We start from the raw sequence: 71,469 nt of genomic DNA on the forward strand, positions 1-71,469 counted from the left end.
CAGCAAAGTTGCAGGATACAAGATCAATGTTCAAAAATCAGCTACATTCCTATACATGAACAATGAACAATCCAAGAAAGGAATGAAGAAAACGATTCCAGGGCACCTGGGTGGCTCAGTCGGTTAAGTGTCTGACTTCGGCTCAGGTCACGATCTCATGGTTTGTGAGTTCGAGCCCCACGTTGGGCTCTGTGCTAAAAGCATGGAACTTGCATTGGATCCTCGGTCTCCCTCTCTCTCTGCCCCTCCCCTGCTCACACTCTCTCTCTTACTGTCTCTCAAAATTAAACACTAAAAAAAAGAAAAGAATTCCACTTAAAACAGCATCAAAAATAAAAGACTTAGAAATGAATTTAACAAAGGAAGAGAAAGACCTGTACACTAGAAACTCAAAACATTAAGGTGACAATATTAATCCCTATCAAAATCTAAATGGTATTCCTTACGGAAATAGAAACACCAATCCTAACATTCACATGCAATCTCAAGGGACCCCAAATTGCCAAAACAATCTTGAAAAATATCACAAGTTGGAGTTGGAGGACTCAGCTTTGATTTCAAAACTTACTATAAACCTACAGGAATCAAAACAGTGTTGTTCTGTCTGGCATAAGGACAGACACACAGAATAATGGGATTGAACAGAGAGCCCAAAAGTAACCCCTTACATATACGGTCAATAATTTTCAACAAGGGTGTCAAATTCACAACAAATGATGCCAGGGGAAATTGGAGGAAAGGAGAGACTTTTCAATAAATGATGCTGGAGTACCTTGTGGTGCCAGAAAGAAATTAAGTATGAAAAAAAGAAAAACCCACATTGGTGGGGATGTGTTCAGGGTACAGCAGCCAACTGAAAGAGCTCCCAGTGGCCAAAACTGGAATAATTTGAGCCACAATATTGCATTATAACCCAAAGTATAGGGGCGCCTGGGTGGCTCAGTCAGTTAAGCATCCAGCTCTTTTTTTTTTTTTTTAAGATTTTTTAATGTTTACTTATTTTTGAGAGAGAGAGAGAGGGAGAGAAACAGACAGACAGCGAGCGAGCAAGCAAGCATGTGAGCGGGGGAGGGACAGAGAGCTAGGGAGACTGAGGATCCACATTGACAGCAGAGAGCCCTATGTGGGGATCGAACCCACAAACTGTGAGATCGTGACCCGAGCTGAAGTCAGATGTTCAGCCAACTAGGCCACCCGAGCACCTTAGCATCTGGCTCTTGATTTCGGCTCAGGTCATAATCTCACAGTTTGTGAGATCGAGCCCCGAGTCAGGCTCTGCACTGACAGCATGGAGCCTGCTTGGGATTCTCTCTCTCTCTCTCTCTCTCTCTCTCTCTCTCTCTCCCTCCCTCCCTCCCTCCCCTGCTCATGTGCATGAGAGCGCACGCTCTCTCTCAAAATAAATAAACTTAAAAAAAAAATAACCCAAAGTATAAAGTAAGTATGTGTGGGTCCATACTGATACAAATAAATGATTGAATGCATTGCTAAATGGGGGAGAAGAGAAAAATCTCCTATGTAGAATTCCAAATAAAGTAAATAGATCCTCCGCTGAGTGCAGTGATCAATTCCACTGCCAGAGAAAAACCTGTGTTGGACTTACTGACGTGAAGTCTATTGTCTCCAGCATGTCACCTTCTTAAGGGACTTTCAAGGGCAGTTTTGCCTGTGATTTTTGCTCTACATGCTGAGGGTTGACTTTAAAACTTAAACCTGAAGAATATGGGGCCCTATTATATTCACTCCCTGTTAGAGCCCACTACTGGGCCATATGTGAGGCAGGGGTCCATGTTTGCTTTTCAAATAGTCATAGGGCGCTTTATGGGGTGCCCTGTGATGTGATGTTTCCGCAATCATCTGGTGCTGAAATTGGAACATTTACACAAAGGTTGGACAATGGTGCCAATTCAGCTGACACCCTCCACCTTTTTCCTAAACAAACCAGCCCCCTTGCTGCCTCCTCTTTTCATCACAGCCTTGCCCCGGAGAACCTTCTCATTCATTGCCTTAAGTGTCTGCCCTCACCTGTTACATTCATGCCCACCATCTATCCTACTTTAAACCCATCCCTTCCTATTAATATCTCCCAGTAGAGTACTGATGATTAATATTCCCTACAACAGAAGTGACTTGGAAACCCAGCTTTCCCATAATAGCTGCAAAGACTTGGCCCTGATTCAAGTCCACAAAACACAAGCCAAATTACACACTGGTGAAGCCTTTTTTTTTCCCCCCCAAATCCTGCCCTTATATGAGTTAAGGTGGAACAAGTATCATGTGAATACATTGTTCAAACACAGGGAGAGGACTGTACCCCCAACTTAGTTTCCATTTCTTGGTTCTTCTTCAAGTCCCTGATTTCCAACTGTCCTTATTTTTGATGCCTTGTCTTTCTTTAAAAGATGCTGGAGAGAGGGGCACCTGCTCAGTTAAGCATCTGACTTCAATTCAGGTCATGATCTCACGGCTCATGGGTTCAAGCCCCACGTTGGGCTCTATGCTGACAGCTCAGAATCTGGAGCCTGCTTTGGATTCTCTCTCTCTCTCTCTCTCTCTCTCTCTCTCTCCTACTCATGCTCTCTCTCTCTCTCTCTCTCTCTCTCTCTCAAAAAGAAATAAACATTTGAATAAATAAATAAATAAATAAGGCTGGAAAGGAGGGCAGAGGGAAGTATGGGGCTTCATGCCCTAGGAATGTGGAACCAGGGAGAGGTGTTTTATGGTTTTGTTAAATCTTTTTTTTAATGTTTTTATTTGTTTTTGAGAAAGAGAGAGGCAGAGTGAGTGGGGGAGGGGCAGAGAGAGAGAGAGGGAGACACAGAATCTGAAGCAGGCTCCAGGCTCTGAGCTGTTAGCTCAGGGCCTCACACGGGGCTTGAACTCACGAGCTGTGAATTCTGGACCTCAGCCAAAGTCGGACGCTTAACTGACTGAGCCACCCAGAACCCCCAGGGAGAAGTTTTTAAGAAGGTCAGATTCATATTTTTGGTTTAGAAATTTAGCTCAGTCTGGTGGCAGTGGTTGTGTGTCCCAGTGATCTTACATAGGAAGAATCATCACTCAAGCAATCAATTTCAAAGGGACTTCAAGGTTTGAAAACAACTCAGCAAGGGTGGGGTATTCTGAAGCTCAGAGGCCTCCAGTACACCTGAGTTTGAACAGATTTGCTCCTGAGGCTTCCTGTTTTAATGTCACCACCGGCCCCTTCTCCAGCTCCCATCAGAACGGATATTGAAGGGACAGGAGTTGTGAATGGAGCACTATTATCCCTCTGTGGTGAGAGCAGTGGAAAGCAGTGGTCACCCTGGGCATACCTGGGTCAGTCCAAAGCCGAGAGGGCCGGGAGCTCATATGATCTCAGGGTACCAGAACACTAGAAGAAAGGCAGAGACATGAGGTTCAGAAGTTCTGGCCTACAAAGCAAATTGCATTAAACTAGCCACGGTTCCAAACTTTTGTCTCATCCTGATAAACATTAAAAAAAGGGAAATTTGTATAGCTTGCTGGGATCAACTTGAGGGAGCTTGGATAATTCTAAACAGAGCTTCATGGAAGGGTGCCTGGCTAGCTCTGGCTGTACAGCATGAGACTTTTAAATGGAACTTCACGGATAATAATTATTTACATTGTTTTTCTCTGTATTCTTATAAAAATAAAAACAAAACCAAAATATCTATGGTACTCTATAATTATGAGAAGAAAAATACAAACCAAGTTATTGGGGCAGATTTAAATATTGAATCTGTGTAAAATTTCTTGACAACTCTGTGATTTTTTTTTTTTTTAATTTTTTTTTTCAACGTTTTTATTTATTTTTGGGACAGAGAGAGACAGAGCATGAACGGGGGAGGGGCAGAGAGAGAGGGAGACACAGAATCGGAAACAGGCTCCAGGCTCTGAGCCATCAGCCCAGAGCCCGACGCGGGGCTCGAACTCACGGACCGCAAGATCGTGACCTGGCTGAAGTCGGACGCTTAACCCACTGCGCCACCCAGGCGCCCCTCTGTGATTTTTTTTTTTAATGACAATCTAGAGCTCATTTCTCTGTGTCTTTTTTATACCAGGTTTTATGTTTAAAATGTCTGCACATCAGAGCGCATGGCTGGCTCAGTCAGAAGAGCATGTGACTCTTGATCTCAGGGTCTTGAGTTCGAGTCCCACACTGGGTGTAGAGATTACGGAAAAAAAAAAAACAAAACACCAACTTTAAAAAAATTAAAAAAATAAAAAACAAAATGCACATAAATCCCGATCAAGACATTTTAAATGATAATCTCTTCCATTCTTGATAGTTATGCATGGAGAACAAATTTTCTTGGCACAAGAAGCGACGATGATAAAAAGTACAAGCCGTTTTTATCAGTTCATAATTTTATGTAAGATTTTGCATAGAGGTAGGTCTTGGGGCACCTGGGTGGCTCAGCAGGTTAAGCGTCCGACTCTTGATTTCAGCTTAGGTCATAATCTCCCGGTTTAGGAGTTTGAGCCCTGCCTCGCGCTGACACTGTGGAGTCTGCTTGGGATCCTCTGTCTCTCCCTCTCTCTCTGCCTCTCCCCTGCTCTCTCTCTCTCTCTCTCAAAAATACAAAAACAAAAAAACAAAAAAACAAAAAACTTTAAAAAAATCATTAAAAAAGAAAAAGAAAAGTAGGTCTTGCTACAGTAAAATCCGTGTGTCCCTTGTTCATTTTCATGAACACCCAGTACCAGCAACCAGGTCAAGAAACAGAATGATACCAGCATCCGGGAAGCCTCATTCAGGGCTTCTCACATCAAATAGTCCCTCTGCCCTCCCGATAGGGGAACCACCATGCCGACTTCTGGAAGTGTGATGTATACAGACATACTTGCACCTGTGTGTTGGTGCACACGTATGCAGTTCTGCTGGGAAGTGTCTAGGGGTGAAGTTGGTGGGTCACGGAGCTCACACCTGTTCAGCTCCAGCAACTCCAGCTGAAGTGGTTCCAACTCAAGGGGCGCAGGGCTCCAGCTGCTCCGTGTCTTTGTCAACGTGCTGTGGTGTCTGATAAAGCCACAATTTTTTAACACTGATTTATAAATACATAGCAGCCGAAATCATGTTTCAAGGCTCTCATAGCTCTCTTCTTCCATTAACAATGGCAGTGGTGACTTTTTTTTTTTCTGACAATGTGACTGGATTTTGAATCCGAGAGAGGTCGGTCACACGGAGTATTTGGACACAATGAAAGTAATCCAGGGTTTGGGCAAGCTGGGTGAGAGGCCTCACTGCAGCCGCCTGCTAAGAGGTCACCAAAAGGCCCACTCAGTTGCAAAAGAAGAGACATTTCCTAAATAGGCGAAGCCAGGATTCAGGGTCACTCCCCACAGCAGCGGTGACAGGAGCCCTCTCCTCCCTCCAGGGCCGAGGGGTTCCCATCTTAAGGCTCACTGGCTGGGATGCGCCAACACGCATTATAACCAGATGCCTGACTTTGGTGTAGTCATGATACTACTTCATCGTCTCAAACAGAAAGCCAAGGAGGTAGCAGACCTATCACTGTCCTCTTAGTACAGAGGAGGAAACTGAGGCCCCAAAATGTAAGGGATCGTCCTCTGAGTAAAGCCAGAATCCCTGCTTTGCACCTTTTTGCTGCTGCAGAGCCTCGTTCACAGAGGCCATCTTCTGAGAACAATATCCTGCTGGAGAGCTGCGAGCCTTCCCTATCAAAGGGAGGCACGGAAGACCCAAAAACAGAATTCCAAAGGTGAGTGTTATTCCCTCAGAACCTACTGAGGCTTCCTGTGGGCTTCTCTGCTCTCTTCTGTTTCTCTCTCTCTTCCCTTTCCCATCAGGTGCCGAGTCCTGTCTTCCTCACTCCTTCCTCTTTTCCCTCTCTTGCCTACTCTCCTCCCATTTTTACTTATTTTTATTTTTCAAAAGTTTATTTATTTTTGAGAGAGAGAGAGAGAGAGAGTGCAAACAGGGAGGTGCAGAGAGAGAGGGAGACAGAATCCGAAGCAGGCTCCAGGCTGAGTAGTGAGCACAGAGCCCGACACAGGGCTCGAACTCACAGTCCAGAGTTCGAGATCTCAGATCATGATCTGAGCCAAAGTTGGCCGCTTAACTGACTGAGCCACCCAAGTGCCTCTCTCCTCCCATTTTTAAAAAGTGTCTATTTGTTTATTTTGAAGGAGAGAGAGTGTGTGTGCACGAAAGGGGAGGGGCAGAGAGAGAGGAGAGAGAAAATCCAAAAGCCAAAAGCCAAGCAGGTTCCGAGCTACCAGCGCAGAGCCCCACGTGGGGCTCCATCTCATGTGAGATCACAACCTGAGCCAAAATCAAGAGTCGGACACTTAACCGACTGAGCCACCCAGGCACCCCTCGTCCAATTTTTTAAGTAGCTAAATACAGGATGAGAAGATTCTAGATACACACATTCTCCTTGTGTCTATAAGAAGATATCCATTCTCTGTTTTAAACTTTAAACCAGGCAAATTTAATCTTTTATGTCTTTGAATAGAAAACTAAAAACCAATTAGGTTGCTCTGTAACTTTCTGGCTGTGGGTAAGTTATGTAACACGGTGCCTCACTTTCCTCACCTGTAAAATGGGGACACGGACAGCACCTATTTTGTTGGGTCACTGTGAAGATGAAATGGGTTGATAGATATAAATAGCTTTTGCCCCCCACTTTCTTTTACAGCTTTATTGAAATAATTAATATACCATAAAACTTACCCTTTTAAAGAGCCCACTTCAGTGGGTTTTAGTAGAGTCAGAATTGTACACCCGTCACCATGATCTAATTCTAGAACATTTTCATTATCCCCCAAAAGAAACCCATTAGCAGTCACTCCCCATCTCCCAAACTCCCGAGCCCTTGGCAAACAGTAATCTACTTTCTGCCTCTATGGATTGGCCTATTCTGGACACTTTGTATAAATGGAATCATACAATACCTGGTCTTTTGTGACTAGCTTCTTTACTTAGCATAATGTTTGTAAGGTTTCAGGTTTCGTCCACGTTGTAGTATGTATCACTACTTCTTTTCTTTTCCTTGAGCATGGGTATATGTGTGCGTATAATTTATTTTTTCTTCTTGGTGCTTTGAAATTTTTTCCTATAATTTCTTTTTTTCCTAACTTTATGGAGGCATAATTCACTAATAAAAATTGTTTCTAAGGGTGCCGGGGTGGCTCAGTTGGTTAAGCGTCGGACTCTTGATTTGGGCTCAGCTCATGACCTCACAGTTGTGAGGTCAAGCCCCAAGGCTCCTTGCTGGGTGTGGAACCTGCTTAAGACTCTCTCCCTCTGCCTCTGTCTCCCTCAAGCGTGCACGTGTTCTTTCTCTCTCATAATAACAATAACAATAATAATAGTTTCTATTTAAGGTGTACAATGTGATGATTTGATATACCTATACCCTGTGAGATCATTACTACAATCTAGCTAATTAACACATCCATCACTTCACATAGTTACCTTTTTGGTGTGTGGTGAGAACACTGAAGATCTACTCCCTTAGTGAATTTCAAGTGTACAACACAGTATTATTAACTAGCGTCACCACACTGTACTTTACACCCCCGGAACTCATTTGTCTGGTAACTGAAATGGTCAATGGGTATACGAAAAGGTGCTCGACGCCACTGATCATCAGTGAAGTAAATTTGTGAAAACACAAATTACAACCACAAAGAGGTACCATCTCACACCTGCTAGAATGGCTATCCTCAAAAAGACAAGAAGTAACAAGTGTTGGCAAGGATGTGGAGAAAAGGGAAGCACATTAATGTGCTAAGTGTTTGCCAATATTAATTTTAAGCCTTCTACCTTGTAGTAAGAGCTCTGCCTCGACTTACCTCTGTGATTATTAAAGGAGCCCCTCTTACTCAGAGTCTCCAGTGGTTAAGCAGGACTCTTCCATTAAGCTGGCATAAGTAATGATTTACCATTGAGAAAAAGGGAGTGAGGAATTCAAAACCAATCGGCACCTAGTTCCTGGAGGAAAGTTGCTGGGACTTTCTGACCCAGAGAAGCGGGTCTTCAATCTTCTGTATTAGGTGATACTGACTCTGCAGCAATAAATGCACACTCACACTTCACTTTGGGGAACAGTTCCTTGCTGTCTTACCTTGGGCTGCTAGAACAAAAATATCATAGACTGCATGGCTTAAATGGCAGATATGTGTCTGTCAGTTCTGGAGGCTGGGAAGTCTGAGATTAGGGTACCAGCCTGGTTGGGTTCTAGTGAGGGCCCTCTTCCTGGTTTGCAGATAGCTGTCTTCTTGCTGTGTCCTGACATGGTGGAGAGCGAGCTGTAGTCTCTTGTTCTTAAGAGGACACTAATCCAGCCTGGGGGCTTGACCCTAATGAGCCTATCTAAACCTAACTACCTCCCAAAGGCCCCATCTCCTATACCACCCCACCAGGGGGTTAGGATTTCAACATAAGAGTGTTAGGGGGGACACAAACATGCGAACCATAGCAATTGCTACTTGTCAACTGTCTCCCTGTCTTTTTTTAAGTAATGTTTATTTATTTATTTTTGAGAAAGTGGGGGAGGGGAGAGAGAGGGAGAGAGAGAATCCCAAGCAGGTTCCACCCTGTCAGCGCAGAGCCCGATGCAGGGCTCCATCTCACGTGAGATCATGACCTGAGCTGAAATCAAGAGTTGAACGCTCGCTCAACAGACTGAGCCACATAGACATCCCTTGTCTTTTGTATTGTGATTATTGGCTAGAGGAGTCTACACTCATTCCCTCCCATCCCAGTCATTTATGTGACAATAATCACACAAAACACCCTGTTGGGGGTCATAAATATTTAAACAGATAATCCACTTTTAAATTTGACACCGTTAACACATAAAGGATGTTTTGAAAGGAGAACAAAAGTATATTTCAAGAAGACAAGTTGAAAATTGGTTACAATAGTGAAAGGCCATCTAACTCTGACAAATTCTAAGGACATGTAGCTTTGCTGAAGGCTCACTGACTTACAGAGAAAAATATCTGGAGTCCACCACAAGTAAAAAAGCAGTCTAATATTGTTTGTTCTTTTCTGAATCACCTGGGTGGCTCAGTCGATTAAGCGTCCGACTTCAGCTCAGGTCATGAAGTAAAAAAGCGGTCTAATACTGTTTTTTCTTTTCTATTACAAAAGAATACAAATACACCTTGAATTGAAGTGCTTCTAACTCCACAGTCTATTAGGGGAAGAACTCAGTTTCCCAATTCAGTGATATATCCTCCTCTGGCTGAGAAAAATGCCATGGACAAAATGTGGTTTGAAAAAAGTATTCAACTTTTTTTTATTACATTTCTTACAAGCAATAATCATCTCATGCCATTTACACTAAGTAACAAACTGGAATAGCAAAGCACTACAGAAATGAATATTGGAGAAGCCCTTGGGTGGTGCTAACCAAGACCTGGTCCTAATCAGTACTGGCCATAGTTGTTTCCACAGGAAGAAGCTTGCTCTCTGTGAATTCCAGTGGGAAAGCATGACTTAATGGGAATACCTTTCCATTGCCTATTCTATTAGATACTTTACACTTTCCGGAAAGCCAAATTTCTTTCTGCCACAAGGAAAAGTGAAAATGATGCCTTGCATAATGCCTTACATTCATTCATTCATTCATTCATTCATTCACTCATTTCCCTGGTAATGTGGGAATCAGGAATCCTGTCTTATTGGTGCAGGAACTGAGGCTCCAAAGGTTTATAAAGGCGATCTCTTAGTAATTACACGGGAAGCAAGTTGACCAGCGCTTTTCTTACCAAGAGGCAACGAAGAGGCATCGCTACCCAGTTAGCATGCCCTTTAGCCAGAAGGCTTTTCGGTTTTAAGAAAAATCAGAGCCTGACCAGCCAGCCCACAGTATTTAGATGAAAACAGGTGACCGTGTCTACAACATTTAATTATGGATCTACAAGCAAAAACTCCATCTTCTGGTGGCACCTACCGCGCAAAGGGCCAAAGAGGCTGCGATTACTAAGGCTGGTATTGAGCAAAGGACCCGGGTCAGCAGAACGCTCAGAGGGGACAGATTATGTGTGTGTGCGGGGTCGGGAAGAAGAGGCAACCGCAGCCACACTTCAGCAGTGCAGGGACGCCGCTCCGCGCTCGGCTCTCGATTGCTAGCGCCTGGCGCGGCGGGCGGCGCAGCGGCTGCAGGGGCTCTGCGCTCGAGCGGTCGAGCCTGACCCGCAGCCTCCGAGTCGCGTTCGGTTGCGGCCCTGGGGCCCGGGGCGGGTAGGCGGAGGCCGCGGCGGCCGGCGCGGGGATGTCGAGGAGCTCGAAGGTGGTGCTGGGCCTGTCGGTGGTGCTGACGGCGGCCACTGTGGCCGGCGTGCATCTGAAGCAGCGGCAGGACCGGCAGGTCGGTGTCACGTGACCTCCTCTTCCGGGGCCCGCGAGGGCGACCTAAGGCCCAGTGGCCTCTCTCCGCGTGGTTCTCCGTTGCTCCTCGTCTCGCCCTCTTTCGTCGGCTCCGCGGCGGCGCGATCTTGCGTCCCACCCATTCCTCGATCACCCCGGTCACGCGACTGCGGCTCCCACGCCGTCCGCCCGGCCCGGGCGCCGCAGCCCCCGCGGCCGCGTGCACCGGGAGGCCCCGGCGACCCCGTCCTGCCGGCGCGGGGGAGCCCCTGCCCTCCGCGCCGCAGCCTCCTGGCTCCAGCTAAGGCAGGCCTGCAGGGTGGTGGGCGGCCCGGTTCCCAGGTCACCTCCAACCTACAGTGACACGGACTTTTCAGCGTGTCCCTTGGGCCGCTGCAAAGTAGAGGCGGGAAAGGGTTTTCGTGGGGGTGCACTCAGCAAGTTGTCGGCCTCTCCCCAACCCCAGGCCCAAGGTTGAGGCTCAACCCTAATGTATCTCATTTCCAGTGTTAATGAGATTTTATCCTAGGGTTAAGGAGGCTGCCCCGAATCCACTTTCTCTGCCTTTAGCCAAGGTAATTTAGTGGATGCTTTTTGTTTATTTGTTTGTTTGTTTGTTTGTTTCTTTTAAGAAACAGTATGCTGTGGAAACAAGATTCTGGGAATTAGAGATACCAGCCTCCAATTTTTCTTTTTTCTGTACCTGTATTTCTAGAAATATCTGTAACTTACTGATCGGTTGACCGACCGCCTGTTCCGTGTGTGTCAGTTCATATTGTTTTTACTCTAGTTGGCAAATGTTTAGTGATTGGTCTGTGTGTGCCAGGCACCACTCTAGGCGCTTTGGGAAACAAAGATAGGAAGGACGGGCGTTCCTGAGTTTGTAACTGCTTCACACCGGTGCTGAAAGTTGAGAGCAGGCAACTAGGTCAGTGCGTGCGTTAGGGTTGGGCTTAGTTTTGCCAAGGGTGGAAGTAATGAACTGGATGAATCAATAGTAAATGGCCTTTTGTCGTACTGGGCTGTGCAGTGTGCTTGGTACACAGAGATGAAGCAGAAGAGGTCTTGTCCTGGTTCACAGTCTGGAAATCGGGAAGGTGTGATGGTATAAGAATTTGGGGGAGGGGCTATTGGGATGAGTAATGAGGGCATGGAAGAGGTTAGAGATTGGGGAACAAAGTATGGGTTCTGAGGGCGGAGCTTTTGGAATAGAGGCAGGCAAGTTTCTCTTCTAAGAAGTGAAAGGAAAAGAGGGTGATCAGAAGAAATTTGAGGTGGAGTAGAGGATGGTCAGATGTAGTTCTGAGGTCAGTGGAGGCAGATCTTTTCAGACTATGGGGTAGGGATGGATGAGAGCTTGGTTCTGAACTAACTCAGCATCTTTCGTTTTTACAATGTCACCTACTCCAGACCTCTTAAATCAGAATCTCTTGAATATGGGGAATCTTGATCACGTATGTGTTAAAAGCCACCCAGGGGATTCTAACATGCAGCTGGGGTTGAGTATCTCTGTACTAGAGGGTGGAAAAACAAAGATTTAGGTATTTGGAAATTAGATGAAGAAAAGATTGACCGGAATAACCTGTGTTTATTTTGCATCCAGTCATTCAGTGGACTTTTTTTTTTTACACTAGGAAGAAGACAAATGATTGACACATTGGGTATGTTGGAAGGTTCAAGGAAGCAAGAAATAAAATAATGACTGTTGTTTTCTAGCATTTCTTGACTGTTTACCACATGCCAGGCACTGACATTAATCCTCACAGGAACCCAGCAAAACGAGTTGTATTACATGAGTAATGGTGAAGAGGTCTTGGTGGTTAGTAAGGGAGGTGATTAGTAAGGTAGCTAAGTGCAAGTCGCAGGCAGTCTGCAACTTGAAGGAAGGTAGCACTACAGTGATGGCAGGAGAGCAAGCTCCTAAGCCATATGCTGAAGTCTGAGGAAGGAAGATCAGGTATGGAAGATCCCAGAGGCAGGTATGGAAAGAATGATTCCAGTGGATGGTGTGGGCTTTGGGGGTGGGGTGGGATGTGTGCATGGGTGTGTCATGATACAGGAAGTACAGGACCCAAAGGACTGGGGAGGGAGGAGCCAAATGTCTCTGGAGATCTGGCTAAGGAGCAGGGTCCAAAAAAGATGGTTTTCAATTGTGTTATCTGTTCTAGGACTCTTAAACTTCCCATTTCCCCCCATAATAGTGAGTGAAACTCTAGGCCTGGAGGAGATCTGGCAAGTAGGTACTTGGTGAGTTTCTTTAAATAGGCATAATAGGGACACCTCAGTAGCTCAGTCGGTTGAGCGTCTGACTCTTGATCTCAGCTCAGGTCTTGATCTCAGGGTTGTGAGTTTAAGTGCATTGTTGGGCTCTGTGCTGGGCATAGTGCCCGCTTAAAAATAATAATGATAGTAGTAAAATAAAATAGACCTAATGATTACCAACAAACAAAACCCCAGGCCCTGGGCCCCACCCCCATTAATTCTACCTCACAAGGCTGCTGTTAAAAAAAAATTAGTATTTGGGGACCTAAAAACTAGAAAATGGCAATTATTAGTAATGACTGGACTTAGGCTTTAAAAAGTCTCATCTTAGGTGCCAAGTCCGTGTTCTGGAATTTTCGACCTGTCTTTAGTGCTTCTCAAAGTAACTACCACCTTTCTTTTTTCCTCCGGTAGTAGCATTGTATTTTTCTTGTCTCTCTCAGTCATGTAATTGATTAGTAATTCTGTACAATTTTTACTTCTTCTTATGCACTAGAAGAAGCTAAGATCTTTATTTTCTTGATCCTGATAGTTTGTTTAAATTTCAGGAATCTTTTTTTTCTTTGATATTTATTATTCAGCTAGGATCATTGCTAATAGGAAAGTAGTTTGTAAAGTTACTGTAGTAATTCTCACCAGATCTTTTAAAGCATTGTATATCAATTAAACTTTTAAAATTCACCTCAGGAACAGTTTTTTTTTTCTTTTCTTTTTTTAATTTCCCATGAAGCTTCTATACTGAATGTTCAGGAATTTCTTAAAATATGGTTAAGAAGTCATTTTAAGTAATAACACTGGTGGAGCACACGACCAAATTAATCTGATAGCTTGTTACATTTTACATTTATGCAGAAAGTTGAAATAGTAATTAGGTATTTGGAGTCTCAAAGTTTTCAGTGTATTTTGGTAGTACTGTTACTCAGATTGAATGGCACAAGGAAGGGAACCACCTGTTTGGGTGTTACTGAAATCTGTTTCTTGCGTTTTTAGAGGCTTCACGATGGAGTGATCAGAGACATTGAGAGGCAGAATCGGAAAAAAGAAAACATTCGTCTCTTGGGAGAACAGATTATTTTGACTGAGCAACTTGAAGCAGAAAGAGAGAAGATGTTATTGGCAAAAGGATCTCAAAAAACATGACTTGAAATGGATGCCAAATATTGATGGGACAGTGTTGAGTGTGGGTGTGTGAGTGTGGATGGAGAATAGCTTTGTGAGGTGTTCACCCTTTTTTTGGTCACTGTCCTTTCAAACTTGACCAAAGACAAGGACAGTGGATCACATATTCTAAATGATTGCTTAAAAGTCCCTTCTATCTGAGTAAAGAAGTGGGCAGACACTCTCGTGAAGAGTTTCTGTCTGTCTGTGTGATCCTGGTAGAAGCCCCTTGAAGCCTGGTGTCCAGAGCTTAGGATTATTCGTGAAAAGCACTTGAGAGCCTGGGAGAGGAAGGGATGGATAGTAACATCCACCTGAGTAGTTTGATAAGCCGGCATGATGATGAAGCCACGAGAACATCTACCTCAGAAGGGCTGGAGGAGGGAGAGGTGGAGGGGGAGACTCTCCTGATCGTTGAATCGGAGGACCAGGCATCAGTGGACTTATCTCATGATCAGAGTGGGGATTCCCTCAACAGTGACGAAGGAGATGTGTCCTGGATGGAAGAGCAGCTGTCCTACTTCTGTGACAAGTGCCAAAAATGGATACCGGCCAGTAAGGAGCTTCTCAATTCCTTTGATTTGTCAGTTCCAATGTGAAGGTTTGTTTTTCTCACCTGTGAACGAAACATGAATGTACAATGGACCTAAATAAAAAGATAATTATTATATTTATGATTAGTTTAGTTGGTTAATGACAGATTTATATAAAACGTAGACACATTTGTGCTAATAAAAATTACTGTCAACCTCTCACATTGTTAAGTTAACATTTTGGACGGCAACCCAATAAAAGAAAGTTGGAAATCCTGTGTTATTTAAAGAATTAGCCACATTGTTTAACAAGATCATGTTGTGGATTTAGGGCCCAATACTAGGCCCAGTATAGAATGAAAGTTCAAGTTACTCTATTAATATTTAACTTCCGTGGAAAACTGCTGTTGTATGCTGAAGTAAGTCAGAATTAGCAGATTAAAAATATTTTATGCTTTTTTTCTGGGACCATTCTTGTTTTCTGCATGCTGGCCTCCTAGATCTGCTGGCGACAGATATATATACACATGCTGCCCCGATACCTCACTCTTTCAGCTAATCTTTTCATCTGCCAGTGTCCTGGCTCTCAAGGAGCATGCTTTGGCAGCCATCACCAGTCTTACCAAAATGGGATTTTCCCATTCGGCAGAGACTAGGAAAGACATTGGTACCAGAGGAATTCTTTGTGTAATACTTTGTAACTAGGTCAGAGAAATTTCAGCTGAAACGGGTCAGTTTCTGGTATGTGGAAGTGTTTTTAAGATGGATTTAACTATTCAGATTAATAGTTACTATTAATAAATTAATAGTAACAGTTTCATAGGAAACAATCTAGAACTTTCTATGCATTAGCTAGAGTTTGCTTCTGAGCTCTTTCTGCTTAGTGATTTAGGGCCCTGCCTGAGAAATCTCTGGCGTTCCACCTTGTTCTCTAAGGATACATTTTAAACTGTCCATCACGATAGGGTCCCTGCTAACTTCCTCAGTGTCTCTCCTCAGTATCCTGTCCCCACACAACCAGAACTTTGCAGTTAGGGTGAGCTTTTAATTCTCCACAAAAAAATTATTATACCAAGGTCTCTGCACATTTTAATTTCCTCTCTGGAATATGTGTCTCTGTAGCCTCCGTGGGCTCCCGCCATTCACATAGGCACCCCTCTTCCCCTGGCCAATTCTAGTCATCCTTCAGGTCCCCTGTCAATGCCACTTTTTCTAGCTCTCCCATCTTCCTTGTATGGGTTGGGCCTCCCTTTTATGTACCCTTGCATTGCCCTGTGGCACACACCACGTTCCATTCCAGTGGTTGTCCTGTCTCTCAGAGCATTGGCATCACCTGGGGAACATTAGAAAATGGAGAGACCCAGACCCCCCTTTTAGAGATTGGTTCATTCTGTGTGAGTAGGCCCAGGCATCTTTTAAAAAAACAAAACCACTCCATGGGTGATTCCGATGTACAGTGAGGATGGAGAACCGTTGTGCTATTATGATTACCTAGTTCCTTGTACGTCACCCTCAGAACTTATAAAATGCCGAGAGCAGACTATCTTGGGCGCTGTGTTCCGGTTCCTAGGCCAGTGCCTGGCACGCAGTGGGAACTCAGATATTTCTTGAAAGAGTGTGTGGAGACCCATAGGAGTCAGGAATGTTAACAGTTGGAAAATCCAGTGAGAGCAATGAAAACGTGATTTCCCAGCATCTTTCTCCTAAAAGCTAGGAAGCATACACTTAACAGGCATACGCTTTTCTTCTGTGCTTTTCTTCTGTTTTCCCTATTCCCGTCCTGCTATCATGGGTTAGCTGAAAAGGAGGAAGAACACATGGGAAGCGTGGAAAATCTGGTTGATACACTGATAAATGCTGCTCTAGATAAACCTATGATGTGCTTTTTTGTTTTTCTCCTAGGTCAGCTGAGGGAACAGCTCAGTTACCTTAAGGGTGATAATTTTTTTAGATTCACTTGTTCCGATTGCTCAGAAGATGGCAAGGAGCAGTATGAAAGGCTGAAACTGACATGGCAGCAAGTGAGTAAAAAGCTCTTCCCCTAGAATTTGCAGGGTCAATCCCCCAAGGAATTCATTGGAATGAATATTCAGAGAACAGGGAGCTTACACATAGGCTTTTGAGCTGTTTTGAGGGTCACTCCTTACTTCACAATGAAAATGATAAATATAGGGAGAAAGGAGTTCTTTGTGAAAATACTCCCTGCTAATGTGGTGAATTAGGTTTGAGATTCTCGAAAACCTCACACACACAATTTCACATGGATATGATGCCAGACTCTGATTTTAATTGAATTCCCAATGAGGTTCATATTTTTCTTTCTGGCAGCCGTTTTTAGCACAATGTAAAGGTGACCACGTTGGAAATAGTTTGGGAAAGTATAATGTGGCTCATTGCAGAAGCCAACGTGATCTGGCTTTTCCGCGTTTGAACACGGATATGTTTGAATATTGTTGGGGGGATGAATATCTACGTCCACCTTTTAGCCGTCTCTAGTACCAGCCCCCTCCTCCAAGCCAACTGTAGCCTGAACAATAGCTTTTTACTGATTGCCAGCTTGTCTTAATTTTTTTGGTTTGTTTTTATGTTACTAACTAGGTCTATTGCAAGGTACCAGTGGCCATAGTCTGAATTCTAAAAATGAACGAATTACACATTACTTTGAGTTTTTATGTTTATTCATTTAACAAATATTGAGTGCCCATGAAGAACCAGGTGTCATTCTAGGCCTGGAGACTGCTGTGATGAGGAAGACAGCTAGGCAGCTGACATTTTAGACATTTTAAACAATAAGCAGACAAATAAACAAGTTAATTACCCATAGCACTTTTTTGCTATGAAAGAAATAAACAGGGTAAATGAGAAAGAGTTTGGATGAAATGATCTGCGCCACTAAGGTATTCCTTATAAACTGCAGTTGCTTTAGCAGCTTGGACTATTAATTATCAGTGCTTTATTTTTATTTATTTATTTATTTTTTTTGTTAAATTTTTTTTAACGTTTATTTATTTTTGAGAGAGAGAGCATGAACGGGGGAGGGTCACAGAGAGAGGGAGACACGGAATCTGAAACAGGCTCCAGGCTCTGAGCTGTCAGCACAGAGCCCGACGCGGGGCTCGAACCCACAGACCGTGAGATCATGACCTGAGCCGAAGTCGGACGCTTAACCGACCGAGCCACCCAGGCGCCCCTATCAGTGCTTTACTAGGAGATGTGCTAATGAAATCTGTCAGTGGTGAATTTAGGGAGCCTTTTTTGACTTGGCTGAGAGTATGCAAGTAGAAAATGAAGGGACGTTTGTACTGAGGATATAGTCTTATGCGTATTGTAATTGGGATGTTTTTCTCAACGTGTACCTGGGATATTGTGTCTAGGCAAGGTCAGATTAATATAATAGATTATTCTCATGTGTACACCCATCAGCAGATTTGCATTTGATCTGTAAGCGTCTCAAAAAGCTGTAAAGTGGAAGAAGAGCAAATATACGTAATTTATTGGCAAGAATATGAGTTTTTGCGGAGGTTCTTTTGAAGAGAACAACTGGCTTTTGGTTATATTGCTCAGAAGATACAATATTGGCTCAGTTTGCACGTTTAATTAGGCTGACATCACTTGAAAATTATGTTTTCACTTCCAGAAGATGGATTGATGGTAGATAATACCTTGGTACGATGAAGTGATAGATCAGACACGTCTGGTTCTTGGTAAACTACTGACCAGTACTTCTAGTTGCCTCTAAGAAACCCAGCCTCAGGGTGCCTGGGTGGCTCAGTCGGTTGAGTGTCTGACTCTTGATTTTGGCTCAGGTCTTGATCCCCAGGTCATGGGATTGAGCACTTCGTCGAGCTCCTCACTGAATGCAGAGCCTGCTTAAGATTCTCTCTCTCTCTCTCTCTCTCTCTCTCTCTCTCTCTCTTTCTGTCCCTCTCCCTCTCCCTCCCTCTCCCCCCTTTCCTCACTTGTACCTGCTCTCTCCCTCTCTCTCAAATAAATAAAATGAAAAGAATTTAAAATAAAAAATTAAAAATAAAAAATCCAGCATCTCAAGAAAGAGCTAAATCAGATGGTGTTTTATAGATTCTATTGATGTCACCAAATAATATATTGGAATGTGGAGTTTCTGTCTTTTTAAATCTTAAACTTTATATTTGTTGATTTACCAAAGTAATAAGTAGAAATGCCTGTTTCACCACAAAATACCAACAGTACAGAGGGTCTGGTCTCCTGACCTTTCTTCCATGCTCTTTTTTGTGTTCTCTTCTTGTAGTGACTTGCGAACAGCAGTTTGAAATGCGGGAGAAACCATCATGTGTTTGGGAAGGATAGGGTAGTGGTTATATTCTCATCCTGGATGCTTATTCTTACATGGCAGGTGTAGCACGTACTGTGATCTGTGCTCATTATTTTTCTAGGTGTTTTTCAGCAGGTACTTGTGAAGTGCCTACTGTGGCTGAGCCAGCCCCGAGCTGGGCCCTGGGGATACTCTGTCACTGATAAGCTCTTGTGAGAGTGAAAAACTGAACTGGGATTCATTTTTTTTTAAGATTCCAGATTCCAGGGGAGGGGGAAAACCATGTCCTTCATAGATTTTGCAGTTTGCTTAATAAATATTAAGTGTTATGGAAAAAGTTATTTTCAAGTAAATGTGTGAATTTTAGCTTTTTAAAGTGGTGAAATAATTCAGACATGCAAAAAAAGTACCAGAAATAAAGTAGCAGACAGTGTCTCTACTGCTGAGATTAACAGTGAATATGTGTGTCTGAAGTACTTGAGGGGTCTGGGAGTAGGCAAAAGAAGCTGATTTCAGATTTTCCTTAAAGTATTTCTTGAACAATAGCTTTTAAAATTGAGGTAAAATATACATAACATGAAAGTTTACTATTTTAACCACCTTTAAGCATATAATTCAGCGGCATTCGGTACATTCACATTGTTTTGCAACCATCATCACTGTCCATCTCCAAACATATTTATCTTGCCAAACTGAAACTCCATATCCGTTGAATAGTAAGTCCTCATGGACAATAAGTTTTTAAGGAAGCTGTTGGTTAGTTGATGTAGACCTGTTGCAACAGTGAGTGGAAGGACTTGACAAATCCGTCGATGGGATGAATTGTTTGGTGGGGTTTCTGCAGGTTTCACAAGTGTAAGGAGCGGGGAGCTTGGTTAGTGGAAGTGTCGGTATTACTGGGTCCTTTGAGTTGGAGGTTTTCCCTTGGACCATTGAGGGTCTCGCGCTGTGAGCACGGGGGTTGGGGAGCCTGAACTGCAGTTTACTAGCCTCCTTACACTTTCAGGATGTTCCTTCTGGAAAGAATAATTAAGTTAGATTCCTTACATAGATTCTCTGTCCCTTTTTCAATTTCAGTGGCCCCAAATCAATCATTATTTTCATTAGGTTGAAAATGTAGTTTCAAATAGCTTGTATTGTTTTGTTTATTTACATGAAATTACATCATGACAAAATTGCATATATATAGATGCAAATAGAAATGCCTCAAAGGATAGTCATTGAACATGTTAAAAGTGATTGTTTCTTGATGGCAGATCTAGAGTGATTTTTACTTCCTTCTTTGCTTTTCTATTATGGAAGTCTTTTACAGTGAGCACATGTTACTTATATTTCTGGAAAACACTTCCCAATTCCGGGCTATGAATTAATCACCTGTAGACGAGCAAGGCTGGATCAGATGAGGAGTTTCCACTTGGAGCTCTGAGAGTAATGCTAATTTCATCAGAAGAAAGGTTTCTGCAGCTAAAAATGGCTAAACACCGAGTAGATGGTGACCAACATTATTTTCAGCTTTGAAATTCTGAGAGTCTCTGTTTTTGCTCTCTAAAGAGCTTAGGAAAGTATATAGATAGGCAGGGGTGACTTTCAAAATAAAGGTTAGCACCATCATTCAGAAAACGTGGGCTGCAGCAGATACCTGGATGCCTGACAGCCAGTAGTTGTCACTATATCTAGTGCCGCGTTGTATAAGATGGAAGGACACGGAGCGGGGGGGGGGGGGCAGCGGAACAGGTTGCTTGCATAGGACAGTCGTTGTTTATCATAATCAGTTCAGCCACACATTAGCCCTGCATGTGCAACGTGTAAGGAACAACGGCAGATAAGTGGATTAGTGATATTCATCTAATGGAAGCAAAACAGAAAATAAAATTCTATACTGAGAGTATTCCAAGATATCACCCTTTCCCCCTCTGTTTCCCACCATTCCTACTCAGAATAGAAAACAAACTTTTTCCCCCTGAAGGTTAACATCCCTAATCGTGCTTGCCTCCCAGCCCTTGTTGCGTTTGTGTTCCAGGTCGTCATGCTGGCAATGTATAACTTGTCTCTGGAAGGAAGTGGACGGCAAGGTTATTTCCGATGGAAAGAAGATATCTGTGCTTTTATTGAGAAACATTGGACCTTTTTACTGGGGAATAGGTAATGTGATTTTTGGAAATCTTACACTTGCACGAAGAGGTGAAGAACAAAGTACACGAGATTTGAGATAGCCTAATGCAGCCCTTTAGGAATTAGAGTACCTGTGGCAATTACAAAGAATTTTTTAATTCAGAAAATGTTACTTTTTTAAGTTAAAACATGTGTTTGTAGAAAACCAAAGTGGAAGTATGTACTGTTTTTTGGATTTTTTTTAATGTTTATTTGTTTTGAGAGCGAGCGCAAGCAGGAGGGGCAGAGACAGAGAATCCTAAGTAGGCTCTGTGCTGCCAGCACAGAGACCAGTGTGGGACTCGATCTCGCGAACCATGAGATCATGACCTGAGCCAAAATCAAGAGTCGGATGCTTAACCGACTGAGCCACCTAGGCACCCCGGAAGTATATACTATTAAAAAATGTAGGTTTCCGGACTTTTCTAGTCCTACTTTAGAGGACACTCTTGGTTTGTACTGAGCATGAAGAGATTTGAAGAGATTCTTAGAATGTTAAAAAATAGAGAGCTTAATTCCATGAGGCTGTTTAATAGTTGGATGAATAACTAATTTGAGGATATAGGATCATTTTGTCCTTTTGAAATCAGTGTCTGATAGAAGGTCGGAGGAAGGAAGATAATGGCAATGGCTGACTTCACCTCTTTAAATTGCTCTTCATTAATAGACTCTTATCAGTATTTGTTTTTATGAACTGGAAAGTAAATACTGGTGATACGTTTTGGTATTATAGTGCTTAGCAAAGTCTAGGCACATTAATACGCACATGGCTTGTTCATTCATTCCTCTACATGATAACGCATTGATTTTACTGCTGAGCACGCCTCATTGGTGGCTGCTTTGGCTCATCACACTCAGATATGCCAGGGCACAGATCTTAAAACCACATGCTTTAACTAAAGATCCATGCAGATCAACAAGATTTTTATTGCCATTAGGGATTAGTGAGTTTCCAACTGCATTTACAAATTGTATGAGATTCTGATTGTTAGTTGCCATCTTCAATCCTGTGTGAAGCTCATATGTCTTGCTTAATTGGGTCAGGGTAGACGTGATACAGGCTCTGATCACATCAGGTCAGAACAGGAAGTTTGTACCTGTCCTTTCTCTGAACGCACTGCGGCCTCTGTTTCCTCGGGCACCGAGAAGACACAGCTCTGCCAGCATCACTCGGAGCTCAGGGAGGGCAGTCGAAAGGAGAGGCGGCTTTCTGAAGGCTCGCTGTGAGGAGAAAATAGAAGAGATTCAGTACATTTTTACAAAAGGAGTTATTTTTGTTCTTGAGTTATTTAGTAGTACTAAGAAAAGAATTGACAGTATAACTGGTTCTTTTCTTAAAGAAAGGGAATCTGTTGTCTTAGTTTAATGATTTAGCACTATTTATGGAACTTAATATACCCCATTTATAAAGCACAAGAAAGGGAAAAAAACTGATAAAATTAGATCTTGGAATGTTTTCCTGATCTCTCAGTGCCATTCTGCTTAGTGGATTGTCTTCTAGAAGAAATTGGATTTAAATTGCCTGTTTTTAAGGATTTTGCTATATTTTAACATAAGTTGTTCAGTTGTTTCATTTGTTCATTTGTAGAGTATGTTTGGAGAGGAATCAGCCAAGGCTTTTTTTTTTTCCTTTTTAATCCTTTACTGAAAGGCATTAATTACTCTCCAGTTTCTGTGTGGTTTAACTATTAAACTAGTGGTTTTTGGCCATGTTAGTGAATCACTAGAATTACCATTTACTTATTTGAATCAAGCCCCCCCGCTTTTTGTAAATACATTCATTTTGAAAAGAAACTTCACACCGCCATGATAAGTGGAAAATTCGTATCATTTGCCATACATAGAATGAAACTATAAAAATAGGTGTGCTAAAAATAACACAATGTTATTGAATTATAGCTGGATCTCATGGCCCATAAAGGCAATCAAAGCCCTCTTTCTTGATCAGAAAGGGAAGCAGTGTGTGCTTTAAGTTAGAACTTAAAGCAACCAACTTTCTTCTTGATCTAACCAGAAGGAATGAGAGATCATTAAAAATTACTCTGTGATTCCTTGTCGATTAGCTCCCTACGTCAACGTTGTCCTTTGCTTTTGGAACTCTGCTATAAGCATTGGTGATTGGAAAAGCCACCGAAACCCCTTGCCCAAGGCAGTCAGCACGTGCTCAGACGGCTCTGTGTGTGAACATCCACAGAATCACTATGCCCCAGGGAAGCGGCCTGCAGAGAACATGTACAGTTAGACTTTTTTCATAGCTATTGAAGATTTTAATTCTGTTATCCATAGAACATTCTTTAAATTCCTAACAAGATAAGCATTTCTCATTTGCCATATGACCTAAGAGAATAGTGTGCTGTGTAATGAAGTGCGGGATTTGAATACATTTTCTTTTAGATGTTTACAGGTTTTTCATTCGTGTCTTTAATGTTTTCTTAAAGTTTAAATATGTAAAGGCTTACTTAAATGGCTTTATGTTATCTATTATGGAAATAAGTGTAAAAGTATTCAAAAGCCAGGGTGCCTGGGTGGCTCATTTGGTGGAGCATCCGACTTCCACTCAGGGCATGATCTTGCAGTTTGTGAGTTCAAGCCCCACGTCAGGCTCTGTGCTGACATCTCGGAGCCTGGAGCCTGCTTCAGATTCTGTGTTGCCCGAGTCGCCCTCTCTCTCTGCCCCTCCCCCACTCGCACTCTGTCTCTCTCTCAAAAAATGAATAAACATGTTTTAAAAAAAGTATTTAAAAGCTTTAATTAATTGCTGCAGTTTAATTGCCTTTGTATGTGTGATCATTTAATCTGCTTTTATAATCCTGACCTTGAATTTTTCCAGGATTAAAAAAATTTTTTTTTTTAATTCCAGATTGTCTAGGTGGCTCGGTTGGTTAAGTGTCCGACTTCGGCTCAGATCATGATCTCACTGCTTGTGAGTCCCGCGTTGGGCTATGTGCTGTTAGCCCAGAGCCTGGAGCCTGCTTCAGATTCTGTCTCCATCTCTCTGTGCCCCTCCCCTGCTCACACACTGTCTCTCTCTCAAATATAATATACATTAAAAATTTGTTTTTAATTCAATATTTAAAAAAAATTTTTTTTAATTTTTTTAAATTTATTTTTGAGACAGAGAGAGACAGGGCATGAGCAGGGGAGGGGCAGAGAGAGAGCAAGACACAGAACCAGAAACAGGCTCCAGGCTCTGAGCTGTCAGCACGCAGGGCTTGAACTCACGGAGTGTGAGATCATGACCTGAGCTGAAGTCAGATGCTTAACCGACTGAGCCACCCAGGTGCCCCTTTAATTTAATATTTTTTCATTCCAGTGTAGTTAACATACAGTGTTATATTAATTTCAGGTATGGAGTATATAGGAGGTATAACTTTGAATAATGAAGAATACTTTGAATACTTTTTTCTATTACTGTATTTCATTGATTTCTAAGATGCACACTTTTTTTTTAAGTTTATTTATTTATTTTGATAGAGACAGAGACAGTGCAAATGGGAGAGGGGCAGAGGGAGAAGGAGACAGAGAATCCCAAGCAGGCTCTGCACTATCAGTGACGCGGAGCTCAAACCCATGAAATCGTGAGATCATGACCTGAGCCAAAACCAAGAGTTGAACGCCTAACCAACTGAGCCACCCAGGCACCCCAAGATGCACATGTTTTAAAATTTTTGCATCTCTTTAAAACATTTTTTTTTTAAATTTCACATTTCTGACATCTGGATACATCTTATAAGGGATAGTGTGTCATAACTGATGGCTAGTTTTCTTCTTTTGTTGTACATAAAATGGTATATCTTAAAGTCAGTGGGTCTTACATATGATGAAATATGATAAAGCACATTCATAGTATTTAAAATTTTTTATTTTATTATTTTTTAATGTTTATTTTTTGAGAGGGAGAGAGACCAAGCATGAGCAGGGGAGGGGCAGAGAGAGAGGAAGACACAGCATCCGAAGCAGGCTCCAGGCTCTGAGCTGTCAGCACAGAGCCCGATGCGGGACTCAAACTCACAGGCTGTGAGATCATGACCTGAGCTGAAGTCAGACGCCCAACCAACTGAGCCACCCAGGAGCCCTCTTAGCGCTTCTTGATTCTATACTTTTTTGTTTCTTATTTTGTATCTCCTTTATCAGGAATCAACTCAGTGAAGGCAGTGATTTTGACTTATTTTCCTCCCATTGTTCTATCCCCAGCTTCTTTTTTTAAAAATGTTTATATATTTTTGAGGGGGAGGAAGGGGCAGAGAGAGAGGGAGACACAGAATCTGAAGCAGGCTCCAGGCTTGGAGCTGTCAGCACAGAGGCCGACGTGGGGCTCGAACTCACAAGCCACGAGATCGAGACTTGAGCTGAAGTTGGACACTAAACCAACTGAGCCACCCAGGCACTCCTAAAATTTTTTAAACGGTATGACAAAGATTCCAGGGGGATGGCAGAGTAGGAAGCACCAGAAGTCTGTTCCCACCTAGACAACAAACAGTTGAAATGGCAGAATCTGTCTGATGTAACTATTTTGGATCTCTGGATCTATATTGAAGGCTTGTAACTTCCAAGAGGAGATTTGGAAGGTAAATTGCAGTTGAATTTGGTCAAATTCAGCTGTTAGTAACGTTTACCCATTCCACACCCTTCAACCCTGTGTCAGGCAGCAACACACTTGTTCCCCAAGCAGCTCACACGCAGCTTGTGGGAGCCAGGGTAGACAAAAAGGACCCTGTCCTCCAAATGCCAGGAATCTGTGCTCTGGTTGCTGATTGCTGCTTCTCATCACAGAAATGCAGATGAAGAGGTGGGTTGCACCTCCCCTGAATGGTTGCAAACCCTTCTCCCTCTGGTTGAAATGACTTGAAGGAGATTTAAAGGGCTGGCACTCCCCCCCGCCCCCATTTTATTTTTCTCTTTGTCCCCTTTGTGGAGCCAGACTTTAAAGATAAGACAATCAAAAGTAACCACATATACAGAGAAAATTAGAAAGTCACCATGCATGCCCAGGGAAAGGCACAGTCTCAGAAATGACCCGGGAAGACCTTAAGTTTATACCTCAGGTTGATCTTTGATACACAGACACCCTACAACAATAAAAACAACAACAACAACAACAACAACAACAACAGACACAAAAACCCATAAATCTCAGAGGAGGAAAAGAATCTGATTTCCAGAGTTACTACATTATTAAATTCAAATATCCAATTTCAACAAAAAATTACAAGGAATACAAAGAAACAGGAAAATATGGCCCATTCAAAGGAAAAAACAATAAAACAACAGAAACTGTCCCTGTAAAAGACCTACTGGCGGATCTATAAGACAGACTTTACAACTGTCTTAAAGATGTCCTAAGAACTGACGTGGAGAAAGTCAAGAAAATGTTGTATAAACAAAATAGACATGTCAGCAAAGAGATAAAAAACCTAAAAAGAAACCAAAAAGAAATTCTGCAGCTGAAAAATACAGTAGCTGAAATGAAAAATTCCCTGGAGGGATTGAGAAGCAGCTTTGAGTGGGCAGAAGAAAGAGTAAGTGAGTCTGAGAGTAGGACAGTGGGAGTTTCTGGGTCTGAACAACAGAAAGAAGAAAGACGGAAGAGGGGCACCTGAGTAGCTCAGTTGTTTGAGTGGCTGACTTTGCCTCAGATCATGATCTCACTACTCGAGGGTTCCAGCCCCATGTCGGGCTCTGTGCTGACAGCTCACAGCTCAGAGCCTGGTGCCTGCTTCAGATTCTGTCTCTGTCTCTGCCCCTCCCCTGCTCAAGCTCTGTCTCTCTCTCAAATGTAAATAAACATTTAAAAAATTTTTTTTAAAAAAGAAAAGTGGGCAGAGCCTGAGGACCTGGGGAGGCACCATCAGCTGGTGTATGAAAGTAAGTGGAACCCCTCCCCTCCCATATCCTTTGGGCAAGAGGAGGGAGGCTTGGATAGTTTAGAAAAAGATACAAATGTGGGAGAGGTGCTCTGGGACCAAAACACTGGGGAGGAAACTGAGGTGTCTTTGTCCCCATCTCAGAAAATGCTCATGCCTATTAAAGTTTATATTTGTGGGGTTTTTTTCTTTGTTTTCTAGCAGATCTTTGTCCCTAAGAATGCTTTTTTCTTTTTGCCTCTTGAGCAATATTTTCCAACTGTTAAGACTGGCCTTCTTACGAAAGACTGTTATAGGATTTCTGGTACTTGTTTTTTAGAACAGTTGCCTTTAAAAGAATTTTCAACAGGAGTCTGAATAGTTAGCATTTTACGTATCATTAAAAACTTTCAAGAGCACCTGGGTGGCTCAATTGGTTAAGCATCCAACTCTTGATGGTAACTCAGGTCTTGATCTTGGGGCTGTGAGTTCAAGCCCTGCCTTGCTCAGTGCTGGTGTGAAGGCTTTTCATTATATACTTTTTTTTTTTTTTTTTTTTTTGCCAAAGTTGGTTATTCCCCCAAAGTTCAACTCTTTATGAAACACACTGTATAGTTTTATTTCACTTTACTATTTGTACAGGCAAATAGGAGCAGACTGAGAGGTGCATCTGGGGTAAAATGAGAGGTGCTTCTGGGGTAAAATGAACTGTTTACCAGGGCCAATGATTCTCTTGCTTGCTTTCTTGAGAGCTGGTTCTAATTCACATATAAAAGCAACTTCATTTGGGGCACCTGGGTGGCTCAGTCGGTTGAGCATCTGACTCTTGGTTTCGGCTCAGGTCATGATCCCAGCGTCATGGGACCGAGCCCCACGTTGGGCTCTGAGCTGAGTATGGAACCTGCTTGAGATATTACCTCTCTCTCTCTCCCCCTCTTTCTCTCCTCTCTGCACTGTCAGTGCAGAGCCCGACATGGGGCTTGATCTCACAAACCCTGAGATCATGACCTGAGCTGAAATCAAGAGTCTGACACTTAACCAGCTGAGCCCCCAGGCACCCATGTGATAAGTGTTTTGTGAGCTTTGTTTGAATTATTTTGTTTAATCCCCACAGCAACCTTGTGAGTTAAGTTGTTATCCTAATTTTAAAAAAGAGGAAACTGAGGCAGCCAGAAGGTGGTAGAGCCAGGATTTGAAGCCAGACAGGCTCCAGAGCCTCTCCCTTGACTCTTATGCTCTGTTCCTTCAAAGATTGGAGGTTCCATAGCATAACACAGTCTTGGAGTCCTAGAGTATCTGGAGAGTGTATTTTCCACATAATGCCAAAATTGAAAAGCCAATAATTTTTAAATTCTTGGACTCTCCAGGAAGAAGACTTCGACCTGGTGGAGCACAGTAGCGGGTTGCCTCAGTGTGGGAAGCCCCATGTTCTTCCGTTCAGGGGCTCAAGAGTTCGGAGAACCAGGATGGTGGAAGCTCGTTCACAACAAGCCACCAACAATGAAGCCTGAAGGAGAGAAGCTGTCTGCCTCTACCCTGAAAGTAAAAGGTACTCTTGTGAGAACACTATAGCACGTGCTGGCCAGGCCGGAGCCAAGCAAGCATGAGTTTATAAGACCTCCTGCTTGTAAGGCATAGGCCAGCTGCCTCTCTGGAGCTACTCTGCTTGGCAAGTGTATTATTACGACACATTTTGTGTATGCTGTAAATAAATACCATACAAAAAATATTTTAGCATTTCCTAATCAAGTTACCAGTTCTGGAAATGTCCTTTGGTATCTGCAAGGTTCTCTATTTTCTTTTTTCTTTTAATGTTTATTTAAAAAACTTTTTTTTTTTTTTTTAAAGTTTATTTATTTTTGGGACAGAGAGAGACAGAGCATGAACGGGGGAGGGGCAGAGAGAGAGGGAGACACAGAATCGGAAACAGGCTCCAGGCTCTGAGCCATCAGCCCAGAGCCCGACGCGGGGCTCGAACTCACGGACCGCGAGATCGTGACCTGGCTGAAGTCGGATGCTTAACCGACTGCGCCACCCAGGCGCCCCAAAAAACTTTTAATATTTATTTTAGAGAGAGAGACAGGGTGCAAGTGGGGGGTGGGCAGAGAGAGAGAGGGAGACACAGAATCTGAAGCAGGCTCTAGGCTCTGAGCTGTCAGCACAGAGCCCAACGCGGGGCTTGAACCTAGGACCTTGAGATCATGACCTGAGCCAAAGTCGATGCTCCACCGACTGAGCCACCCAGGTGGCCCAAAAATGTTTATTTATTTTTAAAAGAGAGAGAGAGAGAGAGAGAGAGAGAGACAGAGAGAGCACACATTCAAGGAGGAGGGGCAGAGAAGGGGTAGGAGGAGGGGCAGAGAAGAAGGGCTGGACAGAGCATCTAAAGCGGACCTTGCACTATCAGAGTCAGATGCTTAATTGACTGGGTCACCCAGGTGCCCCAAGCTTCTCTATTTTCAATCTCATTTTTTTTTTTTACAGCTTTTTATGTGGAAATTTGTAAACACCCACCAATATGAAGAGAGTGGTGTAATGAGTCCCTATGTACCTTTCTCCTCACTTCAGCAGTTCACTGCTGGCCATCTCAGTTTAATTTGGCCACTGGGTGCTTTCCCCCCCACCCTCCACCCATTCCACACCTTGGATTATTTAGAAGCAAATCCCATCATCAACATCTCATTCTTAAACATCTCAGTACTATCTTTAGGAGATAAGGATTCTTTTTCGTGGCCTAACCTGATGCCATTCTCCCACTTAAAGAAAACTCCTTACAGTCACATATTGGTCTGGGTTTTTTTAATCTAAAAAATTTTATTGAGCTTTAAATTTTTAAAAATATATTTGAGAAAAAAATCAAATAGTGTTGAAAAGTATAAAGCCTGACAGTGTCCTCCTCCCCTACACCTACACCTGCCTGCAGTTTTACTCCCCAGAGTAACCACTGCTGTGTCCTGTGAGTGCTTTTAGCATTTTTAATTGAAAAAATAAACTCATGCTGTAATACTTGTTCTCTATCCCTCTCCCCCACCTTACAAGGAGACCCTGGACATCTTTCCATAGCATTCCATGTAGATCTGCCTTATTTTCTTTTTTTCCAATTGTATCCCATTGAATGACCTTCATAGGATAATATAATAGGACATTCCCACTATTGATGGATATTTTGGTTACTTCTGCCTTTTTGTTGTTGTTATTTTAAATAATACTATATGTGGGTAAATTATTTGTGATAAATTCCTGCTAACAGGTTGCCATATCAAGGGCATGTTTATTCCAAATATTAGTGTTGCCAAATCACCCTCCAAAAAGTTGTAATAAAAATTCACACCTTACTAAAAAGGCATGAAAATACCCATTTCCCCATACTCTTGTTGAACATTACCAAACTTTTAATATTTGCCAATTTCAACAGGCAAATACAGTATTTAATTATTTAAATTTGCATTGTAATCCCTTTTTTCTTGTCAGAAGCACCCCAAGTCCTAGTTTAGGGCATTCGTTGTTGAACATTTCTCTATTTTGAACATGGTAATAGGTTCACAATTAAATTAGCAAAAGAAACTAAAGTTGAGATACTTCTCTTTTGGCAGCCTCCAAACCAGCTTTAGATCCCGTCATTACTGTGGAGGGCCTTCGAAAACGGGCAAGTCGTAATCCCGTGGAATCTGCCATGGAATTAAAAGAGAAAAGGTCTCGTACTCAGGAAGCAAAGGACATTAGGAGAGCCCAGAAGGAAGCAGCTGGCTTTCTGGACAGGAGTACTTCTTCGACCCCTGTGAAGTTTATAAGCCGCGGCCGCAGGCCAGACGTGGTTCTAGAAAAAGGGGAAGTGATTGACTTCTCGTCCTTGAGCTCCTCTGACCGCACCCCTCTGACAAGCCCGTCTCCTTCTCCGTCTCTGGATTTCTCTGCCCCTGGGACCCCCGCCTCTCACTCGGCCACACCCAGCTTGCTTTCAGAGGCGGATCTGATTCCAGATGTGATGCCACCACAAGCCTTGTTTCACGGTAAGACTTGCCTTTCTTGGGTCTTTTGTTTTTCGTGTGCGATAGAATGTGTGTATTTTCACTTTGTGGGCGGTGCGCCCTGCATTTCTTCTTTCCCGTGTCTTGATTACACTGTCTTGCACTCTGCGCAGACGATGACGAGATGGAAGGCGATGGGGTCATAGACCCAGGAATGGAGTATGTACCTCCGCCTGCTGGGGCAGCAGCTTCTGGGGCAGTGGTCGGGGGCAGAAAGAAGGTCAGAGCGCCTGAACAGATAAAGCAGGAGGTGGAGAGCGAGGAGGAAAAGCCTGACAGGATGGACATTGACAGCGAAGACACAGATTCCAACACATCTTTGCAAACGAGGACTCGAGAGAAGAGGAAGCCCCAGCTGGAGAAGGACAGGAAACCTAAAGGGCCCAAGTACACCCCCGTGAGCATCTACGAGGAGAAGCTGCTCCTGAAGAGGCTGGAAGCTTGTCCCAGTGCCGTTGCCATGACGCCAGAAGCTCGCAGACTGAAGCGGAAATTGATTGTCAGACAAGCGAAAAGGGATAGGGGATTACCACTTTTTGACTTGGATCAAGTTGTTAATGCTGCTCTTCTGTTAGTTGATGGAATTTATGGAGCCAAAGAAGGGGGAGTTTCCAGGCTTCCAGCTGGACAAGCCACATACAGAACAACCTGTCAGGACTTCAGAATCCTTGACCGATACCAGGTAAGATTCCCAGGGGCAGCAAATGGGGGCGGGCAGCACTACAGAAGGAGGGGGCACAGCTGTGCTTGACTGGAAGTCCTGAGTGACTTCGGGAGAGAGAAGGAAACAGCAAGGGAGCAAAATAGAAAAATTTCTGGGCTTTGGTTTTTGAAACTATTCGGTATGAATACCCATGATTACAGCCGGGTTTGTTTGTTTCCTTTGGGCATTCAGGACAGAGCCTTGACGTTTTCTTTGCCTCTCCTAGTCCCGGATGGGGACTGAGTTTGCACATGGTTTGTGTCATAGCCCTGAGCGGCAGGTTTGTTGAGGACATATGATGTAGCAGACCACGTGCTGAGCAGAATCGGAGGACGTGTAAACATCTGTGTAGTTAGGAGACAACGCGTAAAAATAGATCCCTGTGTGGCAGCATAGCTTGAGAATATTCAGGGGAATCCAAGTCTGTGAGTGCTCCTGGGAATGGTCAATTCCACTCAGAACTTCGAGAATGCGCCTTCCCAGAGCAGGAATGACAGGTCTGATTTCCCTGAGTCTTTGTTAGCACTTGCTCCTAAACAGCCTTTAACTAGTTTTGCTAATCTGATGAAATCGAATCTTTTATTTATATGTTTCTGATTACATTCTTATATCTCTGCCTGTGAATTGCTAAATAGGATTAAATAATTGCTAAATAAGATTATTTGCACGTTTTCTGTCTTCTTTGGAAACTAGTGGGCTGATATTGCTGGTGTTGTGATCTTATTCTATGAGGTACCGTGTGTGGGGCTTTTTCTTCCACTGTGTTGGGCATGTGGTGTGTGGGCTCTTTCAATTTGAAACTCTCCTAGAGCTCTGGAACATCTTAATTTCCTATATTCTATTTTTTCTCTCTCTCTCTCTCTTAAATGTTTATTTATTTATTTTGATGGTGGGAGCAGGGGAGGGGCAGAGAGAGGGAGAGAGAGAATCTCAAGCAGGCCTCACTCTATCAGTACAGAGCCCAACATGGAGCTGGATCTCACAAACCATGAGATCATGACCTGAGCCGAAATCAGGAGCCGGTCGCTCAACCGATTGAGTCACTCAAGCGTCCCATCTCTGTTCTGTCTTTTTGGAGCACACCTATTATTTGGATATTGAACCCTGTACACTAGGGGTTGGCAGGCCTTCTGTAAAGGGTCAGACAGTAAATGGTTTTGGCTTTGCAGGCCACACAGTCTGAGTTGCAACTACTCAACTCTGCTGTTGTGTGAAAGCAATATATAATGGATGGGCATGGCTGTGTCCCAGTAACACATTATTTACTAAAACAGGCTGGATCTGGCCTGTGGGATATAGTTTGCTGACAACCCCTACTCTAGGTGGATCCCTTAATTTTCTTTTTTTTTCCTATTTTGCATCTTGCCTGGGAAGTAGTAACCTGCCTGCCTACACCCTAGAGGTGAATGGGGTGGTCCAGGAGCCTACCATTCAGCTGGAAAACTTCCCTGAGTCTCCCTGTTTTCAGTCCCATCTTGGCTTGGCCAGGTGCTCTGGTGTCCAGAGTGTTTCCCGAGCATCTCCAGACACTCTGGTCTTCTGCCCATGGAGGGAAAGATCATTTCTGGATGTGGGCATTGGGGGTGTAGTTAGAGGCTTTAACCTCTTAGGTAGAGAGACTCTCAATCCGGAGTCTTCTTGCCCAGTCTCAGTGTTAGCAGGACCTGATTGATGCCTTGTTGCCTTTCCTGAGGCTCTGCGTGTATATCATCCTGCTCCTGGCCTGTCTTCACTGCTGCCTTAAGTTCTGGCTCTCTCGTCTCAGGTGTTTGCCACTTACTCATGTGCTTGAACTGCAGTCACCTGTTCGCCTGTTCTTTCTTCTTGTGGGTTGTGGGTTTGTCTTTTTAATCCCTGTACTTAATTTTTTAAATTATGACATGTGTCCTTTAGCTACAGAAGAATACATAGGACATGTTATAGTTTATGGGTTAATTAAATAAATACTTTTGTATCTGTCTCTTGGGTTAAGAAACAGAACATTAGCAAAAAAGAAAGAAGAAAGAAAGAAAGAAAGAAAGACAGACAGACAGACTGAGCATACAAGCACCTTGGAAGTTCTGTGTACTGCCTACTCCCTCCCCCTAAGAGGGAGCCGCTCTGAGTTTTTTATGTCACTTTTAGTTTTTAAAAAACTAAGTAGGAGGCACAAATCTAGCTGTGTAAGAAATTGCCACTATTAGATGAAGGCTTCCAGGAGAGAATAAGCTAAGCAATCTCTCTGGGTCATTGTTAAAGATTGAATTGTGTCCCCCAAAAGGATATATTGAAGTTTTAACCCCTTGTACCCATGAATGTGAACTTGTTTGGAAATAGGGCCTTTGTAGATGTAATTAGTTAAGATGAGGTCATACTGGAGCAGGGTAGGTACTTAACATGACTGGTATCCTTAGAAGAAGAGAAGAGGCATAGAAACAGACACAGGGAGATCACCATGTGATGACTGAGGCAGAGCGATGTGTCCACAAGGGATACCAATGAATGCTGGCAACACCAGAAGGTAAGAGAAAGTGTGGAACAGATTCTTCCCTAGAATATTCAGAGAGAGCATGGCCCTGCTAACATCTTGATTTCTGACTTCCAGCCTCTAGAACTGTGGAAGAATAAGTTTGTTATTTTAGCCATCACGTTTGTGACAAGCCATTGATATGGCAGCCCCAGGAAGCTCCCACAGTCACATTCTGGCTTCAGGTTCCATGACCCCTTTGTAGAGAAGTCAGTGTTCAAGGTCATTAGGCAGTTCTGGGGAGCGTAAGGCTTACCACAGTCTGAGCCTCAGGCAGGGCTGCAGTGTATAACACTCAGTGTGGCAGAAATCTGGGCAGGGACAGTGGGGCCCTCTGTTTCCTGCGTCTGGACTGATGTGGTTCCTTCCAGCTTGTAGGAGGTCCGAGCAGTTGTTTGTGGGGCATGTGTCCTCAACTGATCCATGGAGTGGGCATGGAGGTTGTAGAGGAGTCTCAGAGTACATGGTGAAGCCAAGCTGAGCACCAGTGAGATTCTGGGCTACAATTCCTTAGGTTTTATAGATGGTCCAGTGTACCCTACGATCCAGTAATCACATTGTTTGGTATTTACCCAGAAAATACAAATATATGAATTCAAAGGATACATGCACCCCTGTGTTTATTGCAGCATTATTTACAACAGCCAAACTATGGAAGCAGCCCATGTCCATCAATAGATGAATAGATAAAGAAGATGGGGTGTGTGTGTATGTATACGTATACATATATGTATATACACACAATGGAATATCAGCCATAAAAAAGAATGAAATCTTGCCATTTGCAACAATATGGATGGAACTAGAGTGTATTATGCTAAGCAAAATAAGTCAGAGAAAGACAAATACTATATGATTTCACTCATATGTGGGATTTAAGAAACAAAACAAACAAGTGAGGGGGAAAAAAGATAAAACCAACCAACAGACTCTTAACTATAGAGAACAAACTGATGGTTACCAGATGGGAGGTGGGTGGGGCAATGGGTGAAATAGGGGATGGGGATTAAAGAGTACACTTATTTTTTTAAAGTTTATTTGTTTAGTTTGAGAGAGAGAGAATGAGTATGAGTGGGGGAGGGACAGAGAGGGAGAGAGAGAATCCCAAGTGGGCTCCACACTGTCAGCGCCAACTGACAGGGCTCCAACTCAGGAGCCCAACTCAGGGCTCGAACTCATGAACCATGAGATCATGACCTGAGCTGAAATCAAGAGTTGGCCGCTTAATCCACTGAGCCACACCCAAGTGCCCCTGAAGAGTACATTTATGGTGAAAAGAATAAAATAAACTGATAAAAATGAATAAATAAAAGATGGTGCAGTGCAGCAGGGACTTATGATAGCCTCTGTAGCTGCCCCTTGAGTGACACCTGTCACCCAGTAGTGATCCTGGGCTGTCCCTTCACTGGAGACTCTTTTGCCCTTCTTCTGTTTTGAATTTTACTGTTTCCTGTGCCTCATCTTTGCCATGTTGTAATTTTAGTCCCTTGTTTTAGTGGAGCATATTCTTAGTGACTTCCTGAGGAAAGCTGCCTGGGAAGTAAAATCGGAGACCTTACATGTCTGAAAGGCCTTGAACTTAAAACCAAAATTCCAAGCTAGTGTTGGGACAGGCTGAGAGACAACTTCAATACCAGAAGCAGTGCTTTCCCTTTGTGAGGGAAAATGAGGCCGAACCTGAGATTCTGTGTACAGACCCATTATCTAGGAGCATCCTTTGCTCCCAACATCTCTTCCTTGAGGTCTTTCCCCCTGGCTAGTCAGTCTCCCAGTCTCAGAACCCTGGTTACCACTTAGAGGAAGAGGGACCTTAGCCTTCAACTTGTACTCCCACCTTCACGCTAGGCGAGCTGTCCCTCCAGAGCGCTGGTTACATCTTCTCTAGAGATGGGACCTCCAGACTTCTGTGGGGAGGCAGCCACCTGGCAGCAGGGGATTGAGGATTTGGGAATCGAACTGCTGTGCACACAACTTTTACCTGCTCCTTCTTCTAAGTACCCCATTTATTCCCAGCTCCAGAGGAGTCTGGTGCTGCCACTGGGTTTTACGAGGGTACTGTGGTACAGATTGGGCTGGTTCACACCTAACCCAAAGCCAGCTTGGGAATTTGGGCTTTAAAGTAGTTAGTATTTATCCATCTGCTTCCCAGATGTTTTTTCCCCCTGATCTTCCTATTTTTGTATGCTTCTCTCCCTTTTTTAGAAGGCTGATTCTGTAGGTTTAGTGGGTTTGGGGAGGGAGTAAAATTGTGCATTTAATCCCCCATCTTAACCTGGAACTTTAGTACCGTTTTAATGCAGCTACACAAGGAGCAGCTCTAAATGCATTTGTTCAATCCATACTCTTTCTTGTTTTCTGATAAATGTAGTCATAGCTATAAATATCCCTACAATACTGCTTTAGCTGTGACTCATGAAGTGATGGGAGTTTATTATCAATCAGTACTAAGCATTTTGTAATTTTTCTCATTATTTCCTCTGTAACACAACAGTTTGTTTCTTGGTTTGTTTACTTTTTACATATATAGAAATATTTAAGGTATCTTTTAGTAATTGATTTAATTTCTAATCAAATATGTGTTGTCAGAGAAAGTATATTATGTTGATTCTTTGCTATAAAGAAAGTTATATGCTCAATTTTTACTCTTTTTGTAGGTTCTAACTTAGGACATCTATTTTTTCTCTTAATTTTTTAATATTATCATGTGGTCTTCCCTTCAAACAGAATATTTTTGTGTGCTCTTATCTGTCTTTTTTCTTTTGTGTTGTTTAGACAACAGTAAACCTCACTAAATTATTTATTCACCCTTACTTCCTATCATTTCTTCCTAGGTTAATTTCTTGCTAGACTACTTCCTCTAACAGTTTTTAAAAATCTGGTCTTTTTGAGTTTAATTTTGAATACCTGTATGCCTAAGAATATCTTCATTTCACTCTTCAATTTAAATGATAGTGTAGCTGGATATAAAATTGTAATTTTGTTTTTTCTTTCAACATTTTGAAATTATTACTCCTGAGAGCCTCACTGTTTGTCTCATTCTTCTTTCTTTGTAGATGATCTCCTGTTTTATCCTCTCATACCTTGGAAGCTTTCAGAATCTTGTCTTTGTTTCTGATCTTTAATTTTATTTGCGCATTTAAAGTTGTTTTTTTTTTTTTTTTATCTCATTTATCGTGTACTTCTCCTTCAGTCACAGGTGTCTTATATGCTAATATGCTGTCAAAAACCAGTAACCTCTGTTTCAGAGCCCAGTACAACACAAGACAACACAAGAGTTTGGGATAAACACAACACAAGAGTTTGGGATAAAAAGAAACAGTAGGATTTATTGCTCTGCCAGGCAAAGGAGGTTACAGCAGGCTAAGGCCTTCAAAACTGCAAGCCTGCCAGGAGGAAGGGTCTGGGGGTTCTATAGGGAAATACAGGATCTAGCCTGTTTTGTCAGGAATTGTGTCTGTGCTGCCAGCCTTGTTTGTCATGTCTTCAGCTTGGTACTGGGTTCCCAAAACAAAAGGCTAAGAAGGGAGGAGAGGAGGTTTCCGAAGAGAGTGAAAAGGTTACTTAAAATTTTTTTTTTAATGTTTTATTTATTTTCAAGAGAAATAGCACAAGTGAGGGAGGAGCAGAGAGAGGGAGACACAGAATCTGAAGCAGGCTCCAGGCTCTTGAGCTGTCAGCACATGGCCCGATGCCGGGCTCGAACTCAAGAACTGCAAAATCATGACCTGAGCTGAAGTCAGATGCTTAACTGACTGAGCCACCCAGGCGCCCCAAACAGATTACTTTAAAGTGGAGCTTCACTGGGGTGCCTGGATCGCTCAGTTGGTTGAGCCTCCAACTCTTGATTTTGGCTCAGGTCATGATCCCAGGGTGGTGGGTTTGAGCCCTGTGTCTCACTCTGTGCTGAGAGTGGAGCCTGTTTAAGGTTCTTTCTCCCTCTGCCCCTCTCTCTCTCTCACTTGCACGTACCCTCTCTCTAAAATTAAAAAAAGAAAATTGAGCTTCACTGAAGCATTAGTGTGAGCATTTAGATTTTTGTTCAACTTTATGCTTTTAAGCAGTTTGATCTTTTTTTTTTTTTTTTTTCTCAACGTTTTTTTTATTTATTTTTGGGACAGAGAGAGACAGAGCATGAACGGGGGAGGGCAGAGAGAGAGGGAGACACAGAATCGGAAACAGGCTCCAGGCTCTGAGCCATCAGCCCAGAGCCCGATGCGGGGCTCGAACCCACGGACCGCGAGATCGTGACCTGGCTGAAGTCGGACGCTTAACCGACTGTGCCACCCAGGCGCCCCTTAAGCAGTTTGATCTTGACATTTATCCTCCTCTTGTTCTCTGAGCTTCCTGGATTTGTGCTTTTTGGTGTGGTGTCTTGATTAATTTGGGAAATTCTCAGTCATTATTGCTTCAAATATTTCTTCTGTTCCTTTCTCTCTTTTCTTTCTGGTATTCCTATTATGTGTATTTTACACCTTTTGTCCTTGTAACACAGTTTTGGATGTTCTGTTCTGGGTTTTTTAGTCTTCTTTTATCTTTATTTTTCAATTTTGGAAGTTCCTCTTGACATATTCTTGAGCTCAGAAGTTCTTTCTTCAGCCATGTCCAGTCTACTAAAGAGCCCACAAAGGTGATTCTTCATTTCTCTTACAACATTTTTGATCCCTAGCATTTCTTCTTGATTCTTTTTAGAATTTCCATCTCTCTGCTTAAATTGTCTGTCTGTTCTTATGTGTTGTCTGCTTTGTCTATTAGAGCCCTTAACATACTAATCATAGTTGTTTTAAATTCCCAGTCTAATAATTCCAACATGTCTGCCTTGTCTGAGTGGTTCTGATGCTTTCTCTGTCTCTTTTAGACTGTGTTTTTGGATGGTTTTTTTTTTTAATGTTTATTTATTGAGAGATAGTGTGTGCGCACAAATGTGCAAACTGGGTAGGGGCAGAGAGAGAGGGAGAGAGAATCCCAAGCAGGCTCTGCACTGTCAGCACAGAGCCCTTCACAGCTCAGTCCCACAAACTGTGAGATCGTGGCCTGAACCAAAATCAGGAGTTGGACACTCAACCAATTGAGCCAACCAGGTGTCCCCAGAGTGTGGGTTTTTTTTTTTGTTTTTTTTTTTGCCTTTTAATATGCCTTGTAATTTTTAGTTGAAAGCCACATATGACCTACTGGGGAAAAGGAACTGTGGAAAGTAGACCTTTGGTGGTATGGTGGTGAGCCTTCTGTGGTCCTAAGATTAGTTCTCAGTCTGTTAGTGAACACGCGCCTCTGGGCTGTGACCGACACAGGCTGCATGGGATAACTGGCGGGAGCTGGAGATGGGCAATTCCCTTTCCACAAGTTGGTTAGGCTCTGATGAAACCCAGTAGGTTAGGCTCTGGTAAAATACTTTCTCTTGAGTGCAGGCCTTGTTAAGAAGACAAAGTACTCTGAAGTATTTTCAGAACAGCTGCTTTTTCCCTGCCGGAAGCCTGAGGGGATTTTGCTTTGATCCCTACCATGAGAACCTGGTAGAGCTCCTGGAGGTAAAAGTCACGAAAATGTGCATCTGCCACCCAGAGTTTTGTCTCTCAGAGGTTTCCACATTGTGTCTCCAGCAATTTGCTTGTTGCTCATTAAGTTTTCCTACTGGGCACTGGTTCCTGGAGGTTTCTATTCTGCTAAGTTATGATTCTCTGTATGCACGTGTTTGTCTTTCCAGTTTTGGGGAGAGTAGTGTGCCCTGTGATCTCAATTCTCTGATGGATCCAAGAAGAGTTGTCGATTTTCAGTTTGTTTAACCTCTTGTTAGAATGTATTGACAGCTTCCATTCTCCTTTTATGCTGGACAGGAAACCAGAAGTCTTCTTACATGATTCTTTAATCTGGGAAATTCTGATTTTTTTAAAAGTAGGCTCCATGCCCAGCGTGGGGCTTGAACTCATGACCCTGAGATCAAGAGTCATATGCTCTGCCAACTGAGCCAGCAAGGTGCCCCCCATCTGGAAAAGTCCTTATCATTGTGTCTTGTGTTTTTTTTTTTTTTTAATGTCTATTTATTTATTTTGAGAGAGAGAGAGAGAGAACGCATGCACGAGTGGGAGAGGGGCAGAGGGGGAGAGAGAGAGAGAGAGAGAGAGAGAGAGAGAGAATCTTAAGCAGGCTGCACACCCATTGTGGAGCCCTTTGTGGGGCTTGATCTCACAAACTGTGAGATCATGACCTGAGCTGCAATCAAGAGTTGGATGGTTAACTGACTGAGCCACCCAGGTGCCTCTATCATTGCTTCTTTAAATATATTCCTCCTTTTCTGGACTCCTAATATGGATGTTGACACATTAATTCTTTCCTTTCTCTCTTCCTTTGCCTTTGTGAAGAGATCCTAAATCTGTCCCTTACTCATTCAGTGAGTGCTTTGTTTCAGTGGTCATGCATTTAATGTCCAGTAAGGAGTAAGAGATCCATCATAACTACACTCATTCCTGTTTCTAGGTTTATTACCCTGGAGTCCATTTATTATGTTGTTTTTTTTTTAACGACCTTATTGAGATACAATTCATATACCACACAATCCCATTTAAAGTGTACAATTTGGTGGTTTCTGCTATATTCACAGAGTTGGATAACCATCATCATAATTAATTTTAGAGCATTTTCATCAGTATTACTGCCCCCCCCCCCCCCCAGCTCCCAGCTTCTGTAGATTTACTTATTTTGGACATTTCGCATAAATGGAACCCTATAATACATAGTCTTTTCTGACTGCATTCTTTCACAGCATGTTTTTAAGATTTGTCCATGTTGTAGTATAGATTAGCATGTCATTCCCTTTTATGGCTACTTAATACCCCATTGTATAGGCGTACCACATTTTGTTTATCCACTCATCAGTTGATGGACACTTGGGTTGTTTCCACCTTTTGTTTTTTGGATTTTTTGTTTTGAGTTTATTTTATTCATTTTGAGAGAAAGAGAGAGAGGGAGAGGGAGAGAATCCCAAGCCGGCTCCACACTGTCAGCACAGGACCCAACATGGATCTGAACTCATCAGCCGCAAGATCATGACCCGAGCTGAAATCAAGAATTGGACACTCAGTCAGCTAAGCCACTGAGGCACCCCTGTTTCCACCTTTTGGCTGTTGTGAATAATGCCGCTTGAACATTGGTGTAGATGTCTTTGTGTGGACATAGGTTTTTATTTCTCTTGGGTATATATCCAGGAGTTGGAATGCCCAGTTAAATGGTAACATTTTGTTTAACATGCCGAAGGACTGCTAGACTGTTTTCCAAAATCACCAGCACTTCATAAAGATCCTGATTTCTCCACACCATCCTTACCAATGCTTGTTACTCTTTTTGATTGTAGCCATCTTTGTGGAAGTCAAGTGGTATCTCGTTGTAGTTTGGGTTTGCATTTCCCTGATGACTGTTTATTTGCTTTTTGAAAATTCTTGGCTGTCTGGTGTTTCCAGTGCAGTTGGTTTACTTTGCTTTCTTTTCATTTACACTCTTTGTTGACATATCTTTTTTTTTTTTCCCCTGTGAAAGAATATTCTCTTGGTGTCACCAGATGCCTTTGCTGGTATAAACACCTGAAGGGAAGAGCAAAAGCCTGGTTCCTGGCTTGACACCCTGTTAGCAAGTTTGAGGCTCCAGCAGTGTCCTGATGTGACCCCTCCAGCTGACACTTGCTGGCAAAGTTGATTGGCCGAGGTCCACCCAGAGCAGACCTTGCAAGAGGAAGTGGCCTAACTCGGAAGCTCCCCCTCCCCACCTGTGGTGCGGAGCCTTTCTCTGCTCTGGGCTGGCCTTTGCCACCTCACGTGGACCCGGCCACCTTTGGTCCCTCCCTGGGGTTTCTCACAGCCTTTGTGTTCCGTCCTCCCTCTCACTTTTGTGGCATCTTTCAAGACAGATAGGAAGGAACACAGCAGCCCATCTAGTGCTCCTTTTATTTAGAACTAGAAGTTTGAAGAAACTCATTTAACATTTTCCAAACTTATTTGACTTTGGCATGCTTCTTTCCCCACCATTTTGTCATTCAGCAAACCTAAGTTGAATACTTCATGTGTGCCAAGCACTCTTCTAGCTGGGGACACCGCCGCAAATTAGGGCAGAAGGTGCCCACCCTATGGAGCGGGGAGATGACAGGACTAACTCACTAAACGGGATCATTTCCTGCAAGGCAGGTGTTGCGGTGGAGGGGAAGAGCAGAAGGCAGTGGTAGCATGTTGGATGGGTGCTTAAGGACAGTCTTGTGGTGGAAGTAGCACTTGGCCCAGTCCTGGTCCACAAGGAGGAGGCAGGCTGAAGGGGGTTCAGGGCAGAAGGCCCAGGGGCAGGCCCCCAGGCAGCAGGTAGTTTGCTGTGGTGGGCTGGAACATAGTGATGGCAGAGGAAGTGGGTAGGAGGTGAGGTTGCCGAGGTAACAGGACAGATCCTGTAAGTCCCAGGTAAGAACTTTGAATTGCAAGGGAAGGCCAAATAGGAATTTTGACCAAGGGAAGTGAATTTACTTGTTTTTAAAAGAAGCTCCTGGCTCTGTGTGGAACATGGGTGATAAAGGCTGAGAGTGGCAGCAGAGAAACCAATAGGAAGCAGCGGTAGTGATCCAGGCAGAAGTTGAAGGTGGTCTAGACTAGGGTGAAAGCAGAGATGGCAAGAAGTTGGGGTACTGGGCAACATCTGTGGAGTTCCACAAAACTGACCCCGAAACATTAACCAGATCGTCTCTCATGGGCCAGTGGTTCGGTGACTGGTATTTCAGTCATCTGTTGCTGCACAGCAAGTCATTCCAAGACTTAGAGGCTTAAAACAATATTTAATATTTCTTCTGATTCTCTGGGTTGACTGGGCTCGACTGGGTGGTGGTTCTACCCTGTGTGCTGAAGGCTGAGGTCACTCACGTGGCTGCCTTCAACAGGAAGCTGGATCAGGTTTGGAATGACCAGGATGGCTTTCCTCCAGGCTGGTCTCCATGTGGCCTCTACGCATTCAGTGGTCCAGCCTGGACACCATGGCTGCTGGACACAAAGAGAGAGAAAGTAGAAGCTTCCTGTCCTCTTAGGGCCTGGGCTCAGGGTCGCAGAATGTTACTTCTGCACTTGGTAATTGGCCAAGGCCTGTCACAGGCCCACCCTCATTCAAGGGGAGGGAACAGACTCTGCTGTTTGACATGAGGAGCCACAGCACCCCACAGGTACAGGAGGAAGTGTTGAGGCCGTGTTTGGACACTACATGCCATAGCTCTGAATTGCCCTCCCAGACTTACTTGAAAGTGCTGGAAGAATTTCAAAGTCATCCTTTCAAAGTTTTGGTGTCCAGTTTGGGATAGTAATAAGAGAAATTATAAAGAAGAAATTCTTGCTCTCCTTCCAAGAAAGTTATTTTCTAAGCTAAAGAGCAAACTGACTCTCCAAAAACAACTCAGGTTTCTAAACTTCGTCCAGCCCTTGGCAAACCACTTTATAAGTGTGCCTTTTCATCTTCCATCTGGGCTCTTTGCTGTAAAATCCTAATTGCACATGTTCTGTTACTACACGACCGAGGGCCCTGGGGCAGCACTCCCGGAAACAGACATCTCCAGTCGGGCTCCCAGTGTGAAACCCACCTGTTCTGTTAGGACACTCACCTAAGAAACGCAGACCACCTTCTCATTCAACCGCTGGCGGGGCTTCTCTGCTGTCTTGATTTATCTTAGGAATGCTAATCTACATCAGTCTTACCCTTATCAAATTTACTCATTGGAAGAGAGGCATATTTTATTTATTTACTTCTTAATTTTTTTTTTTAATGTTTATTTTTGAGAGACAGAGTGTGAGTAGGGGAGCGACAGAAAGGGGGGGGGGAGATGCAGAATTGGAAGCAGGCTCCAGGCTTTGAGCTGTCAGCACAGAGCCCAACGTGGGGCTCTAACTCATAAACCATGAGACCATGACCTGAGCCGAAGTCAGACGCTCAACTGACTGAGCCACCCAGCGTCCCGAGTCATCTTTTAATGAGTCCATACACAGGGGCAGCAGTAATTGGCCCCTACCGCTCTGTGGATAACAGACTGCTCCTACAATGTGACCCACGTGTCTGTTACCCAGTTGACGCTAGTGCAGGTTAGTATCTGATGACTGGGTTGGTTGTGTTATCAGGCGAAATGAAACTTGCGGAAGCCGTAAATCCAGTGCTCAGTCCTGCATTTCACCCACTTAAATGACTTAAAATTTTTTTTAAGTGACTTAAAATTTTGTTAATTATTTAGATTTTAAACTGTTACAAACGGCCGTAGTTTTTCATATCTAATTTTATGCAAAGGTACCTATGAGGTTTGTACTGAAACTTGAGCTCTCCAAAGAAGTAATACAAAAAGACCTACTTTCTAACACAAAGCAATGTCCTAAGTACTAATTATCTGATAAGTTAAACCAGTCTTTTGAGTGGCTATTTTTACATCACTGGGGTTCCTTTCTCCTAGACTGCCTTGCCATCCAGGAAAGGGTTTCGGCACCAGACCACTAAGTTTCTGTATCGTTTGGTGGGATCAGAAAATATGGCTGTGGACCAGAGTATCGTCAGCCCTTACACCTCTCGGATCTTGAAACCTTACATCAGGTACGCGGGGAAGAGCTGTGATGTCGAGTGTGTTGTGAGGAATGGCATTTGTGGCTTCTCCGCCCTGGTCCCCTGTTAGAGTGAGTCAAGACCAACCCTGTAAGCAGGCGTCGGCACGGACTCCCCGTGCAGTCTGATCCTTGCCTTATTTGAACTGTACGTTTTTTTGCAGAAAGGATGGTCGTTTGACAGAAGTGTAAAAAGCATGAACAAGTTAACACTGTTAGATTGTATTTCATTGTGTTTCTTTTAAATTTTAAAGTTGTGTATATTTAGTAGTCTGTAAAATGAGAACATGGGAGAGATGCCTCACTTGGGCTTGTATCTGGGGTGATGATGAGTCTTCTTGTCTAGGCAGTGCTGTGGAAGCCGAGCTGGCTAGGACCCCCCAGTGCTGTCTTGAGAAAGCGTGTTGTCTTGATTGCCACAATGGTCCCAGAGTCCCAGGATCCTCCTTGCCCAGCACCGCCATCCCAGACCGGCCCCGTGAGAAGCAGTGTGAGAGCCTGCCCCAGCGGCCCTGGCAGAGCTGGACCATCCCTCCCTGGGCTGTGTCCTGGGCTGGAGCTCTCAGGGTTGAGTCAGGCTGCTGTTTGTTTCCTCACTCTGTTTGTTCAGGCTCCAGCACAAGCAGGCTTCCTGGTCAGTACAGAGGGGTTTGGTCTGATATATGTTAACAGAGCAAATTTTAAATTTCATGCCAGAAAAGTATCGTAGCTCTTATCAAGCTCTCTGCCATATAAAGTAGCAGATTGAAGAGTTTATGTGAATCAGTTGGCTAGGAATAATACTGGGTATTTTTCTTGACTTGAATTTGTTCTTTTCTTGAATCTTGTTCTTCTCTTCTTGGAGGCGTGATTATGAAACTAAGCCACCCAAACTGCAGCTCCTGTCACAGATTCGCTCCCACCTGCATAGGAGTGACCCTCATTGGACCCCGGAAGCTGACGCACCTCTTGATTACTGCTACGTCCGGCCAAATCACATCCCAACAATAAACTCTATGTGTCAGGAGTTTTTCTGGCCTGGTATGTTCCCCCTCCCAAACTAGGCAGATCAGTTTTCTGTCTAGTTCACGTTAGTAATTTTTCTTAAATTAGTGCATGCTGTGTGACTCTAAAACCTTTACTCACAATTTCATTTAGTTTGTCTCTACTCTCATGGAAAGAGTAAAATATGAACACCTCTTTCTTCCTAAGTTCAAGAAGGAGCCAGCAATTAAAGTAATAAACAGTGTTTTTGTATGTTTCTCAGTGCTGCCAGAGTAAAAGATTCATCCTATTTTGCTTCTACATATGTTTAGATACCAGGTAATGTCTACCCATGGTATACAGACTGGTAGTTTGGACATGTTTGGACATTTTTTATTTTTTGCTTAATAATTCTGTAATTTTGTTTACTTAGCTGTTACTTGGAGAGTGTTAGTACAGCCAAAAGGGTTTTTTTTGTTTTTGTTTTTTTTGTTTTTCCTTGAGTTTATTTATTTTGAGAGAGGAAAACATGAGCGGGACTGGGAGAGAGAGCTAGAATCCCAAGCAGGCTCACGCCGTCAGCACAGAGCCTGATGTGGGGCTTGAACCCACAAACTGAGATCATGACCTGAGCCAAAGTCAGACGCTTAGCCAACCGAGCCACCTAGGCTCCCCAAAAAGGTATTTTTAAAAAGCCAAATACCCCAATTGCAGACTTTGAAAATAAGAGTAAACCCAATACGATTTGTCATTTTATCAGTCTTAATATATTGTCTTTCTGAAAACCGAAGCCATCAATTAAAGGAGCACATTTTCATTGTTAAATATAAGCCTGTTCTTTGTGGATCTGCCTTACTGCACTGCTTTGAAAGTAAAGGAAAATTACATGTCCTCCAGAGGTTAGATAAGATTTCCTCAGGATTAGAGCTGTGTCTTCTTTGTTGTGTGGTAATCATGTAACAGTGCACGTGGTGGCAGACTTGTGCTTGTTCTTTTGGGAGCGGTATGGAGGCCGAAAGCATTCTGGGAGCATCTACTATTTCTTGACCTTATGCTGGGTTGCCTTCCATACATGATGCATGGAATCATTTTTGTTTAAACCCCTTTATTGTCCAATGTAGCATTTGTACAAAAGAGCTTATAAATTATACTTGTATGAGGTGAGGAACACAATAATGTGAGTTCTCTGGATCTCTGCTCCCACCCTATGAGGTCTAAGTATGCAGACGCTGAGGCCCACACATTTGGAAAGGCGTTAGCTGACACACGTTGTAGAAGTGGCTAAGTTCAAAGCCAGAGAGATGTATCCCATTCTAAACCTGGGTGCTCTCTGCTACCCACCCTATCCTGCCTACTTCTTTTAACATGTGTACTTGGAAAAGATGCTGTTAATTTTGATATTTTCTAAAATTCACTTTTGTTTTTATGATCTGAATGTATGAGGTCTATGCTAATATCTTTGTCTTCAGTTTTTTGTTTTTTGGTTTTTTTTAGCATGCAGGTGTAGACCAAACAGCTTGTCATGTGTTAATTCCAAAAGGCACATGGTTTTAATATCAAATTAACTCTTCTCCGTAGGCATTGACCTGTCTGAGTGCCTGCAGTATCCAGACTTCAGTGTGGTTGTCCTTTATAAAAAAGTTATCATTGCCTTTGGCTTCATGGTTCCTGACGTGAAGTACAACGAAGCTTACATTTCATTTCTGTTTGTCCATCCTGAGTGGAGAAGAGCAGGGATCGCAACTTTCATGATTTATCATCTGATTCAGGTAAGGCGTCTGGGCTCCCCTGGAAGACTTGAGGAGGGACGGGGCTGAGCTGGGCCTTCCTAGCACGGCCCAACAGAATGGGTGGCCTCGCAAACCCAGTAAAAGAACGACAGTGACCATCACACAGATAAGAATCTTTGGCCCTCTAAAATAAGATCGCTGTTGGGGCGCCTGGGTGGCTCAGTTGGTTGAGCAGCCAACTTCAGCTCAGGTCATGATCTCACAGTTCATGAGTTTGAGCCCTGCATCGGGCTCACTGCTGTCAGTGCAGAGCCTGCTTCAGATCTTCTGTCTCTCTCTTTGCCTCTCTCTCTTTCTCTCTCTCTCTCTCTCTCTCTCTCAAAAAAAAAAAAAAAAAAAAAGGAAAAGAAAAGAAAACCCTTGACCCTCTAAAATAAGATCACTATTCAGGCCCAGGTTTCAAAGAAACCAGTTTGAGGGGCACCTGGGTGGTTCAGTTGATTAAGCATTTGACTCTTGATTTCGGCTCATGTCGTGATGCCAGGCTCGTTAGGCTGAGTGTGGAGCCTGCTTGAGATTTTTTCTCTCCCTCTCTGTCTGCCCCTGACTCAGTGCACATGTGCACTCCCTTTCTCTCTTTCAGTAAAATAATCTTCAAAGAAACCAGTTTGTAAACACATTATAGTAGATAAAATGAGAAAATACCAAAAGTGAGAATCCAAAGCCCTTGTACAATGACCCATATTGGTAACTGCTGCTGCTCTTAGAAGCACCATCGCCACGACTCTGAGAATGGAAGCGGAGCTGTGATTTTTAGGGGTTTTCTCCTTCTGGCGGCATAAACGTACAGAACACACTCACTTCAGCCATACAGCATAATGATCTGATAGATACTTGTCTATATTGCGAAACATTCCCCACAGTAAGTCTAGTTATCACCCGTCAATACACGCAGTTACAGACGTTTTTCCTCTTGGATGAGAACTTTTAAGATCTACTCTCTTAGCAACTTGCAAATATGTAGTACAAGTATTGTAAACTATGGTCTCCATGACATCCCCAGGACTTACTTGTGTTGTAAACTGGGTATCTTTTGACCCCCTTCATCTAGTTCACCCCCCTATAGCCCTGCCTCTGGCAGTTACCAGTCTGTTGTCTGCGTCTGTGAGTTCAGCTTTTTATTGTTTTTTAGATTCCATATATAAGTGAGATCATACAGTGTTTGTCTTTCCCTGTCTGACTTGTTTCATTGAGCATAATGGCACCTAAGTTGTTGCAAAAATTATCAAGTATTTTTAAACATTTTAGCAAAACTCTATCAATGAGTAGTACATAGTCTATTATTGCTGATTATTCTTAATTTTACTATCACTGTAGAAGCTGGTATCAACCTTTTAAGATTTGATTGTAATATCAAATTATAATTCATCCTTTGATATATCCATAACACTGTTGAAGAAAATATACCATATATTTATATACTAACATCAGAAAAACACGTAAGGGATTTTTCACCCCCAGAATCTTATTTAGAAACCATTTGGCATGAAGGATTGTGTGTTATGTGGGCAAGATTCCCTTTAAATAGAGGAAGGAGAAGATAAAATGTTGTTTTTCCAATCTTTTTAAGTTTATTTATTTATGGGGAGAGAGAAGGAGAGACAGCATGAGTAGGGTAAAGGCAGAGAGAGAGAGAGAGAGCGGTGGAGGCAGAGAGAGGGGCGGGGGAGACAGAGAATCCCAAGCAGGCTTCACGCTGTCAGCACAGAGCCTGATGCAGGGTTCAGACTCACAAACCATGAGATCATGACCTGGGCTGAAATTAAGTCAGACACTTAAATGACTGAGCCACCCAGGTGCCCCCAATTTTTCCAACTCTTAATGAAACTTGCTCAATACTTCCCAAATGTCGGCAGAAACCTAGAACCATTTTGTAGAAGTTGCTTTCTTCTCTCTTCACTTGGCAGTTAACACGTGCTCCCTTGTGTTCAGCTGAGACTCTCAGTTTTTCATACCACACCCCACCGCCTACCCCACTCACAGCCACGACCTCCACCCTGTTCACCCTTCCATCCTCGGCCGCTGCAACACTGCCTTTCCCGTCACCAGCAGGAGCGGCCTTCCCGAGTGTGTGCCTGGCGGGGGGCCTGGCACAGAGTCAGTCCTGACTGAGCGCTCACTGGGCAGGTGAGGAGTATTCATCCTTTCATGCGGGTCCTGGCCCTCAGCCAGACCGTGAGTCCCGGGCCCAGGCAGCACTGCTCAGTCGGGCAGTAGTACTCGATGCTGTGGTGACACTGTGCATGTGTGCACGAAAGTCACTCCACGAAATTCATCTTACACACTCACAGTAACACCACAGGGCACAGAACGTGAATCAAGCAGACGTGAATCAAGAAGTGAATCAAGAACGTGAATCAAGAAGACGGCAGCTGTCTACCTGAGAGGCCTCTTAAATCTAGGCCTCGGGAACCATGGCTTACAAAACCTCAAGGACCCTGTCAGCCTCAGTATTTCGGTGCTTTCCTCATTAGAAAGCACATTCTTAGTTCATATGACTTTTGGTACTTTCTTCTGTGTAGCTAATTAAAGAATCTTAAGAACTTGCCTCGTATTAGTAGAATGATGATTACTCTTTCCCCCTAGGATTAGGCCAATGCTGAATACAGAAATCACAGTTCTGAGAAGCTAATTCCATCGGTTTGTGAGGGATGGAGGGGGACTGTGGGATTCTGAACATCTGTACAGGGTTTTCAGGTCTCATAACTAAATGAAAGTCTTAATACCTCATATCTAGCCTCATAATGTAGCATCCTTTCTAGTAGGTGTAGGAACGGAAGGAATTTTTACAAGTTTGAGTACAGGATAACATCCAGTTTTTAAAAGCAGAACTTCTTGGAGCACCTGGATGGCTCAGTCTTTTGAGCGTCCGACTCTTGGTTTCTGCTCAGGTCATGATCCCAGGGTTGTGGGAGCCCACGCTGGGCTCCGTGCCGAGCGTGGAGCCTGTTTAAAATTGTCTTTCTCTCTCCCCCGCTCACTGTTCCTCTCTCTAAAATTTAAAAAAATAATAAAAAGCAGAACTTCTTGTCTTACTCTCTATTTCCTCGAGATTGTCAGAGCGCCTGCTATTGATAAGTGTGATATGTTTAAGTGTAATTGAATTCTAAATAAAATAATCCAGTTGACAATGAACTTTCCCCCGGGCCCTTGGCTTCAGAGAGCAGAAACAGCCAGCATGCCACCCGTTCCTTTGGTCTCATAGTTTCAGTCGGGCTACCAGCTGTTGTGGCGTGTTGCAGTGCCTCAGCTGAGGTCCCTGCTGTCCCCAGTTGCCATGACTACCTACCTACACTTCACAGCCTTTCCTCACCTACTCATTTTCCCTCAGGCACTTTCATTCTCATCCCGTACTTTTCCACTCTTTTGGCAGACCTGCATGGGCAAGGATGTGACCCTTCACGTCTCGGCAAGCAACCCTGCTATGCTGCTCTACCAGAAGTTTGGATTCAAGACTGAAGAGTACGTCTTAGATTTCTATGATAAATATTACCCGTTGAAGAGTACGGAGTGTAAACACGCATTCTTCCTGAGGCTCCGGCGCTGAAGTGAGCACAGCGCTTCACAGAGAGACGCGTGTGCTGTCAGAGGTGGGTCCTCACGTAGCCCCGAAGGCAGGTGTTCACGTCCCTGTGGGCCCTCATCTCTGCAATCAGACGTCCCTTCAGACCTCTCGCTGGAGGCTACACAGGCGGTGGGCAGAGGAATTGAATAGTGCACAGCCCGTCAGCAGAACCACTGTCCTGTCCTGTCCTGTCCTGCACAGGCCTGGGCCCACATCTTGGGACTCCACAGTTAACTGGAACCGAGCGGTGCTGCTGTCCTTCCGCCAAACAGCTTCAGCAATAAAGGATTCTCGGGGAGAGAGAATCTGTTCTAATTTAAAGGATGAGGAAGGGTGGCAGCCGTTAACGAGGGGTGCTGTGTCATCGGGACAACGGGAGATTACGAGGTGATCACACAAAGGGCCGGCACTTGCCCAGCCGTCGATGAGCCATCATTGAATCCGGAGGACCTTCAGGGCACTGAGGTTCTGCTGTCTCCCTGACTTTGTCCACAGTCAAAATAAACATGGTGTTTGTGTCCACACGTCCCGTCACCTGGTCTGCTGTTAGTACCTCCTGCTGGGGGCTTTTGCCTAGGAGTAGACACCTCTCCCTGCGCCTGCGAAGTTGCTTTGGGGTCGCGTTGTCTGAGCAGCCTGTCAGTTAGACTGTGCTGGCGGGGAGGTGCGGGTGGTGGAAGCAGAGCCAGCTGAGGACGGGCCCGTGTGTCTCCAGGACCACTCTTGTCGTAGGGGGTGTTGGAGAGGGACTGTCCGTCAGGGTGTTTTGGATCCAGTAGAAGCTTTTCCAAAAATATCAGATGTTCCCAAATAAAAATCTTCTCTTATGACGATCAATGGCCAGAGCTCCAATCCAGTCAGTTTGCTTTCAAACTCTATTTAAGAGCGGTGGCTCTTAACTTCTGGGGACATGGATCCCTCCCTGCGAGAATCCAAAGAAGGCTGAATATTCTCTAGAAAACTGTGCATGCACATTTAAAATCTTGATCGGAGATCTGTGGACCACAGTCAAGAGCCTCTGTTTTAGGGGCTACGCTTGCAGCCAGCTCGAATCCCTTTCCTCAGAGGAACGCACTGCACCTCGCGCGAAGCCTGGAAGTTCTGTCCTTGGAGAGCAGCCCAGGCTCCACTCTGCTGCCTGAGGCCCCAGAGTGGCATTACCTCCTTTCTTCCTTTCCTTTTCTTTTCATCCCTCCCTCCTTCCTTCCTTCCCTTCTTTCTGAGAGCTTTCTACCTTTTAAGGATTTGAGGACTAGGACCCCAAGAAGTAAAATTGAAGAAGTGACATTTTCTGAACCTGCAGTCTAGCTTGTGATTGTTGTACGTGAATGTCAAGCGTTTGCTGCAAAAGGTGGCCGAAGCAAGTGTCTCCCATCGCTTCAAGGAACTGGGGAATTCTGTGATTACATTAATCAGTTCTTTGTTTTACATTTCGATCGATTGATTGATTTTATTTTCAAGTAATTGCCACACCCAACATGGGGCTCCAACTTACAGCCATGAGATCAAGAGTCGCATGCTCCACCGACTGAGCCAGCCAGGTGCCCCACATTTTTAAATTACGATACAACAACCCCCTCCCCCATATTCAGTAATTATCAAGATGTTTGCCCCATATGCTTCATCTGTCTTTTGCTGAATATTTTAAGGCAAATCCCAGATATCCTATACTTTCACACCTACTTCAGTAGGTATTTCTTAAAAAATAGGGATATTTTCTCACATAACCTCAATACCTAGTACCACTCACAACAAGGTGAGCCCATTTCTGGAATTAGCTAGTAGTCAGTGTATCACATCCTGTGGATGGTCTCAGAAGTGCCTTTACACTTGGTTTGTCTGGATCAGCATCTGAGTGGGGTTCACACGGGTGGCTGACGGCCCTGTCTCCACAGTCTGTCCATGGAGATGTGCCCTGCCGCACCACAGTCTTGCTCCAGTGTTGGGCAAGATGGGTCTGGTGGCCCCAGTACAGCAGACAGCTACTGGTTTTGATCTGCCTTTGGCCTTACAGCTGACACTGTAAGAAACCCCTGTCCACCCTCCAAAAGTGATACTTAACAATGCATACAGATGGGGCCCAAGGTGCCAAGAGCGTTCTCAAATTACCACGTTCTGGTGGACTTTCAGGTATAATTTATTTTGAGATTTCAAAATTCCAAGTAAGAGGAGGGCTTGTTTCTTTCTTCCACAGAAGTGGGTGTGAGCTTTAAAAAGCTGAGGAACCCCATCTCCAGCTCTGTGTTCCTGGGAGTCTAGATTGTCCTTGACCTGTATCCAGGCCTTCCTGGCCCTGGGGAGGTGGCTCGTGGTAGCCAAGTGGGCCTTCAGGGTCCAGGTTGGAGTGAGACCAGAATTAACTGTGTCTTTATTTACCCAGAGTCTTTCTAGGGAGATTGAGCTCTTTGCAGCAGGATGTTTTGAGAACCAAAACCATACTTTTGAATTTTCCAGATTTAGTTAACATGCTTTATGCAAAATGCTCACCACCTAAAAGCCTTCCCTGGAACGGTCTTCTGCAAGTGGGCTCAGTGTTCCCACTAAGCCCTGGGGGGGGGGGGGGGCTCCCAGGTCCACTCCACAAGGGCTGGGGTGCGTGGCACACTTTGGTTAAGGATGTGCTTCTGATATCTACTAGCAGGAGGTTGGGGTAAAAAACTGTATCTTAGTACTGGGGTATGGCCATGGAGTGGTTTTAAGACTCTTCATCGGTACACACTTAACTCACATACTTGTGTGGTCAAGCACGGGCTTGACTCTGAGAAACATGCAAAGTTAACAAACTTAGACAATGTCATACCTCAGCTTGCTCCCTTGTACGATGGGGTTGATGACACCTACGTGGCAGGTTTGCAGCAATAGGCACAACAAGGCTTAGAAAAATCACTAATGGAGGACCCTGAACTCAAAGGCAGGTAGTCTGGTGTCAGCCCACAGCCTTCCCCACCCAGGCCCTGCCCAGGATCGGGAGTGGCCAGGGGCACGTAGGTAGGAGTTCTGGGAGGGATCAGTGCGAGCTTGGCTCCCGACTATCCCCAGTGCCTAGAACTGCCTGGTGCAGAACCAGTGCCCTCTAAGCCTTGGGTGAGTGAGGGGAAAATGAAGCATCTTACTGTGTGCATCTGGGCTCGGTGGGGGGACAGACCTCAGTAAGTGGCTTCCCCGCCCCCCCCACTTTCCAAATCTCATATGCACAGCATCTTTCTGTTTATCACAAATTAAAGTTTTCTCACTTCTTGGAGTCTGCATGAGCACTGGCCCCTTCTCTCTGGATGGGAAAAGGCGGCTCCTACCTTTTAGAACCTTACGACACTCTACACAGGTTCCATTAGGCCGGGAGAATCCTACCCAAGTAAACAGAGACTGTAATCATTTGGATTGGATGAGCTAATGGAGAAGACTGAAGGTTACTCAGGTAAGAGCTGGAGGGGGCCTATGGCTGTACTGCCGTGGGTGGTATGGCTTCAGTCAAGTCCACGTGTGCAGAGGGCAGCTCAGCCTCCCCCTCTCACTTCACTAGATGGTTTCCTACTGTGGGTGACATTATAGCATGTGTCAGTGTCAAGAAGGCCACTGCTCTAAACCGTCAGCCCTCAGGGCAGCTGGAGCCCCTAGGTGTTTTTCCCCAGTGGCATGCAGCCAGGGGTGTGCTGATGAATATTTGACCACTGGTGGGGGGTGAGGTTCAGGGAGAGAGGAGCAGTAAGTCAAGGCCCCAGGTGCAGCAATTGCTGATTTCCATGGCATAAATATTCGCGCCATGGCGGATCCCAAGCCACCAATGTGCTGTCACTGAACCCAGAGTTGGAAAGACATGCACAGTAGCACACCGTGACACAGCACTGCCATCACATACATAACGATGGATGGATATCACCTCGAGAGCATAGGTAACGGTCGTGTGGTCTATTTATCAGCCTGTGGTGAGTTTTGAGAATTTATTACCTTTATTTTTTACATGATTCATGTAATTATAAGTTCATATAATTCAGCATTTAATAACGGCTCACAAAATCCCCAGAAATGTCACCATCAGCTCCCGCATACAGCGGGCACACGGCAACATGAGCCCAGGTGAAGGTGAACCTGTGCAGCTGGGCCGGGGAGGCCTGGGTCCCAGCCCTGTGTCCACCGGCGGCTGTTGTGGCCTCTGAGCTGGCCACAGGGAGACCTCGCGGGAGCTTCCCCAACACTTGAAAAGATCACTTGAAGATAAGGCCTTTGGGTTCAAATTCCATTCACTTTCACAATTATCAACATTACTTGTGTCCACGAGAGAAACAAAATGGGCTGCTAGACTATCATTTCAGCTCTTCGAAATTTTTCAATTAAAAAAGGTTGAACATCACCTCCTGTCAACTACTTTTCTCATGGGTGACAGTCAAAAGCTAGAAGAGAATTAGTGAACATTCCTGATCGAGAATTGTGTGTAATAATTTCACTTATTTTTTTTTTAATGTTTATTTTTGAGAGAGACCGAGAACACAAGCGGGAGAGGGGCAGAGAGAGTAGGAGTCACAGAATCCAAAGCAGGCTCCAGGCTCCATGCTATCAGCACAGAGCCCTACGCGGGGCTCAAACCCATGAACTACGAGATTGTGACCTGAGCCGAAGTTGGACGCTCAACCGAGTCACCCAGATGCCCTGTGTGTAATAATTTAAAACCTAATATCTAGTATTTTAAAAAAATGTTCCTGGAAGCCAGACGAAGTTTTTCATGAAAACATCTGAAGAGGTTTTGGGGGTAAACGGCATACAAATTCAGTGTTTAGTGTCATAATTACTTTACCTTTCTCCTATTGATATAAACATTATCTCCTTCACTAAGCCCTGGGTAGAGGTGGCCCGTCCCTGCATTGCACCCGGCATGCTGTACGTGTGTTCTTTGGGTTGTGTGACATGACATGAGGCAAGCTGTGCGGGGGCCCCCCCGTCTTCCCCACACAACAGAACATTCTCAGAACCTGTGGTGTCAGCCAGCCAGCCACACAGGGCTAGTGGTTAGAGTGACCAGGGCTTGGCAACAGCCACAGAGGGAACAGTCTGTGTTCTGTGCAGTTTATGGCCATTACGAGCTATTTGTTTTTAGCATATGTCTCTTTAAAAATAGAAACAGCAGGGGCGCCTGGGTAGCTTGGTCGGTTAAGCGTCTGTCTTCAGCTCAGGTCACGATCTCGCAGTCCGTGAGTTCGAGCCCCGCGTCAGGCTCTGGGCTGATGGCTCAGAGCCTGGAGCCTGTTTCCGATTCTGTGTCTCCCTCTCTCTCTGCCCCTCCCCTGTTCATGCTCTGTCTCTCTCTGTCTCAAAAATAAATAAACGTCAAAAAAAATTTTTTTTAATAAATAAATAAATAAATAAACGTTAAAAAAAATAAAAAATAAAATAAAAATAGAAACAGGGGTGCCTGGGTGGCTCAGTCAGTTAAGCGTCCAACTCTTGATCTCAGCATGGGTCGTGATCTCAGAGTTTGTGAGTTCGAGTGCCATGTCCAGCTCTGCTGACAGCACGGAACCTGCTTGGGATTCTCTCCCTCCCTCTCTCTCTCTGCCCCTCCCCCCTTTCTCTCCTCCTCTCTCTCAAAATAAAATAAACTTAAAAAATTAAATGAAAATGGAAACAACTTGATCAAATTAAATTACAGAATTTTGAAACCATTGAAATTGAATGTTAGGGGAAAAAGTGAACGTAAGGAACTATGGGAGAGGCCGTTTGCGGGTGTCTCCCCACGTTATATTTCACTTGGGAAACATGAACAGGCCTTTGCTTGGTAAAATGTTAGCTCACGTCAGTGCCCATGTGGGCGCTGTGGTCTCTATCAACCAGGTTTGCACTCCCTGGGAGCAGAGGCCACGTAACATGTTTGTCCTCCCCAGTACTTGGCGCAGGGCTGGACGCACCCAGTTGCTCAGCTGCCAGGTTCCCCGAAGCTTACCTCCAGAACACAAGTCCTCTGGCTCTTAATCGCCTTCCTCCCCTTCCCAGGGAACTACACCAGTACTTCCTAGCCTAGCCCTGCATGGACCCCAACAGAGCGGTGGGGGGTGGGGTGGGGGGGAAGCCAAGCCATAACCTGACATGCACTCATGTCCTTTAAGATTTATGTGTCTAAAGTTACAGCTACTTTATTAATTTTTAATGTTTTATTTAGTTTTGAGAGACAGCAGGTGGGGGAGGGGCAGAGAGAGAGGGAGACAGGATCTGAAGCGGGCTCCGTGCTGACAGCAGAGAGCCCAATGCAGGGCTAGAACTCATGAACCGCAAGATCATGACCTGAGCTGAAGTCAGATGCTCAACTGACTGAGCCACCCAGGTGCCCCTCAAATTACAGGAATTTTAAATTTTGTTTTTAATCTTTATTTATTTTTGAGAGAGAGACAGAGCATGAGCGGGGGAGGGGCAGAGAGAGAGGGAGACACAGAATATGAAGCAGTCTCCAGGCTGTGAGCTGTCAGCACAGAGCCCGACGCGGGGCTCGAACTCACGAACCGTGAGATCATGACCTGAGCGGGGAAGTCAGACGCTCAGCTGACCCAGGTGGCCCTCAAATTACAGGGATTTTATGTTCTACTCTTTAAGTGTGTCTGTTTTAATGTTACAATGATGGGTTTTTTTCACCCAAAGCTTCAGGGTGAGTCGGCGGTCTAGGCAGATGGGCAGTTTGTGGGTGTGTGCAGAATGCCCGCCGGGTGTGTGCCTGTGCAGCACAGCTCTGCAATCCTGTTCTTTTCCTCCGCACTGAACGCTCCAGGGGCTCAAGACAGACCTGTCTGCCCTTTGAATGACACCGTATAATTCACGTCATTTTGAGAGAGAGTTTCGAGGCGAAGATGGGCAGCTGTTGAAAAGCAAACATGCTGCTGGTATGCTTACATTTGGCCAAAGTGTCTAGGTCTCTAGTTAAGCTGAATTTGGCTGAAGGCTAAACTAAATGAAAAAGTATGTCCAACAGAAGGCATTAGGCTCCGAGTGGGATGAACAGCAAGGGTCTGAGCTCAGAGGCCCTTGGGAAAACAAGAATTGTGGGCAACTCGGGCCTCTGGGGCTTGGGGCTCGGGCGGTGGGCTCGTGTCTGAGTGGTTTGTCACTGAGCAGTGAAGCAGCGCTCACCGTTTCCAGGGCGACACGAGGTAGAAATGGCAAGGTCCGTAAGGCATTGATCACGCACACATTCCAACGGCTCCGTAATGGCCGTGCTGGAATTGCCTCTGTTCGGTGGAAGAGAAAACTGAGTCTTGAGGGCTTGAGTAACTCAGTGCCGAGGGCACGCCCATAGAAAGCAGAGGACAGCAACCCGGGTCCCTGTTGGAACTGCCACTGCGCCTGCCCCTCTGTGTCTGCAGAGGGGTGAGAAATGGAGGAGGGGCTCTCGCTCAGGCCACTCTTGGACCTTAAACGGCGTCCTGTGGTTGAGAGCCACGCCATTCACCTCCCACACTCACTCTGCTGCTTGCGCCTCCTTAGACTTTTGTGCGTGTGGATATTTCTTTGCTGGTCTCCCAGGCCAGGGAGTAGAACCGGAGGTGGTGGTGTGCAAAGGCAGGTGTATGTGAGTGTGCTGAGTATGAGTGTTTTTCTGGAGAGGGGCCTGAGGCTTCATCAGATGTTCACAGGGATGTGTGAGCCAAAAAGAAGTAACAAGCCCTCTTCAGACTGGAGGAAGGAACTTTCTAGAGCCGGCTGGGAGGTTGGGACAAAATTTCAAAAGAAATGACACACCAAACGATTCCTTCAATGTGTTTTATTTTTACTTTTGACATAATTCCAGGCTTGACGTACAGTTGCAAAAGAGAACAAATGTTAATGTTTTACACACTTGCTGCCCCCGACACATACACATACACGTACCCGTGTGCACAGACACTTTTTTCTGAACCATTTAAAATTAAGTCACAGGGTATTAAGGAGGGCACTTTTATGATGAGCACTGGGAATATGGTATGTAACTGACGAATCACTGAAGTCTGCTCCTGAAACCCAATATTGCACTGTGTGTTAACTAACTAGAATTTAAATAAAATTTTGGAGAAAAGAAATAATTAAAAAAGTAAGTTGTAGGGACGTCTGGCTGGCTCAGTCGGTAGAGCATGCAACTCTTGGTCCTGGGGTTGTGAGTTTGAGGCTAACATAGAGTGTAGAGATTAACTAAAAATAAGATCTTAAGGGCACCTGGGTGGCTCAGTCAGTTGAGTGACTGACTCTTGATTTCGGCTCAGGTTTGTGAGATCAAGGCCCATGTTGGGCTCAGTGCTGAGCACAGAGCCTGCTTGGGATTCTCTGTCTCCTTCCCTCTTTGCCCCTCCTCACTCATGCATGCTCGCTCTCTCTCTGTCTCTCAAAAATAAATAAATGTTCTTTAAAAAAAGCCTTTAAAAAAAATTTTTTTTACATTTATTTATTTTTGAGAGAGAGCACAAGTGGGGGAGGGGCAGAGAGAGAATGAGACACAGAATCCGAAGCAGGCTCCAGGCTCCGAGCTGTCAGCACAGAGCCCGACGTGGGGTTTGAACCCACAAACTGTGAGATCATGACCTGAGCCAAAGTCCGACGCTTAACCGACTAAGCCACCCAAGTGCCCCCCCAAAAATAAAGTCTTAAAAAAATAAAAGTAAGTTGCAGATACCATGCTCCTTTTAACATGACAATGTGCATTTCTAAAAGCAAGGAATGTTCTTACCTAACCACAGTACGATGACCAAAATCAGGGAAGTTAACACCGACACCATGCTGTTACCTGATCTACAGACCTAACTCAGGTTTCACTAATTGTGAAACTGCCCTTAAAAGCAGAAGAAAATCCAGACCAAGAGTGCATTCAGTTGTCAAGTTTCTTTGGTCTCACAGGAACCGCCCCCAAGTCTTTGTTAAGTGGACCCTTTTGAAGGGTAGCGGCCAGTTGATTTGCAGAATGTCCCTGAGGCCGGGCTGTCTGCTGTGTCCTCCTGTTCAGAGTCCTGTGGGGCCCTTTGGCAGGAACACCCTGCATGTGCACCACTTAGCAAGTCCCTGCTGCCCCTTAAGTCCCATTTCTGGCAAAGTGAACTCTGTCCTTCACTCTGTTTGCAAATAAGGCTTTGAGGGGAGATTGACTGAGAAGATGCAAATATCCTGCCTCTGCTCAAGTTCTGCACCACCCGTCTTAGCATGCAAACGATGTCCTTTTGGCCTTCTAGGTGTGCATCCCCTTAAGGAAGCAGCATTGAGAACTCGGCACTGCCCTGCACTTTCACATCGCAGCACAGTGAGCACCCAGCCTAAATGAGAGCCTGAGTGCAGGAAGTAGCTCTTGGACCCCTGACCCCCCTTCGGTAAAATGCCGGCCACCACTGCAGGAACAGCAGAGTGTCGTGAGAAGGTGGAGACGCCTCAGCCTGGGGGCCAGTTACTCAGTGCGTTAGAGGTCGTGCGTCTCAACATTTACCAGAACTTTTCTGATGACAGAAGATAAAGGATGTCTTACTTACTGCTGTATAAGAAGCCACCACAGAATCTAGTGGCTTGAAACCATAGTAGTGAGTTTTCTGGGCGGTGCTCTTCCCATGGTGCTGACCAGGGCACCGGGGCAGCTACTGGCATCTGGGAGCTCAGCCGGGGCCGCTGACCAGTGGTCTCAGTTCTCCAGTCCACGTGGGCCTCTGCACATATTTGCTTGGACTGCGTCATGCCACAGTGGCTGCGTTCCAAGAAGCAACATTCCTCCAGCACTCCAGGGGGACAAACCCCAGCTGGAAATGCTTCCCAAGCCTCTACCTGCAACATGCTTCCTGCTGCCCCACTGCCCAGAGCCAGCGACACGGCCAAGCGCCTACACCACGTGGGAAGGCTTCACAAGGGACAAATACCAGGATACGTGGTCCGTGAGGGAGGCCACCAAAATATAGTCAACACAACAGGTTTTTATAGAAGTTCTAACACCTTGATGTGGCCGCCCCACCTGGAGTAGTTCCGCTTTGGGGCAACTGGGTGGGCCAGAGCTGGTGGGCACCTCGTCCACACTAGGAATGATAGGGCAGCACGACTAGTGGTCAGAGTGCAGGAGTCCTGGGTGACCACGTCTGTAAAAAAAAAAAAAAAAGAAGGGTAAGACAGTCCCAGACAGACTTGAGGTGAGGGGCTTCTCCCTGAGGCCTGGCTGTGTGAGGCCCACCCCAACCCCCATTTAAATTACCCCCTACCCCCCCACTTAAGTTTTATTAAGGTATAATGTACATACTGTAAAATTTGCCAATTTTCAGGACACAATTTAGTGATTTTTAGTAAAATTATAGAGTTGTGCAACTATCACCAGCCCACTCCTACCCCCAGTGCCAGGCAACCACTAACTGGTTTTGTCTCTAGAGACTTACCTTTTCTAGACATTACTTGTCAAAGGACCCTTTTTTGCATTTCCTAAGAGTTGGCTTCTCTGACCCAGTAGTGCCAATCACCTTAGAAATTTTAGTATAAATCTTCCAAAGCCTTTTCTTTCGCTTACATAGACATGCCCTTGCAATACCATTTGGTTTTTTCATATACTACTTTTTAAAACAAACTGTGGTCAAATTGTATACCTTGTTCTATAAGGCATTTAAATTTTTTCTATTTTTTTTCTGTAGATGATCAGAAATAGCATTCCAAGTTATCAAACATTGTTTTAAAAATGTCATGTATGGGGACTCCTGGGTGGCTCAGTTGGATGAGTGTCAGACTCTTCATTTCAGCTCAGGTCATGATCTCAGGATCGTGGAATCGAGCCCACGTAGGGCTCTGAGCGTGGAGCCTGCTTGGGATTCTGTCTCTCCCTCTGCCCCTCCCCTGTCCATGTTGGCTCACTCTCAAAGAAACCAACCAAACAAACAAAAACACATCATGTATGATAGAATTGTATTTCATTATAGGAGTGTAACATAAGTTAACAATGCTCCTTGTTTCCAATTTCTCTATTGTAAACGATACTGCATTAAACACTCCTGAAGCTAGATCTGGAGGCACATGCATGGATGTTTCCTTAGAATACATTCCTAGATGGCACAAAAACAGACACATAGACCAATGGAATAGAATAGAAACCCCAGAACTAGACCCACAAACATATGGCCAACTCATCTTTGACAAAGCAGGAAATAACATCCAATGGAAAAAAGACAGTCTCTTTAACAAATGGTGCTGGGAGAACTGGACAGCAACATGCAGAAGGTTGAAACTAGACCACTTTCTCACACCATTCACAAAAATAAACTCAAAATGGATAAAGGACCTGAATGTGAGACAGGAAACCATCAAAACCTTAGAGGAGAAAGCAGGAAAAGACCTCTCTGACCTCAGCCGTAGCAATCTCTTACTCGACACATCCCCAAAGGCAAGGGAATTAAAAGCAAAAGTGAATTACTGGGACCTTATGAAGACAAAAAGCTTCTGCACAGCAAAGGAAACAACCAACAAAACTAAAAGGCAACCAACGGAATGGGAAAAGATATTTGCAAATGACATATCGGACAAAGGGCTAGTATCCAAAATCTATAAAGAGCTCACCAAACTCCACACCCGAAAAACAAATAACCCAGTGAAGAAATGGGCAGAAAACATGAATAGACACTTCTCTAAAGAAGACATCCGGATGGCCAACAGGCACATGAAAAGATGTTCAGCGTCGCTCCTTATCAGGGAAATACAAATCAAAACCACACGCAGGCATCACCTCACGCCAGTCACAGTGGCCAAAATGAACAAATCAGGAGACTATAGATGCTGGAGAGGATGTGGAGAAACGGGAACCCTCTTGCACTGTTGGTGGGAATGCAAATTGGTGCAGCCGCTCTGGAAAGCAGTGTGGAGGTTCCTCAGAAAATTAAAAATAGACCTACCCTATGACCCAGCAATAGCACTGCTAGGAATTTATCCAAGGGATACAGGAGTACTGATGCATAGGGGCACTTGTACCCCAATGTTTATAGCAGCACTCTCAACAATAGCCAAATTGTGGAAAGAGCCTAAATGTCCATCAACTGATGAATGGATAAAGAAATTGTGGTTTATATACACAATGGAATACTACGTGGCAATGAGAAAAAATGAAATATGGCCTTTTGTAGCAACGTGGATGGAACTGGAGAGTGTGATGCTAAGTGAAATAAGCCATACAGAGAAAGACAGATACCATATGGTTTCACTCTTATGTGGATCCTGAGAAACTTAACAGAAACCCATGGGGGAGGGGAAGGAAAAAAAAAAAAAAAAGAGGTTAGAGTGGGAGAGAGCCAAAGCATAAGAGACTGTTAAAAACTGAGAACAAACTGAGGGTTGATGGGGGGTGGGAGGGAGGGGAGGGTGGATGATGGGTATTGAGGAGGGCACCTTTTGGGATGAGCACTGGGTGTTGTATGGAAACCAATTTGACAATAAATTTCATATATTAAAAAAAAAAAAAAAAACAAAAAAAAGAATACATTCCTAGAGGGGCACCCGAGTGGCTCAACTTCGGCTCAGGTCATGATCTCATGGTTTGTGAGTTCGAGCCCCGCGTCGGGCTCTGTGCTGACAGCTCACAGCCTGGAGCCTGCTTCAGATTCTGTCTCCCTCTGTCTGCCCCTCGGCCGCTTGCACTCTGTCTCTTGCATTGTCTCAAAAACACACGTTAAAAAAAAAAAAAAAAAAAGAATACATTCCTAGAAGTGGAATTGCTGGATAAAAGGAGACATGGTGTCTTGAAATACAATCAGTAGAAATCATAATCATGCCTATCATTTACTGAGTGTTTCTGATGTGCAAGCACCATTCTAGGAGCCTTGAACAACTTGGAAACTTATTTAAATCACCATAGTTCGCTGAGGTACACACTATCATGATTCTCGTTTTTCTCAAGGGAGAAAAATACTGAGGCACAGAGAAGTTATTGACTTGCCCCAAATCTCACAGCCTGGCAGAGCCTGGCAGTCTGACTTCAGAACCTTTACTTTTAATCACACAAATAATTTTTTTTAATTTATAATTCAATCCACTGTATTATAACTATAATCCTTTCTCTTGTTACTGTTGAATAGACAACTTGTAAGATTCAAGAAGAAATTCCAGAGCAAAGTTGGAAAACTTGTAACTCTCATTTTCAAAGCTTGCTACAAAGTCACAGTGATCAAGGCAGTGGGGTGATAGCAAAAGGGCAAACAATATTGAACAATCGAATAGAAATGAGAGCCCAGAAATAAACCTTATATTTATAATCAACTGACCAATGGGAAAGGAATGATCTTTTTAGTAAATGGTGCTGGGACAACTGGATATTCACATGCAGAAAACTAAATTTGAACCCCTACCTCACACCATACAATAATTAAGTCAAAATATATCAGAGACCTAAATGTGAGAACTAAAACTAATAAGTTCCTAGAAAGAAATATAGAGGGGCGCCTGGGTGGCGCAGTCGGTTAAGCGTCCGACTTCAACCAGGTCGCGATCTCGCGTTCCGTGAGTTCGAGCTCCGCGTCGGGCTCTGGGCTGATGGCTCAGAGCCTGGAGCCTGTTTCCGATTCTGTGCCTCCCTCTCTCTCTGCCCCTCCCCCATTCATGCTCTGTCTCTCTCTGTCCCAAAAATAAATAAACGTTGAAAAAAAAAATTTTTTTTTTAAAAAAAGAAAGAAATATAGAAGTAAATCTTCACAATCTTGAGCTTGGCAATGGTTTTTCTGAGATACAAAAACCAAAAGTACAATTGATAGAAGAAAAAATGGATAAAATTTGACTTAATAAAAATGAAAAACATTTACACTTCAAAAGACACCATCTAGAAAGTAAAAATACAACCCACAGACTAGGGGAAAATACTTGGGAATCATGTATCTGATAAGATACTTCTATATAGAATGTATACAGATCTCTTAATACTCAACAATAAAAGAACAAACAACTGCCCACATGGGTTCACTGGTAAATCCCACGAAGTGTTTAGGGAAGAAATGATACCAATTTTCTACAGTCTCTTCCAGAAGATAGAAGCAGAAGGAATACTTCCTAATGCTTCCATGAAGCCAGCATTACCCTAAAACTAAAACCAAAGACATTTGCAAGAAAACTACTGACCAGTTTGATCTCTCGTGAACATTGATGCAAAAACCCTCAATAAAATATTTACAAATTAAATTCAACGATTTGTAAACAGAATTATACACTGTGACCAAACGGGATTTATTCCAGGTGTGCTAGATTTGTTCAACATTAGATCATCAACTAATATAATCCATCAGATCAGCAGGCTAAAGAATAAAAATCACATGACCATGTCACAAGATACAGAAAAAACACTTGACAAAAGCCAACATGCAGTCATTACAAAAGCCCTCAGAAAACAAAAACAAAAACCAACTCTCAGAAAAGTAGTAAAAGAAAGAAACTTCCTCAACTTGATAAATTACTTCTACAAAAAGCCTACACCTAAGCACCATACTAAATAAATGGTGAGAAACTAGAAGCTGTCTGGCTAAGATCAGGAATAAGGCAAGGATATCCTCTCCTACCACTCCTTTGAACATTGTACTGGAATCCTAGCTAATGCAATGAGACAAGAAAATGAAATAACAGATACACAGATTGGGAAGGAAGATGTAAAACTCTGCAGATGACATGATTGTCTCTACAGAAAATCTGAAAGAATTGACCCAAAAAAATTAGAACTAATAAGCAAATAGCAAGATTACAGGATACAAAGTCAGTCACAAAAGTCAGTCGCTTTCCTATATGCCAACAATGAACTAGTGGAATTTGGAATTAAAAACACAATGCCATTTACATTAGCATCCAAAAAACTTGAAATACATAGATATAAACCTAACAAAATATGTACAAGATCTATACGAGGAAAGCTACAAAACTCTGATGAAGGAAATCAAAGAGCCAGTAAATGGAGAGATATTTCATGTTTGTGAATACGAAAACTGAATATTGTCAAGAGGTCATTTCTTGCAAAATTGATGCATAGATTCAAGGCAATTTCAATCAAAATCCCAGCAATTATTCTGTGGGTATTGACAAACTGATTCTAACGTTTATAGTCAAAAGACTTAGAATAGCCAATACAATATTGAAAGAAAAGAACAAAGTTGAAGGACTGACGCTAGCCAACTTCAAGACCTACTATAAAGCTACAGTAATCAGGACAACGTGGTATTGGTGAAAGACAGACAAATAGATAAATGGAACAGCATAAGGAGCTCAGAAATAGACCACTGATCTTTCACAAAGAAGCAAAGGCAATACAGTGGAGAAAACATAGCCTTTACAACAAACAGCTAGATAGATGTCCACATGCAAAAAAAAAAAAAAAAAAAAAAGAATGTAGACATAAAACTTAGGCCTTTCACAAAAATTAACTCAAAATGGATCATAGACCTAAATGTAAAACACAGAACTATAAAAGGAACTATAAAAGCCCTAGGAGAAAATCTAGATGACATTGGGTATATAACTTATTTATTTATTTATTATTCAAATGGGAGTATTTATGTAACATTTAAAATTCAATTTTAATTTCTTTGTTTTTAATATGAAATTTATTGTCAAATTGGTTTCCATACAACACGCAGTGTTCATCCCAACAGGTGCCCTCCTCAATGCCCATCTCCCACCCCCCACCTACCCTCAGTTTATTCTCAGTTTTTAAGAGTCTCTTATGGTTTGGCTCGCTCTCTCTCTCTTAACTTTTTTTTTCCTTCCTCTCCCCCATGGTCTTTTGTTAAGTTTCTCAGGATCCACATAAGAGTGAAAACATATGGTATCTGTCTTTCTCTGTGTGACTTATTTCGCTTAATATAACACTCACCAGTTCCATCCATGTTGCTACAAAAGGCCATATTTCATTCTTTCACATTGCCACGTAGTATTCCATATTATTTTTAACATTTATTTATTTTTGAGAGAGAGAGAGATGGAGTGCGAGCAGGGGAGGGGCAGAGAGAGAGGGAGACACAAAATCCAACGCAGGCTCCAGGCTCCAATCTGTCAGCACAGAAGACAACACGGGGCTTGAACCCACGAACCGTGAGATCATGGCCGAAGTCGGACGTTTAACTGACAGAGCCACCCAGAGGCCCCATGATAACTTTTTAAATACCACACCAACGTCACCATCCATGAAGGAAAGATTTGATAAGCTGGACTTTGTTAAAACTAAAAACTTCTGCTCTATGAAAGATACTGCCAAGAAATTGAAAAGACAAATGGCAGAATGAGAGGAAATCTTAGCAAAACATGCATCTGATAAAAGGACTGTTAGCCAAGATATACAGACAACAGTTAAAATTCTACGATAAGAAAATGAACAATCGGATTAAAAAATGGTGGAAGATATGGACCCCTCACTAAGGAAGATACACATAGAGCAAATAAACATATGAAAAGATGTTCCACATCATGACGTCAAGGAAATGCAAATGAAACAACAATGAAATACCAATACACATCTATTAAAAAGGCTCAAATCCAGAACACTGACAACACCCAGTGCTGGCGTGGATGTGGAACCACAGGAACTCTCTCTCACTGCTGGTGGGAATGCAAAATTGTACAGCCACTTTGGAAGACAGTTTGGCAGTTTCTTACCAAGCCAGACATAGTCTTACCATATAATCCAGCAATCATACTCCTTCATATTACCCAAATTGAGGTAACAATTTATATCCACATAAAAATTTATCCATATTTGCCAAAACTTGGAAGCAACCAAGGTGTCTGTCCTTCAGTAGGTAAATGGAAAAAAAACTGTGGTACCTCCAGATAATGAAATATTTTTCAGCACTAAAGAGACATGATTATCAAGCACGAAAAGACATGGAGGAAACATAAATACATACTTAGTAAGTGAAATAAGCCAATTGGAAAAAGCTAGATACTGTGTGATTCCAGCTATGTGACATTCTGGAAAATAGCAAAACTGTGGAAACACCACAAGGATCGGTGGTTTCTGGGGGTTAGTGAGAGAGGGAGGAATTATTAAGCAGAGCATAGAGGATCTTTAGGGTAGTGAAAAGACTGTATGATAGTACAATGATGGATATAAGTCATTATACATTTGTCCAAATCCATAGAATGCACATCAAGAGTGAGCCCTCATATAAACTATGGACTTTGGAGGATAATGTGTGAATATAAGTTTCCTGTAACAGATGTACCACTCTGATGTGGGATGTTAATCATGGAGAGAGGGCTGTGATATGGGGGCAGGGGTCTATGGGAAACTCTGTACCTCCTGCTTAATTCTGCATGAGCCTAGAACTGCTCTAAAAAATCAAACTTATTTTTGTTATTTTTTAAATGTTTATTTGAAAGAGAGAGAGAGAGAATGAGGGAGGGGCAGAGAGAGAGGGAGACACAGAATCTGAAGCAGGCTCCAGGGTCTGAGCTGTCAGCACAGAGCCGGTCGCAGGGCTTGAACCCACGAACCGTGAGATCATGACCCAAGTCAAAGCTGGCCGCTTAACCGACTGAGCCATCCAGGCGCCCCAAACCTATTTTTATTTTTAAAAAATGTTTATTTGTTTAATTTTCGAGAGAGAGCATGTGTGCAAGTAGGGGAGGGACAGAGAGAGAGGGAGAGAGAGATAATCTCAAGTAGGCTCCATGCTGTCAGCATAGAGCCCAAATTCGGGCTTGATCTCATGAACCGTAAGATCATGACCTGAGCCAAGATCAGGAGTTGGACACCCAACTGACTGAGCCACCCATGCGCCCCTTGAATTATTCTTAAAAAGACAAACAACCCAATTTAAAAATGGGCAAAGGATATGAAGAGACAGTTCTCTGAAGAAGATATACAAATGGCCAATAAGCTCATGAAAAATGCCCAGCATCATTAGCCATTAGGGAAATTCAAGTGATACTCACCAGCATGGCTTTAATCAAAGAGACATAATCAGTGTTGGCAAGGCTGTGCAGAAATTTGAGCACTCGTACAATGCTGGTGAGAACGTAAAATGGTGCAGTCACGTTGGAAAACTGTTTGGCAGTTTTTCAAAACGTTAAACATGGAATTGCCATATGACTCAGCAATCTTCTCCAGAGAAATGCAAACATATGTCCACACAAAGACTTGTACACGAATGTTAATTCCAGCATTATTCAGAATAGCCCCCAAATGGAAACAACCCAGTGTCCATCAACTGATAGATGGACGAACAAATACAGTATATGCATACGATGGAATACGACCCAGCAATAAAAAGGAACAAAGCACTGATAAATGTTCCAACCTGGATGAAACCGCCTGCATGAAAGCGTTTCAAAACATTATGTTCACTGAAAGAAGCCACACACAAAAGAATACATACTGCGTGATTCCTTTTATAGGAAATATCTAGAGAAGGCAAATCTATGGAGACAGAAACATTAGGGGTTACTCAGAAGGGTCATAGGAATGGGAAGTAGCTGTAAATGGGCACAACGTTTCTTTTTGGAAACGTTTTAGAATGGGATCCTGGTGTGGTTGCACAACTTTGTAAATAGGCTACAAAATCATTGACTCCTATACAAAAATGGGTCAATGGTAAGCTATGTAAATCACACCACAATAATGCTGGGTTTTTGTTCTTGTTTTTGTTTTAAGGAGAAGAGAGAGAAAAGGAGGAGCAGAAGGAAGAGACCCCAGGTCCCTTTGCTGACAGTCCACTCCCCTTGCTGTGTTTTCCATCCAAGAGCAGCACCACTGCTCAGTGCATTGCCCAAACTAAAACCTTGAACCTCAGTTTACCCCACCCCGCTTCCTTTTTGGCCAGTCAGGACCAAATTCTGCCAGTCAGCTTTCTAAGTATCTCTCTACTCTGGCCCACCCTCTTCTCTCCGCTTTCTGTCACCTTCTCTTGGCATCCCTTCCCGAGGTGCTGTGTGAGCCTTCTCGATGCTTCATACTCCCCGTCCACATTTCATCCTGCTATCAGGTGGTGGTGCTTCTTTTTAAAAAAAATTGGGGCGTTCCTGGTTAAGTGCCGGTTAAGTGCCGGACTTCAGCTCAGGTCATGATCTCGCGGTTTGTGGGTTCGAGCCCCGCATCGGGCTCTGTGCTGACAGCTCAGAGCCTGGAGCCTGCTTCGGATTCTGTGCCTCCCTCTCTCTCTGCCCCTACCCCACTTGCACTTTGTCTCTCTGTCTCTCTCTCTCTCTCTCTCAAAAATAAATAATTTTAAAAAATAATAAAAATTTAATTTAATTTAAAAATTGGATGCTTTGTATGTAAATTATTATAAGCATAATAGAGAACATTTTTTAAAGAAAGGAAAAACAATTTTGCACTCTAAAATTGCCTTCATTCGGGGGGTCCATTTATTTTTTAAGCACAGGATAATGCTGGTATACATGAATTCCATGTCCTGAGCATATCACTTACTGTTTTATATCCTCATGATTTTTCCCACTTGCTAAATTGTTTTCACGCCCAATTTCCAGTGGCTCTATTTTCCTAGTGATTCTTTATTTTTCCTCATTAAGAGGTCCGCTTTTGTAAACAACACTCCAGGGACATATTTGTGCTTAAAGCTTTTTGCCATGGATTGGATTTGTTTAACTTCTGGATACAGCAGTGGTTTTCTCAAGTCAAAGGATGTGACCATTTTCATGGCCACTTTCTCCTCATCAGTATGGTCGTTAATGTACCAAGGCAGCAGTCTCGCCCCAAAACTACCAAGATTGGGTTTTATCACTTAAAGACACTTGGCTAATTTTTACATAAGCAATAATTTGTCACTTAAATTATCAGTGTGTTTGAACATTGTCCATTGTTTCCTGGTAGCACTTCTTCTGTAAACTTTCTGTTAATCTCAAGGGAATAGGGGAGTCTTGGTGCTTCTCCTTATTTATTTATAACCATTCTTTCTACAATCAAAGTAGTGATTTTTCTGAGTCTAACCTGGCTGGCCCCATCTTGGGAATTTGCAGAGAGGGTCTCTTGAAAGTTTTTTTCGAAGGAAAGAGGGAAGCAGTAGGGGGTGGGGGAGGGAAGGAGAGCAAGAGCAGGGAGAGACCAAAGCAAAAACAAAACAACCCTAAGGCAGGTCTTGGGGCATTTTTTCCAGGCCCTCAGCTGGTCCTCAACCAAGCACACTCCATTTCGGAGTCCTGGGAGCAAAGGCTGTCAGGAAAAACTGGGCTGCTTAGCCTGATTCCCTTCTCCACCTGCTCCCATTGGGCTTTGAGGGCCTGGCCACCCCCAGGAACCTGGCTTCCTTCTCCAGGCTCCGTCCAGCCAGCCACAGTGGACTGTTCATTCTGCCCACCCAGGCCAGGCCCTGTTTTGAACCTCATGGAAATTTCTGTCTTATGTCCTAATTCTCAGGTTGTTGGAATCACAGAGGTATGTGTGCGACTGTAAAAAGCTTGGCCTCTGGACTGTTTGGGCTTGACTCCAGCACCTGCTGCTTGCTAGCTTTGCCTCAGTTTCCCTATTTGTTAAAAACATGTTATTTGTGGTGGGGATCACCTGTGATACCATGTGTGGCATCTGGCATGCAGCCTGGTAGCTGGTGGGCACATAATAATGGTTATTACCCTCAGGGGAGCGGAGAAATCCCTAATTAAAACGGGACTATGTGTACACCCCAACCTTGCTCACAAAAACCCCAGGGCCTGGGGCCTATCCCCAGAGAACTTGATGTAATGGGTTTGGGGCACGGCCAGGGCACAGGGATTGTTAAAAGCTTCTCAGCGTGGGGCACCTCGGTGGCTCAGTGTCTGACTCTTGATTTCGGCCCAGGTCATGATCTCACAGTTCGTGAGCGCAGAGCCTGCTTG

The 71,469-nt window shown here is 43.8% G+C and overlaps 2 protein-coding genes across 2 annotated transcripts; both read left to right on the plus strand.

Moving 5' to 3' along the window:
- Nucleotides 1-10,114: 10,114 nt before the first annotated feature.
- Nucleotides 10,115-14,760, plus strand: LOC123580543 (protein PET117 homolog, mitochondrial). The gene is made up of 2 exons (XM_045445401.1): nucleotides 10,115-10,349; nucleotides 13,601-14,760. The coding sequence occupies exons 1-2, from the start codon at nucleotides 10,254-10,256 to the stop codon at nucleotides 13,748-13,750; spliced, it is 246 nt and encodes an 81-aa protein (XP_045301357.1). The 5' UTR covers nucleotides 10,115-10,253; the 3' UTR covers nucleotides 13,751-14,760.
- On the plus strand, nucleotides 14,065-51,254 carry KAT14 (lysine acetyltransferase 14). The gene is made up of 10 exons (XM_045445400.1): nucleotides 14,065-14,323; nucleotides 16,204-16,322; nucleotides 20,613-20,734; nucleotides 27,954-28,135; nucleotides 30,180-30,596; nucleotides 30,728-31,296; nucleotides 44,268-44,404; nucleotides 45,257-45,432; nucleotides 46,954-47,144; nucleotides 50,539-51,254. The coding sequence occupies exons 1-10, from the start codon at nucleotides 14,065-14,067 to the stop codon at nucleotides 50,710-50,712; spliced, it is 2,346 nt and encodes a 781-aa protein (XP_045301356.1). The 3' UTR covers nucleotides 50,713-51,254.
- Nucleotides 51,255-71,469: the final 20,215 nt, after the last annotated feature.

This window comes from Leopardus geoffroyi, chromosome A3 (assembly GCF_018350155.1).
Source record: "Leopardus geoffroyi isolate Oge1 chromosome A3, O.geoffroyi_Oge1_pat1.0, whole genome shotgun sequence".
Lineage (NCBI taxonomy): Eukaryota > Metazoa > Chordata > Mammalia > Carnivora > Felidae > Leopardus > Leopardus geoffroyi.

What these genes read in the sequence shown, in the direction of transcription:
- LOC123580543 (XM_045445401.1), top strand. Translation starts at nt 10,254, where the DNA reads ATGTCGAGGAGCTCGAAGGTGGTGCTGGGCCTGTCGGTGGTGCTGACG. An exon ending in AGCAGCGGCAGGACCGGCAG is followed by an intron (nt 10,350 to 13,600) that starts GTCGGTGTCACG and finishes TTGCGTTTTTAG; the next exon opens with AGGCTTCACGATGGAGTGAT.
- KAT14 (XM_045445400.1), top strand. Translation starts at nt 14,065, where the DNA reads ATGGATAGTAACATCCACCTGAGTAGTTTGATAAGCCGGCATGATGAT. An exon ending in GAATCCTTGACCGATACCAG is followed by an intron (nt 31,297 to 44,267) that starts GTAAGATTCCCA and finishes CCTTTCTCCTAG; the next exon opens with ACTGCCTTGCCATCCAGGAA. An exon ending in TCAGGAGTTTTTCTGGCCTG is followed by an intron (nt 45,433 to 46,953) that starts GTATGTTCCCCC and finishes TCTTCTCCGTAG; the next exon opens with GCATTGACCTGTCTGAGTGC.